This window comes from Coptis chinensis, chromosome 1, assembly GCF_015680905.1.
Source record: "Coptis chinensis isolate HL-2020 chromosome 1, ASM1568090v1, whole genome shotgun sequence".
NCBI lineage: Eukaryota > Viridiplantae > Streptophyta > Magnoliopsida > Ranunculales > Ranunculaceae > Coptis > Coptis chinensis.
The window spans coordinates 21390124-21462212 of NC_141456.1; the positions used below are offsets into that span (position 1 = coordinate 21390124).

The 72089-nt window shown below is 37.7% G+C and overlaps 2 protein-coding genes, 1 non-coding gene and 2 pseudogenes across 3 annotated transcripts; 3 read left to right on the top strand and 2 right to left on the bottom strand.

The window, feature by feature from the left end:
- Nucleotides 1–9759: 9759 nt before the first annotated feature.
- On the bottom strand, nt 9760–10683 carry LOC147522854 (glutathione S-transferase U18 pseudogene; annotated as a pseudogene).
- Nucleotides 10684–11192: 509 nt separating this feature from the next.
- LOC147522855 (glutathione S-transferase U17-like) lies at nt 11193–12218 on the bottom strand. The gene is given in 3 exon segments (XM_086595553.1): nt 11193–11690; nt 11778–11951; nt 11953–12218. Coding segments are annotated over 3 exon segments (696 nt in total). The 5' UTR covers nt 12103–12218; the 3' UTR covers nt 11193–11318.
- LOC147522856 (uncharacterized) lies at nt 12101–18863 on the top strand (annotated as a pseudogene).
- Nucleotides 18864–28460: 9597 nt separating this feature from the next.
- LOC147522857 (small nucleolar RNA snoR8a) lies at nt 28461–28550 on the top strand. Its single transcript, XR_015206404.1, has one exon. It is a non-coding gene; the product is annotated as a small nucleolar RNA snoR8a (small nucleolar RNA).
- Nucleotides 28551–30100: 1550 nt separating this feature from the next.
- Nucleotides 30101–33088, top strand: LOC147522858 (uncharacterized). Its single transcript, XM_086560815.1, has 6 exons — nt 30101–30227; nt 31598–31675; nt 31871–31942; nt 32026–32123; nt 32507–32763; nt 32848–33088. The coding sequence occupies exons 1-5, from the start codon at nt 30130–30132 to the stop codon at nt 32575–32577; spliced, it is 417 nt and encodes a 138-aa protein (XP_086416941.1). The 5' UTR covers nt 30101–30129; the 3' UTR covers nt 32578–32763; nt 32848–33088.
- Nucleotides 33089–72089: the final 39001 nt, after the last annotated feature.

Here is a 72089-nt window from a genome sequence, read left to right on the forward strand (position 1 = left end):
CTGTTGGTTTTGCTAGGACGGACGGTGTTGTCAAGTATTCTTTGAGAGTAGAAAACGCTTGGTGGCATTAGTCGCTCCATGAGAACTGTTCCCCTTTTTTGAGAAGTTGCAGGAAAGGTCGGCATTTGTCTGACGCCCTTAATATGAATCGGTTGAGCACTGCAACCATTCCTGATAGTTTCTGTATTTGCTTCTTTGTCTTTAGATCGGGCATTTCCAAGAACGCTCGGATTTGGTCTGGATTGGCCTCGATCCCTCATTGTGATACCTGATACCCAAGGAATTTCCCGGAGGACACTCCAAAAAGGCATTTTTTAGGATTCAGCTTCATCTGAGTTCGACGTAATCTGGAGAACGCCTGCTCAAGGTGAGTGAGGTGGGCAACCGCTTTCTTGCTCTTGACCACCATGTCGTCGATATAGACTTCCATGGTGTCCCCTAACATGTCCTGGAACATGTCAGTGATGAGCCATTGGTAGGTTGCTCCTACATTCTTGAGGCCGAACGGGAGGACGTTATAGCAGTAGATTCTCTGTTTTGTGATGAATGAAGTTTTCTCTTGATCTTCTTCAGTGAGTGGGATCTGGTTGTACCCACTGTATGCATCCATAAATGACAAGAGCTCATGGCCACAGGTCTGGTCCACAAGTCGGTCAATTCTAGGTAAAAGGAAGCTATCTTTAGGTGTTTCTTGGTTGACATTGGTAAAGTCAACACAAAGGCGAACTGTGCCATTCATTTTTGGGACTGCTACTATGTTAGCGATCCACTTTGGATAATCGACCTTCAGGATGAAGCCGACCTATTTGAGTTTGTCGATCTCATCCTTGATTGTTTTTTGAAATCTCAGGGATATCTTCCTAGGTCGCTACCGAACTGGTCTAGCATTAGAGTTGACATTTAATCTATGACATGCAACACTAGGATCTATACCAGGCACATCGATGTACGACCAAGTGAAAACTTCGTTATTCAATGATAAAAAGTTTACAAGTTATGCTTTGAGTGTGGGGTTAAGGTTAGCCCCAACATAGACAAGCTTGGGATCGTCTTCTGTTCCCAGGTTCACTCGCTCTTTTTCTTCAGTTTGAACTGGTGCTTTTGAAGCTGAGGCGACTTCAGTGGAGTTGGTCATAGGTGATGCTTTGTCGATCTGGGGAATGGAGGTCTGGACAATAGGAGTTGGAGCGACCTTTGTGGTTACGACAACAGGGGCAGATGCGACCTCTGTGGTAATGACAACAGGGGATGGTGTGACCTCTGGGATCCGGACTGGTAGGTTAACGGGGGCTGGGGCGACCTCTGGGGTCCTGACTGGTGGATTGACTTTTCTGCTGAAGCCCCCATCGTTCTCTTTTGGTGTTTTAGACTTGACCTCAGCAATTAAATCTTTGGCCATCGTGTAGCTGGTGGGCTCACTCTTGGTTACAATAGAAGGCCCAGTAGGTTTGTTCGCTGAGAGGATCTGATTACAGTGGTAAGCCTCGAGTTGGTTGCTACAAAGCTCCATCATACCTCTGGGGCCGGAAAAGCGGAGTACCTGATGGAGTGTTGATGGTATAGCTTGCATTTGATGTATCCAGCGACGTCCTAGTATGACATTATAACACCCCGTTAATTTTCTTTATTTTTCCCTATTATTAGGATTTAAAAAGTAATAATAATATTAAAAAGAAAAGAAAATGATAAAGATAAAATAAGATAAGATAAAAATGTGGGAGAGTAAGAAGGGTTTGGTTACAACCAAACTATCCATCTTTGTTAGTTTTTGGGGGTTTTTGAGAGAGAGAGAGAGAGAGAGAGAGAGAGAGAGAGAGAGAGAGAGAGAGAGAGAGAGAGAGAGAGAGAGAGAGAGAGAGAGAGAGAGAGAGAGAGAGAGTTGGAGAGAGAGAGAGAGAGAGAGAGAGAGATAGAGAGAGAGAGAGTGAGTAGTCTAAACCTTTTTTTTTTTAATTGGTTTATTAGTGGGGTTTAGATTAGTTGTGTATTTAATTCTCTCTTTGTGGAACTTTGAGATTAAACAAAAGAATATTAATTTGATCGACATAGATGGCACTGTGTTATTGGGCTGCTGGCACCACAGTTTAGTTTTGATATCTATAGGTTTTGAGGAGTATGGTCGTTGCTAAATATACACGTACAAAGATTTATACATTTATACATTGAAGTTTTAATTAGCAGTAGTAGCTTTAAGGGCTAATGCTTGATTGTTTTACATGTGATTTTTCTCTCTGTTCCATGAATCTATTGAATGTTTAAATTTGATTTGACCTACCAGATGGTAGTATGGACACACAGAGTGTAAGGGTTCTGTTTGTTCCTCGTTTTATATTTTTTGTTTGTTCCTCGTTTTATATTTTTTGTGTTCAGGAGAAAATGATATTTATTACTATAGTTAATATATGTTGGAATACTTTGAAATTATTTTGGTGACAGTACATATACACTATCTTGTCAAAGTAGTAACTTTGATGATACTATATTTCCCCTGAAAACAGAAAAGCCATGTAGAGTGTGTAATGGGAAGTTCCCAATTTACTTGTAATAGAGGATGTGGACTAAATCTAGTTCAGAAACGCGTGTCTGCCTGCCTACCTTGCTGTTTGAAAAAAACAACACATATGCCAAACCAGCCTTGTCGATCTTGACTATGAGACCGCCAGTTAAGTATGAACATGTTGTGGCTTACTATGAGGACCAGGTGACTGAACCAACTGTCAATCGCTCAGCTGATGAGCTCAAAGACATTGCCTATGAGGCAGAAGGTGTATTGGATGAATGGAACACTAGGATTTTCACTTCAAGAAGCCAAGGAGCTGACAACGCTCTTCCCATTTGCAAGAAGGTCGGCTTCTACTTGTTCTCTTGTTTCAAATCTGTTATTGTATGCCATGATATTGTTAATAGCGTTGTTAGTAACGAGGTGGCTGGTTGGTGCTAGCCAATAGTTTTAGGTGGCTGGTCGGTAATTGGTTTGGTACTTACTAACTGCTTGGCTGGTCGGCGCTAGCATGCATTCAGTAATTAGTACGGGCCTGGATGGTCGACGCTAACAGGTGTTTGATTTATGTTGGGGGCCTGGCTAGTCGGTGCTAGCAGGTGACCCCTTTATTGATGAATTGCATAGTTATTATGTCGGGCTGGTCGGCGCTAGAAATTCTAGAGTGAGAGTTAGTATTTTTGTTCAGAAATTCTATTCGTCCTAAAATAGTTTTCTGCATAGGTTTTGATCACAAATTGCATAAAGTTAGGGGGAGAGTTAGAGTTTTTGTAAAACATAAAAAAGTAAGGTCTGGAAGTCTGCTTTCCAACCCAATCGACCTCGTTGCATTCCGAGGTTTGTGGATATGGTTATGGTGTTCGGAAGTTGGCACGTCAGAATTTTCTGATTTCAGAAATCCGGTCTGTGCCTGGTTTGGAATCGAGTTTTCACATAGTTAGGGTCAGATTCAAACTCTCGCCAAAACATGAAAAAATAAGTTTTATGTGTCTGCTTTCCAACTCAATTGGCCTCGTCGCATTCCGAAGTCTGTGGTGATAGATAGAAGGTCTGGAAGTTTGGTTGACAGAAAACAGTGCGTCAGAAATCAGTTTCTGCGTACTGTGTTCAAGTCCAGTTTTAAAATAGTTAGGGTGAGAGTTAGAATTTTTATAAACCATAAGAAAATAAGATTTGGAAGTCTTCTTTCTATTCCAATTGGCCTCATTACATTCCGAGGCCGGCCGGTTGAATTAATTATGGTGTTTGGAAGTTTGACTGGCAGGAAATAGTGCGTCAGAAATCAGTTTATGTGCACTGTGTTTGAGCCTAGTTTTGGCACATTTAGAATGAGATTGAGTGTTTTTGTAAAACATGAGAAAGTAAGTTCTGTGTGTCAGCTTTTCAACACAAAAACCCTTGTCTCGTTTGGACACCTGTGGAAAGAGTTGAGCCATTCGGAAGATAGTCCGTCAGAAATCTAATTTGCTGAAGATTAGGATTTTTACCGTTTTCGACCTAAGTTTTCTTCTAGATGGGCTGAGGTTGGGACTTAGGGTTCTACATGAAAAAGTATACCTACATACCTTAGTTTCTAAATAATTAAGTTACATGTCATTTGGATGAATGTAGGAAAAATTATAACATTGACTATGTGGCTGATAAGAACTACGAATGCTTGATTTCAATCTTGAAAGATTTGGATACGTAGGCAGCTTTGAACAAAAGTGCAGCCACTACACTATATCTATAATATATATATATATATATTAGTTTGTGTGATAACTATGTGATTGTGTTAAAATTACTGTTGTTTTGAGACTATATAAATATATATGTGTGAGATAGAAGTTGTATATGAATATAGACTTTAGTATATGTAGATCTGTTTTGGACATTAGTGTGTGTGGACTTGAATTTGGGCTAATAAATTATTTGTTTACAATATTGTATATATGAGTGTGGTTATGTAAATTGTATTTATTTGATTATAAGTCTGTTTACATTCAATGATACTTAAGTGCTTGATTTGCCTTGACGCGCGAAAATGACTCTCTGCATGTGTGGTTTGTTTTGACATGAGTAATGCTAGTATAATTATAAGTGATAATAATGTTTTAATGTGTCGCCCACATCTTTAGAACTCTCCACGCTTCAGGATTTGGTAATGAGATATTATGACTTGTGATGTCATGTGATAGATGGGTATTCATTGAATGTGCCATGAATGACCCAATAGTTTGGACTGCCCTAGAGAGGAACTAAGGTATTCGCCTTGCGGGTTGGTCGTATTCCTTGAATGTACAGGAATGTAGGTTTGGGTATTCCTTGAATGTGGTGGGAATGACTCAGGGCATTCATTGAATGTGCCATGATTGGCCCGTTAGTGTTATGATGGGTATTCCTTGAATGTGGCGGGAATGACCCAAGGTATTCATTGAATGTGCAATGAATGACCTGATATTTTGTTATGCCCAAAGGAGGCTTTGTGATTATGTGTATGGAAAGCCCGAGAGATGGGTGTGACTCACAAGTTCGAGTTTACAAGATGAAAGTATTTTTCACGGGAGGCGATATCCCCGCTTGGGACATATGTCTTGTAGTGGTACTTGGTGTGAGTGAAGGCGACGGATATGTGTGATTTGGCAAATGTGTGTAGTGCAAATCGTGGAGTAGGAACTAAAGGTCAATGTGTCTTTGAATAAAGGAGTCAACAAGATAATTAATAAGCAAAGTAAAAATATTGATTTTACGTGTGATGGAGTTATTGTATGTGATGTATATGATTTCTTATGAGAAATATATACATGGTTTGTATAAGTTGATACTCACAAGGGATGAATGTACTCTTTGGTTGTGACTTTTCCTCGTTCTCATAAGTAGACGAGTGATACTAAAGTAAAAGTATATGAATTGTGTGATGTTATGGATATGAAGTGTGACGGTGAATAATACTAGTAAATGATTGTGAGTTTTATGTGACTGTGAATTGACTATAACTTGATATGTTATTACGAAACTATTAATGACTTGTGATAGTCTAAGATCTATGATTATGCACGCAGAAACTTTATGACGTAATGATGTCATATGAATGACTACCCTTGATATAGGTATTATGATAAGTGGTATTCCCCGAATATACGGGACGAACCAGGTCATATCAATTAGACTTAAATGTCTTAAATGAGGTTTGGTTATGAATGGAATTTTGACTGGCTGAGATAACTCATTTTATTGTGATGTCTAACTCTATTTTGCAGGAGGGTAGGATCTATTAATCTTTTCTGCAGGGACGTACATATCCTACCCTAAGACGACGTGTTGGCTTAAAGGTAAGGTATACCAAACTCATTTTTAATTAGGTTATCATATGTGCAGTTAATAAATGGATTGTAAGTGGTATTGTATTGTGAGTTATTTTGGAAAGTGGGAATGACGAGTACTGTTATATGAGATTCTTGGAATTTGTATGTTGGGGGTGAAATCTTACTTGGGAAGAAACTACACGCCATTTTTGGAAAATGGAACTATATTGTCTTCCAAGTTGAAATTGTTTGTAATGTTATATTTATTCATTTGAAAGATTATTATATATATTTTGTTGTTAGTCTACTCATACCAGCAAATTCAATTTTTTCGACTCATGTTTGCTTTGTTTTGGTAGCGTGGGTGTGTTCTTGGGAACATAGATGGTGGAGTGCAGTGGATAAGGAGACGTGATTTGGAGTTGCTCTTGGAGTCTTCTGGTTTAAGATTTTCTGAAGAGTTGGTTAGTTTCTTTATAGTTTAATAATGTGATTTAAGGATTTTTCCTTTTCGTTTCTTTTGATTTCAGTTTTTGTATATATCGTGTTTGATACTTGGGGTTTTGGGTTTTGTTTCACCCCGGGTTTCCAGATAATTAAATATAATTGTTTTAAATATTGTCTGGAAATTTGGGGTGTGACAGGCATTGTAGGACGAGTGGATGTCTAGAACATTGAAACGCGTGTTGATGCTGACTTTGTCCTCCCTGGATCCAACTGAGACTGGGAGTATGATGTCACCAATTGGGTCGGCTTGGGAGCCATTGAATCCATAGAGAGGGGCTATTGGATCTATGAAAACCGATCTGGGCAAGTTCATCTCTTTGATGGTATGGTAGAACAAGATGTCACATGAACTACCAGGGTCTATCAGGACACGCTTGACTATCTAGTCGCTGATTTTGACATGGATAACTAGGGCATCATTATGAAGGAGGCAAACCTTGTTGAGGTCGACCTCTATGAAAGTTATATCGCCTGAACTGCGACCTGAACTGCATGGACTAGGTGCTGCCTAAGAAGAGAAATGATAGACTTCCTGAAGACCGCCTACACGTCTCCTCTTTTCTCCAGTGAATGTGACAGAATCATCCTGAAACATGATTATGTTGATCGTCTTGTCATTATCTCTGTCAGATGAGTGTTGACGATGGTCATGGCGGGAATGGTCGATGGGGAGTCCTCTGCTACGGGAGCGAGCTTGAACATTATGGCGATTATGGCAAGCTGGAGATCTACTACTTTCTCTGCGAGCCATGAGCTTATGGCGCAAGTCGCCATCAGCTATATTGGTATAATACTTGATATGACCCGACTCGATGAGGTCTTGGAGGTAGTGCTTGAGCCCCCAACACTCGTCGGTGTCGTGACACTGTGCTCTATGGAAGGCACAGTAAGGCTTGCCAGGTTGATCCTCTAGCTGCCGCACCTTAGGTCGGTAGTATGCAGCTTTCTCGATCTTCTCAAGTATGTAACTGGGAGATTGGGTGAGTACATCAAACTCGCAATTGTTGTTCGTCCTATTGCATACTTCTGTCATTGTTATCTAGGTTACTTTTTTGAAGGTGGGGTATCACCAGAGATCGCTGCCACTTCTTGTTCTTCTGTTAAGCCCTGACGTTTCAAGCCTTCTTGCAACTTGATATACTTGTCAACTCAAGCATACAACTCAGACAAAGTTTCTGGATGTTCCTTCATGAGCGATCTGGAGAGCATTGTGTTGCGCACACGGCAGGCGTTGGTGAATGCCAATGTGGCAAAATACTCTTTGAGGCCGCTTTCCATGCATAACAGTTCGGTTTTGAACCGACCTAAGAAGGCGTGGATGGTTTCATCTTCACCTAGTGAGAGCTGGAAAAGTGAATCTAGATCTGCTTTTTTATGTCTGTTGTGGACGTACTGGCTAGCAAATAGATCGGTGAGATTCTCGAAGTTCTTTATCGAGTTTGGCTCGAGTGAAAAGAACAAATCGAGAGCGCCATCTTTCAGGCTGGCAGGAAAGAAACGGCAGTGGAGATGGTCGAACTCCTGGGCGCTATAGAGTGCGAGGCTCTAAATGTAGTGAGCCACGTGTTGACCGGGACAGCTGCTGCCATCATACATTGCAAAGCGTGGTTGGATGAAATCTGAAGGAGAAGGTTTGCTAAGTACCTCAGCAGTGAAAGGGGACGCGCGGTACGTCTTTAGCATATTTTGAACGATCTGAGTGGCGGCTTTTTTTACTGCGCTTTGATCTATTGTTTGTGACAGTTCGTTAATTTGCTAATTAACTTTGTTGATACCATCCTCTGCTATAGCACCAGGTGGATTTTGCGCATCCACTTGTGCTCTCAAAGCAACATTCTCCTGCCTGAGTAGGGTGGTGTGCTAATTCATTGTCCCTAATTGACTTGCTAAGCCTTGGATTTGAGCTTCGAGGCTTGCCATGTTTCGTGGGCTTGAAGATTTTTCTTCTTGATTTGTGATTTGTGAAGTGGTTTCTCAAGAAATTGAGACCACAGACGGCGCCAATGTAAAGGTGTGATTTAGTCTAAGCTTTACAACTTGTGGTTAAGTGGAGAAGATGGGGATATTTGATGGGAAAGACTGAGTTCATTTTGAGCAAACTGCCTACGTATCTATCTCTCACTTTTGGGGGGAGAGTAGAATCAGGTCTGGCGTAGTTCATGTAGAGGATATTTATAGCTGATGAACATGGAGATCTATCCAACACGTGGACTGACAAGCACAAATGTATGGTTGAGATTGAGAAGGAGTGTATGCATGGTGTTGGTAGAAATTCTGTAATGATGGGGAGTGGTTACAGTGGTTCGTATTTTGCGGTAATGGATTGGGTAAGTATGGCTTTGGTAATGATTGCATCTAAAGGAAGGATGATGTCATTAGATGGAATGTTCTGCGTGATGATATGCGAGTTGAGCTACTTTGGAGCGATCTCATAGATCGTGTGCTTGAACTGATGGTGTGAGTAGCTCTGAAGCCAGTTCGGAGGACGAGGGCATGTGGTCGGTCTGATATTTCCGTTATACTGGACACATGCTTGATATTCCTAAATGAGAATATCATTCCCTCACAGGTGACTTCTTCGATGCAATGGAAGTTTTGTTGGAATAATTGGATGAAACGAATAATAAAACAATATCTCTGAATTTATTTTTAAAATATACAAAAGTGCTAATGTCAGCAATATGACAACCAAATAAAAACTTCATTCTTTGTTTCCCTAACAAAAATTGCAATCAAACATTTCTCTATTCGACTGTTTCCTAACAAATTCATTTGGAATGGCCGGATACATCCAAGACCTGCAACGTTTGCTTGGAAGATTATCAAGAAGGGTGTTGCGACTGATGACAAAGTACAGAAGGCTGAGATTCAATTTGGTTCCTACTGTAGAATGTGTAATATAATAACAGTTGTGAGACTCATAAACATTTTATATGGGAATGCCCATTTATGCAACAAATCTGGCAATGGATAAGATAGTCTTTCAATTTCAATCAACCCATCTTAAGATTCTCGGATGCTTTGAAAATGAACAATAGTTGGAGTCCTAGAGTGAAACACATTTGGAACTAACTCGTGCATTGTAGCTGGAATGGTTGGTATTTGGAAGAAGAGAAATGGAGTGCACTTCGACGACAAGAAACCTAACTTGTGGGATTGTAAATTGTATGTCAGAACGCAAGTAAGGATCACTGGCAATCTATCAAAAGGGATCAGTTACAACTCATCTCATGAGAGTGGCATTATGAGATATTGGAATGTTAATCACAAAACCATGAAGCACATTTTCAAAGGTTCTTTAGGTTTGATTAATTGTCACTACCTCATCTTTATGAATGGGAGTAGCTAGTGCCTATTTAGCTTGAACCTCATAAGGGAGCAGGTTATTGCACCATATAATCTTTTTGTATGTTTTCTTTTTAACCTTTTAATAGAATTTCAACTTACCAAGCAAAAAAAAAAAAATTATTTGGGAGGACCAAATTTCCCGGAGAAATGCATCTTAGCAAAATCCAAGAGCTTCTCAATTTCAGGTATCAAGTCCTTGACAGCAGCATCAGAGCTAAACCTCTTAGCCCATACATAAAGACTTGGTGTTGTTGTCTCATCAATATACTTGGATCCAGTTAGTATTTCAACCACCTTGAGCCACCCCAAGCAAGAACCAAGTGCTATATCAATATATCCAATTGTCTCTCCACCAAAGAACCCCTGCCCATTGCTAAGCTTCTCAAATGCCTCTTCTAGTAGTCCCTGCTGGATTTTATTGAATCCCTAAAGATGTCCCACATGATGGACACATGTCATAAGTAATTAATACTTTACAAAATATGGGCTTATATGATTATGTATCCAAATCCATATTAATATTTTGGCAAATAGAAGTTGTTTCTAATTATAGTCTAATTTTTATGGGAAATTAGAATCATGCATTGTCCAATTAAGGAAACTGTCATCTTTCCCTTTTTCTCTATATATACACATGCCTCATAGTTGTGTATTAGGTCAACAAAACACATTAGGGTTAGAGAAAAATCTTAGCGCGAGAAATGAGTTCTCCTTTACCGTTCTACGCATTTCATTCATTATAGCTATGGACTAAGATATGTTTGTTTACGTTTAATTATTGATTTATGATTATTATGATGTTAGTGAGATCATGTGATTCAAGATCTTTGGTTTAAGTTTAAGAATATGTTTACCGTCCCAACTCTGTAGACTGTAGTCACTCCTTCGTTGGCTGTCTCATCTTCTCTTCATCAGTTTTTGCTGGTACTGAAATGATGGTACTATACGTATCATATAGAAAAATTAGATAACAAAAGCACGCAAGAATACCTTGTCATCAATGTAAGCAGCCCAGATCGAACCGAGAGGTGGCGCAATCATAGGCATCAAAAGGAAGAATAGATTTCACTAGCTTGTAGGCCCATACATACGCACCGGCTCTTTTGAAAACATTTAGATTTTGTTTAGAAAATTGGGACTACCGTTTTAGTCGCTAACCCGTTTTAATTTTCTAACAAATTATTTTTAATTAAGTTTTAAAAACCCATTTTTTCAATTGGGAAAGACGTTCTGTTTTAATAGGAGAAGGATTCCCGCTTTAATTAAAAGTGTTAGAATTTGTTTTAATAGGAGAATAATTCCCGTTATAATAGGAGAGGAATTCCCATTCTAAAAAAAGATTTCCGTTTTCAAATAGGAGAGAAATTTATGTTTTAATAGGAGATGACGTGGAATTTTAATAGAGCTCGAAAAATCACTTTGTGGGAGCTTTAATATTAAGATATAGATAGATATATATAATTCCGTGTTCCCTACGGGATATGTTGGATAAATTTAATGGTGTTGGTATCTGCCGATTTACAAACAAAAGCACGCAGATGCCAACATGATTTTTCAAACACACCAAACAATATTTAGAAAAAGACCTTCACGTGTCTATTCCAAACAACAACATTTGAACTCAAGAAAATTACACTAATCACAACTACTAACTCTTACACTCTCTATGATTAAAATCACTGTGGAGAAGCACTCCACTTGGCGATCAGCGTTTTAGCGAACTCCAAGAGCTTATCAGTCTCAGGAATCAAATCCTTAACCGCAGGATCGGAGCAAAACTTCTCAGACCATGCGTAAAGATTGGGCGTCTTTATTTCATCGAGTAACTCAACCCCATTGAGCTTCTCGACGACCCTGACCCACGCTAAGTTGGCCCCAAGTGCTATATCAATGTACCCAACTGTATCTCCACCAAAGAAGTCCTTTCCTTTGCTGATCTTCTCAAATGCCTCTTCTAGTAATTCAATTCCTGTGGACACTCCTTCTATAGCTGTTTTCTTCTCTTCCTCAGTCTTTGCTTTAAGAGTTGCCAATAGTGAGCTGAACCACTGCAAAATAAAAGCAACAATAAATAATTAGATGGAAGTAAGTTTCTTTAGTAGTACAGATGGACCAACATTAGTATCATTACGTACCTTATCATCTATGTATGAACCCCAGAACCGAGCAACGGAACGATCATAAGGATCAGAAGGAAGGATAGAAGGACCAGAGGTGAAAGCCTCATCGATGTATTGAACAATAATGAGTGACTCACAAATGGGCTTATCATTATGAATCATGACTGGGATCTTCTTATAAACCGGGTTAGTCTTGACTCTTGAGTAGAAGTTCGCTTTTGGTACCGAATGGCTGCTCAAGGAGCTCATAATCGATGTTTTTAAGATTTAGAGCTATGCGTGGGCGAATAACAAATGGACTTGCCCAGGCACCCAAAAGCTTGACATCACTTGCTGACATGACACCAAGTTACACACAAATGGAGATATCTAGATTTTTGTACGAGATGTAATGATAGATAGTGTATTGAGTGGTGGCATATATAGGTGAATTTTATGTCGGTTCACAATATTGACTTCCTAGTTCTAATTATGCACACAAAGTTTGATCTCATTTACTGTTATTGACCGTTTGTTGCATTCTTATACTTTGGTTACAGACTGGGACGTATGTCGTGACGTTTTCGATCAATGAAAGTCATCATACAAAACTTTATGGCGCTCAATGAATGGGTTGGATAAATGAATTGGATGCAATTTGAACACCTAAGTGAAAAAACTTGTTTCTAATTTCACAAAAGAAAATAGAAAGAAGAGAATTGCTAGCAGTCCTGCCCTAAAGGGATAAGACCATCTAACTAACCCAATAAAAGACAAGACTTTGTGATTAGTAAAACCAATTAAAAGTGGGCAAGGTACTTTCCCCGGAAATTCAGTAAGGGAAATTCAGTTGGATATCCTTATAGGGACGAGCAAGAAGTACCGTTAGATTGTGCCTAATCTGAATAGATCTAGATTACAAATAAAAAAGTGAAAACTGACCCGAACAAAGAGCGCAAATAAAAAAGTGACGAAAACAAAACAAAATTTGGTCGTCTTCTTCTTCATAGAGGCAAGCCAAGCCAAGCCAGCAAAGTAAAAAAATCATGGCTACCCCATCCATATATTCGACTCATCATTAAATTTTGAAGAAATCATAAATATGGTAAAATCTCATCAGGAAAAGTAGATGGAAAAGAAGTAGGACTAAAACATGGTTTTGAGGTAGGAGAAGAGTTGGGATTTTATAAAAGTTGTATTAATATATGTTAGAAAAATGATTTGCTCAAATCCATTTAAATATGAATGAGTAGTTTGTCTCCCAAGTTACCCCAATTTAAGATGAAATGGGTTTTCAAAAAAGACGATGCGTAATGAGAAAAACCTTTTCAAAATGATGCATTTGTTTGAAAGCGGTTGCATTATGCGGAAAAAGGTCGCGACCTTTCGAAATGTGTGATTTGGTTTAAAAGCAGATCAGATCATCTTAGAAAAGGTGCAACCTTTTCGAAATAGGCACCGGTTCAAAACTTGATGCTATATCTTAGAAAATGGTGTGTCCTTTTCGAAACATGTGACTTTTCAAAGAGTTGCTTACTTTTTCCCAAGAGTCATTTGTGTTGTTTGAAAAAGGCACCACTCACCTATAAATAATGGATGAATTTGGAGAGAAAATACACCGGATCAATGAGTTCGATCTTTCTCTTCTCCCTCGTTCTTAGTCAAATACTATGTTGTGTTCATTGAGTCATAGAATTGAAGTGCTAGCTTTCTATGAAGGAAATCCGTTCTATCTTGGGAGATAGTTTCCCATCAACCTTCAAAGTGAGGGGAAAATCTGTCTTAAGGACATAGTGTATCTACACTAGGCTCGGATTTAATTAAGAAGTACAAGACACTTACAAGACAAAATGTTTGTATAGTTTGGTAATTGGTAAAGAAAGTACAATTAAGTTGTATATTCCTAACAACTTAAGGGATTTTTTTTTCTTTAACAAAAACGGAATTTTGTTTCATTTTTCTTTTCTTTTGGTTTAAGGAAATAACGAAGGTGTGTTTCTATTTTAGAATAGAAATGACAACACCACTAGGTTCTCCCTATTCATCTTTGTTCCTATTTCATTTGCTAGACCTACTAGTTAGTTGAATGGTATGAACATTTTGGTCCCCGATGATTGACCTTTATGTTCGTAGAAGTGGAACTCAATAACTACGGGTGTATACTAGCAATGGTAGATCTCGGTTCAACTCAAATGCGTTAATCTACGAGTATGTATAATGAGGGCTATTGGATTAAAACTAGCGAATGTTGAGGCTCTATGAGAGGCTTGAACCAAGAAGCCGAACCGGTGAAAGGACTTCGCTTTGGAAGTTGACATTAAGATGCCTGGTGGCGAGGAAAGGTAGACGATGGTAGCTCGCTAAGACCATTTTCAAGTCATTCTTGGAATGGACTTCTTGAAAGCAAACAAGGTGGTGGTAATGCCACACTTGGGGAATTATGATCCAAGATTCCAAGAATCCTTGCTTCATTCCAGATGTTATGAATGGCTGGTGCTAAAAGGGTTCTAAAAATATTGTATTATTTGTAAGATGTATGCGTTTTACTATTGCGCCAAATAGTGCCAATAAAGAAGATTGTTTAAGATATTGTCAGAAGCATACTTGTAAGCAAAATTGAGGTCTTAGAAGTGTTTGACACTATATGAATGATATGTAACATTCTTTTTTCACTTGCTAAACATATATCTAAATGGTTTTCCAATTTATTAACTTTGTCATGAGAAATTGGGAAAATATGGGGATTATGAATCTCCTTGAATTAATTAATTCAAAATTGGAAATTTGTTGAAGCATTACTCAAAAGACATCAAATGTGGTGTTTTACTCTAGGAGAGATGCATAAATTTCTTGGAAATCCTCAAAGCAAACGCGCATAGCGAGGTCCACTATGGAATCGGAATTCATAGCATTGGACAAATTTGGAGAAGAAGAAGCAGAGTGGCCGAGGGAAATTTCTTAGAGGATTTTCCAAACTGGGCTAAAACCCGAAGATTGTGTATACATTTGTGATGACCAATCTGCTATTGGTAGAGTTAATGCAGAGTAGCATGTATAGGGGAAGTCTCGACACATACGTCGTAGGCATAATACCGTTAGACAATTGCTCTCAAATGGAGTTATCTCAATCGACTATGTAAGGTCAAAAGATAACATCATGGATCAAAATTTTACAAAATGTTTAACAAGAGAGCAAGTAGAAAGATTATCAAGGGGAATGGGCTTAAAGCTTTTGAGATAATCAACCAAGAGTCCTCATAATGGAAAAACCAACCTAGTTATTTGGAGATCCCAAGATCTAGGTTCAATGGGCCAACTGAATTATGTTTGTGACTCGGTTTAGCTGGAGAGTAATATTATACTCTAACCCATTCCTATATAAAAGTGCATATTTTTGGAGAACCGGGATAAGTCAAGCTTTTAATGATTTACTATATCTTGGAAAGTTATGTTATCCAAGTGGAGTATTGGGATACTCTTTATAGAAATCACCATCTATGAGAATTTTAAAGACAAATATCTCAAAAGCACTATTCGAAACCAAGAAGTGTTCAAGGCCAAAATGAACACAAAGCGTGAGAACCAACAAGATTCGAGAGGCGATGCTGCGTGAAGATGATTGTCTAGGTTTATACAAAAGTTCAAGGACATTAATTGAAGTCTCCACCGATCGTCCAATTAAATCCGATCGTCTTTCACTAAGGCAAGTTCAAGGCCTCCCATGCTACTTGACGATCGCGGTATATTTTCATTTGTAAAAGAACGAAATCCGATGTTTATGATAGAAGAAGCCAAATTTTCATTCATGTGGGGGATGATTGTTAGAAAAATGATTTGCTCAAATCCATTTAAATATGAATGAGTAGTTTGTCTCCCAAGTTACCCCACTTAAGATGAAATGAGTTTTTTCTTGAAACGATGCGTAATGTGAGAAAAACCTTTTCAAAATGATGCATTTGTTTGAAGCGATTGCATTATGCGAAAAGGTGCGACCTTCGAAATGTGCTTTGGTTTGAAACAAGGCATCATGTAAAAGGTGCAACCTTTTCGAAATAGGCAATCGGGTTCAAAAATCTTATATGTCGAAATAGTGTGTCCTTTCGAAACATGTGACTTTTCAAAAAGAGTTTACTTTTTTCCCAAGAGTCACCGTGTTGTTTGAAAAGGCACCACTCACCTATAAATAGTGGATGAATTTGGAGAGAAAAATACACCGCATCACACACGTAGTTCGATCTTTCTCTTCTCCTCCCTCGTTCTTAGTCAAATACTATGTTGTGTTCATGAGTCTATAGAATTGAAGTGCTAGCTTTCTATAGAAGGAAATCCGTTCTATCTTGGGAGATAGTTTCCCATCAACCTTCAAGCACCGTGAGGGGGAAAATCTGTCTTAAGGACATAGTGTATCTACACTAGGCTCGGATTTAATTAAGAAGTACAAGACACTTACAAGACAAAAGGTTTGTATAGTTTGGTAATTGGTAAAGAGTAAGTACAATTAAGTTGTATATTCCTAACAACTTAATCCAGCCTTGTACAGTTCATGACATACATTAAACTACCAAGTATACGAGAGTATTCTAGTTGAGATATGCTATCTCCAAAGATTTTTGGCTAAATGAAGATTTACGTCGTTGGTGACCTTTTTTTTTGTGTGATGTTATATTTCTTGAACTTGTCAAGAATCGCCTCAATGTAATGAGATTGTGATAGAACAAGTCCATCCTCCATCCTAGAGATCTTAATTCCTAGGATAACAACAAGGTGACACCTAAATCTTTCATGTCAAACTTACTAGACAACATTTGTTTGGTAGATTTTATGACATCCATATTACTACCCAAAATTAGCATATCGCCTACATAGAGACAAACAATGACACATCCCTTTGAGTGCTTTTTGACATAGACACACTTGTCACACTCGTTTATTTTGAAACCGTTTGACAACATTGCATTGTCAAATTTCTCATGCCATTGTTTAGGTGCTTGCTTTAATCCATATAAAGATTTAACAAGCTTGCAAACTTTCCTTTCTTGTCGGGAGCAATAAACCCTTCGGGTTGTTCCATGTATATTTCTTCATCTAACTCACCATTCAAGAATGCCGTCTTTACATCCATTTGATGTATCTCAAATCCATGTATTGATGCTATTGCTATTAGCATTCTTATGGAAGTTATTCTTGTAACTGGAGAGTAAGTGTCAAAATAATCCAATCCTTCCCTTTGTCAAAAGCCTTTGACCACAAGTCTAGCTTTATACTTGTCGATTGATCCATCGGTCTTAAATTTCTTTGTGAATATCCACTTATATCCCAAAGTCTTGGAACCGGTGGTAAATCTACCAATTCCCATGTATGATTTTGCATTATGGATTCAATCTCGCTATTTATTGCTTCTTTCCAATAAGTAGCTTCTGGAGATGACATTGCCTCCTTGAACGTTTGAGGATTATTTTCCAACAAGTATGTTAGAAAATCAGGTCCAAAAGACGTTGACGTCCTTGACCTTTTGCTACGTCTAGGTTCCTCCTCAATTTCGCTTTGTGTAGGATGGTTATTAGTTGTAGCATCTAAAGTTGAATCTTTTGTTTACTTGATTGAGTCTTCACATGTATGGCATGGTAGATTAGGACATGTTAATTATGATACCTTGCGTAGATTAATTAATTTGGAATATATACCAAAGATAAAAATAGACCCACACCATAAATGTGAAACTTGTGTAGAATCCAAGTTGACCAGATCATCCTTTCATTCCATTGAAAGAAGTACTGAACCTCTAGACTTAATACATACAGATATATGTGATCTTAAGTATGTACAAACTAGAGGTGGTAAAAAGTATTTCATTACTTTTATTGACGATAGCACTAGATATAGTTATGTTTACTTGTTGAGAAGTAAAGATGAGGCAATTGAAGTGTTCAAGCATTATAAAAATGAAGTTGAAAATCAACTAAGCAAAAAGATTAAGGCTATAAGGAGTGATAGAGGAGGTGAATATGAATCACCTTTTGAAGGTTTCGTATCTTCTTGATAGGAGAGATTGTTAGGAATATACAACTTAATTGTACTTACTCTTTACCAATTACCAAACTATACAAACATTTTGTCTTGTAAGTGTCTTGTACTTCTTAATTAAATCCGAGCCTAGTGTAGATACACTATGTCCTTAAGACAGATTTTCCCCCTCACGGTGCTTGAAGGTTGATGGGAAACTATCTCCCAAGATAGAACGGATTTCCTTCTATAGAAAGCTAGCACTTCAATTCTATAGACTCGTGAACACAACATAGTATTTGACTAAGACGAGAGGGAGAAGAGAAAGATTTAACTCGTGTGATCGGTGTATTTTTCTCTCCAAATTCATCCATTATTTATAGGTGAGTGGTGCCTTTCTAAAAACAACACGGTGACTCTTGGGAAAAAGTAAGCAACTCTTTGAAAAGTCACATGTTTTAGAAAGGACACACCATTTCGGCATATAGATCAAGTTTTGAACAAAGTGCCTATTTCGAAAGTTGCACCAGGCATGATGCACTGTTTCAAACCGGTGCACATTTCGAAAAGGTCGCGACCTTTTCGCATAATGCACTGTTTCAAACAAATGCATCATTTTGAAAAGGTTTTTCTCACATTACGTACTGTTTCAAGAAAAAACCCATTTCATCTTAAGTGGGGTAACTTGGGAGACAAACTACTCATTCATATTTAAATGGATTTGAGCAAATCATTTTTCTAACAATATATGGAACTCAGTTATACAAATGGATTCAACTTGTTTTTCAAGTAGAGTTCAAAAAAGTACTGAACAGATGGAATAATTAGTTGAGAAATACCCAATGATAAAACCTGAAGATGTGTGTATTTAAGATGTTTTGAATTCTTTGAGGTTGAAATCTAAAACTATTTCTGCTATGTTAGGTGTTAAATTGGATTATGTTGGGTATCCGAAATCGTCGGTCTTAAGAGTTTTGCGGAGATACTAGTTCAATGTAATTTAGTCTTTAAGATTTGCGATGTTTCTTTAATGAAAATTATGAGAATTGGTTTGTTTTGACAGTGGATTTGTTTGATTTTATTTTTGGTTTGGAGTGGTTTGTGCATTTTTTTAAAGAAGCCTTGTTGAATTAGTAGAAGAAGAGTAGAAGACTAATAATTTATTTTTTCCCTTCTCCAATTTCTATTTTTTTCTCGCCAATTTTCACTTTTTTATTTTGTAATCTAGATTTGTTCAGATTAGACACAATCTAACGGTCCTCCTTGCTCATCCATATAAGGATATCCCTGGAATAGCCGGGCTCTTTAATTTAATACTTTTTTTCCAACTAAGAAAATAGTTGGAGGCCACCTCATCAGACCAGCATGTGAGAAGAAAAGTACCCTTGTTTTGTCTCCAAATCTCCCACACATCAATTTGAATTTTTGGGGAATCTCCAACACATCCAATTGAATTTTTGGGGAAAGTACGTTAACCACTTTAGCTATTTTTTCATTTGAATATGCTAAGTTTAAGAACATAGAGAAAAAGAAAATAAGCTTCAAATCAGATCACTAGTCTATCCTTAAGAAAATGCATTTTTCTTAACCAATATTATAACACCCTGATCTTAAAATATATCAATTAGGAGTCTAAAATGTAACGCCACCATTGTTCCTTTTGGGTCTTTCGTTCACCCTAGGGAAAACAACTCCCTTCTTAAGTTCCAAATCAAAATCAAAATTTCCGGGTCACATAATACAAATAAATATACATGCCAAGAGTTTCCAAAAGTAATGTAATCCATTCACAAGATTTTCATCCAATAAAACTATACATAAACATGTATTCTTGTAAATAAATCCTATAACTCACAATGAAAATCATAGATAGGCTTTACTGAAATTTTAACTCACTCTATACACCATAGAGTTTATCTTTACTTATATGTAATATGGCGTAAGAAATAAATGGTTCTAATAGGGTTTTACTTCAAACCAAAATCTAGTCTAGTTCCTTTGTTTACCAAATCAAAATCCATATAACCCATTATTGCGATATTGGGCTGCATGTCTTTCGTAAAATGGTTTGTACTCAGTACAATGCACTAGTTCAGGTTCTCCGTAGTGACAATGGAGGTGAATACTTGAGTTCTGAATTTCAGTAGTATTTGGAAGCCCACGGAACTATCCATCAAACTAGTTGTTCCACTACACCTCAACAGAATGGGGTGGCCGAGAGAAAAAATCGACACCTATTGGAGGTTGTATGGGCTTCATTGATAGAAACCCATATTCCCTCATCTTATTGGGGAGAAGCTCTTACCTCTGCAACGTATTTGATTAACTGAGTACCCTCCAACACTATTGATTTCCAGACACCATCCCACGGTCTCACTGAAGCTGTTGTTGCTCCAACTATCCCAAACTTACCACCTCGAGTCTTTGGTTGTGTAGCCTTCGTACACCTTCATAAACATTAGCGCAACAAGTTAACTCCTCGAGCATTGCGATGTGTCTTTCTAGGATATGCAACTTGTCAAAAATGGTACCGATGCTATCATCCTCCAATGCAACAAATGTTTATTACATTGGATGTAGCTTTTCATGAATATTCGATGTATTTTTCCTCTGAGCCTGAATGTCAAGGGGAGTACCAGAAAGAAGTTCAGACTCTAAACTATGAGGTTCACTTCTCAGAAGAAGTGAATGAATTAGATTTGAATAGTAGAACTTTGGACCAAAGTGCTGATGAGGTTCAAGCTACTGAAGTTGTGGATCCATCTTTGTCCGACTCCCTCACACCGCATGCAACTAATACACCAAACCAATCGCTTATCGAGGATGTTCCTGAACCATCTATAAAACAACTACCACAATGTCACAACAGAGGTATCCCTAAATCCACATATGAACCCGAAATTTCTAGTAAAGTTAAATATCCTATGAGTCATTATGTGTCTACCCATCGTTTGTCAGAATCAAATCAGTCATTTGTAAATTAATTATCTACTGTATCTATTCCTAACAATATGCAGGAAACCTTAGCTAACCCAAGGTGGAAAGCCACTATGAATGAGGAGATGAAATCTCTGCAGAAAAATAACACTTGGGAACTCGTTGACCGTCCACCAGGCAAGAAACCAGTTAGATGTCGGTGGGTTTATACTGTGAAGTACAAAGTCGATGGTACAATTAAACTCTTTAAAGTGAGACTGGTGGCAAAAGGGTACACTCAAACCAATGTGATCGATTATACAAAGACATTTGCACCTGTAGCTAAAATAAATAGAGTTCGAGTCTTATTGTCTCTTGCTGTGAACTTGGATTGGCCATTGCAAAAGTTTGATGTGAAAAACGCCTTTCTACATGGCGAATTATCAGAAGAAGTTTACATGGATCTCCCGCCAGGATGCATGATAGTAGAAAAGCATAGTCGGAAGGTGTGCAAATTGAAGAAATCATTGTATGGATTGAAATAATCTCCGAGAGCTTGGTTCGGAAGGTTCACGAAATCTATGAGAGCCTTCGGTTTCCATCAAAGCAATTCAGACCACACTTTATTTTTGAAGAAACAACATGGTAAGATCACTGCACTTATTGCCTATGTAGATGACATGGTGGTTACAGGGAATGATCTTGAGGAAAGGCAGGCCTTACAGAGTTACTTGTCTAGTGAATTCGAAATGAAAGACCTCGGTTCCTTGAAATATTTTCTTGGGATCGAAGTGTCGAGATCTGATAAAGGGATCTTCCTGTCTCAAAGAAAATATAGATTTGTTACAGGAAACTGGTATGTCGTCATGTCAACCAGCTGAGACACCAATGGAAGAAGGATTGAAGTTATGTGTTGAATCTAATCAGGTACCGGTTGATAAAGGATGATACCAGAGACTCGTAGGGAGACTGATGTACTTAGCACATACACGGCCAAAACTTGCCTATGCATTAAGTATTGTCAGCCAGTTTATGCATAATCTTGGTGAGCAACATATGAATGCAGTTATGCGACTTTTGCGGTATTTGAAGTCTGTTCTTGGAAAGGGACTCTTGTTCACTAAACATGGAGATCATCAAAGCGTGGATGTATATACTGATGCTGATTGGGCTGGAGCAGTCGATGATAGGCTACTTTAGGTTACTTCACCTTCGTAGGTGGTAATCTTGTTACATGGAGAAGTAAAAAATAGAATGTTGTTGCACGTTCAAGTGCAGAAGCTGAATATAGAGGTATGGCAGTTGGAGTTTGGGAAGTTCTATGGCTAAGCCTTATCTTGAGGGATTTGGGCTATCCACCTAAGTAGCCAATTCGATTATATTGTGACAATAAAGCAGCACGTGATATTGCTTATAATCCGGTTCAACATGATCATACCAAGCATGTGGAAGTAGATAGATTCTTTATCAAGGAGAAGTTGGATGAGAACATTGTGGAATTGCCTAAGATTTGATCAGAGGATTAGTTGGCCGATATTCTCACCAAAGCAGTTTCAAGTCAACTATTTTTGAAGTTTTTGGGCAAGTTACGTTGGGCATGTGTGGCATATATGCACCAACTTGAGGGGGAGTATTGCAATATTGGGCTGCAAGTCTTTCCTATTCTAGAAACTTGTAATTATAGGAAGTGTTTGATTGTAAATAATAGAATGAATGAATGAATAAAAAACCCTAGTCTTTAACACCGTACCCATGCCATTTCTTCCATTCTGACGACACATTTTAAAATCCTTTGAAAGCATGGACACTCAAGATTTAGAAGCAATTTAATAAAATTAGTTAAATGATAGTCTGAAAAACTAATTATACGAATTTTGTAATGTCATAAGGTTTACACTATTAAAATCTCCACTGAATTCCAACAGTAAATAAATTAGAGAATGCGTAGTACTCACCTCGTAGCACTAGCTCAATAGAAATCCGAAAAGATAACTTAAGTAACCTATAAATAATCAAGGCCGACGTATTGCAACTAAACTCTTTCAATTAAATACTCCCACAATTCGTTCAACACTCCAAGAGATCGGTTTCTTTTATTTGAGTCAATGAAACGTCAACAGTATCAATGTATCAATCACCGAAGCATTTAGTTCGAAGTATTCATCTCTTTTAGTATTAATTAGTCTTTCTCTAAAAAGTAGCTACTTAAGTTAACTTAAAACAAGTATGTACGTAAAACTTCACCTACAAAATGAATTCAAATCTAATTTTTTGTGGATATAATATACTCAATATTAAGATTATCTCCACAAAATTTAAGCTCATTTGGAAACCTCTAACATTGGCAAAAAACAATTACAAAAACTCGACATTTTTGGACCGTTAGATTTTTTTTTAAAGATGACAATAATTTTTATCTATGTTAGAGATTTCCAAATGAGCTGAAATTTTGGGAAGATAATTATCTCTCGCTCCTATAATTTCTCTAACTGGCAACTGCCTTGTGTGCACGACTCCATTTTCTTTTTCAGTTAAGTTTTCAAGAGTCCCAAACAACACTCAACTCCCGTGTGAGAGAAACCAGTTTTATACTACTCAAACACAACCAAGTTAAAGCATAGATAACCTAACCCAACCCAACACTAGCATTATTCTTATCAATTCCAAATGATAACTGATAAACGTAAAAACTGGTCTTTACTCCTAGTCTTAACTAATTATGCTAGGCAGAAGTAAAACCTATTAATTTACTAGAAGATCAAAGTTCTACTCTCGTTTATCATGCAATATGTGGAGTAGAGAATTCGTTCCACTCTTAGTTGTTTAGACATAAAGTTTCGCTAGTTTAATCAATTCTAACAATATCAATGAGAGTAATGGATTGTAATTATATTAATATGGTGATTGAACTAATTAAGATGTTCTAACTTATACTATGACAATTAAATACTAAAATGTGAATATGGTGAAGGGATTAGGGGGATTTGATTCCACTTTGATTGATTCCTAATATGCTAGTATAGATTATTGCAATCTTAACCAATAAAGATTAAGTATTTGATCCTTAACTATTCATGGCATCTCTAACCAACTAATAATTAGCATGAGAGGAAATTTAACCCATTCTCATGGTGAATAAACTAACATCTAGAGTGAAACTCTTGGATAAGCAATAATTGTAACTAACACATCAAATTTTTATCAAAGCTTCATAAAACCCCTCTAATGGAGGTTTAGCTCAGATTCATCAGACTATCATGAATAGAAGAATAAAAAGAAGACATCATTGAAACAATATAACTTGGCTTTATTAATCTAATGGAAGAGAGTCTAAGAAGTAAAAACTATATTAAAAATTAAGTACTGAATAATTAACAAAGTCAATGAATTAATAACTAAGTTCCTAGGTGGTCCCAAGAGTTTGGCCTTAGTCCTCTTTATATAGGAGAGGGCTAGGTCTATAATTTCGTGCATGGGCTTTGGAGCCATGTTTTGGGCCATGAAATCAAGCCCAAACCTAATTACATATGTCCAAAAAGGGATTCTCTACTGGAAATTATTGCAACAAACTTTTTGTCCACTTATGATCCTCTGATTGGATCAAGGTCTAAACCATTAGAAATGTCTTTCTAAGCCGGTCGTTTTGACATATAGTAGGCCCAATTCTGAGGTCTGAGTCCAAAGATATGGCCTACAGAAGTTCTGTTAACTTTTCAGCTTTGACTGGGCTTTAAAAAGGCTTTTTTCTCCTTGATTCTTGACCCTTAATCATAGAACTTCTTAGCAACCAACCTTTGCTCATTTATCTTTTGTATCTCGCAAAAGTTACATATTTCTTCACATATTTGACTCCAATACATGAAATATATAAAAGCACGTAAATAGTACTAACTCTAATTTATTATAAGCATAATTGGTCTAAATGTAATATTATTAAGGGGTTAAAACTACAGTTTTGGGCTCTTATCAAACCACCCCCAAACAGCATTTTGCTTGTCCTCAAGCAAATATGAGAAATTAAAATAAATGACAAAAAATGGAGTTCTAACTAATCTCGTTTCGCCGAGTGCGATTGCATTGACCATATGCAACAAGGCCTTAAACCACTAAGAATTCCCTAGTAGATGAGTTATTGCCTCGTGAGAGTTTTCCAGAAAAGGTACTCACAAACTTAATCTATACTATAACGACTAAGAAATAAAATTATTGTTTCCTTATTTATTCTCAGATATCTATACATTTTACTTGCAATGAATACAAAATAATCAATTCGAAATCTAAGCTAATACGTGCATAATAATCAATCATCTACGGATAAACATGCATATAATAAACTATTCTATGAAATGCAATAACAAGTCCATTTCTGAAACTTTGGAATAACGTCCTTAAGTAGGTCTTCAAATATATGTCAAGACAAAAACACTATGATTTTTCCACTCAAGTTTCGCTCACTCCAGTGTGTATTGGGCACACTTTACCTTACAGTCTCAATAACATACAAGGAAGTCGAAGTCGATCAAACACATTTGCCACTTACTATCATACTAACCTATTCCTAATTGAGCTAGAGGTCTTTATTAGGTGTTGCGGGGATTAGGTGATGGTTTAGGAATGGAGGAAATAGATATTCAAAAGGATAAGTCTGAGATAATAGAGTCTTCAAAATATGTAACTAGAGAAAACCTTGTTCTTACTTTGCTTATACACTTTGTTTCCATCCTTAGCCATTTTTTCTTTTTCTTTTGACTTTTGACTCATTTGATTTTGTTTTTGGAGTTCTAATTTTTTATTTTATTTTATTTATTTATTTATTTATTTTCTTTGGATGAAAACTTTCTTTTCTTTTCTTTTCTTATTTGAAGCAACTAACAAATTCTTGGTAATCCACAGGTATCTCTCTTTTCTTTTCTTCATCTCTATTCTCAGACTCATTCAAAAATGGGTAGGCTGATTTTTATTTTTTATTTTGTTTTTGTAAAAGGGTAACGGATTTGCGGTTTATGAAAAGGCTAAAGAAAGGCTCAGAGGGGCGACTAGCGGAAAATAATTTCATATAGGTTTGAATTTCTGGCTATATTGATCCAAAAAGGGCCTAAATTATCACTTAGGATATGGTATAGTGATCAAGCAAGTGGACGTGTGATTTATTTATTCGGAATTTACTTCTCCCTTGTGGTATTTCTCAAATGTTTCACTTATATAAGGCTTTAGGCTATATTCTCACAGGATTTGTAGAATAAGTACTTTAGCCTAGATTTCAGAAATTTATTGCCAATACAAAGATAGATGCGCATGCAATATATTTATGGAAAGATGCAATGATTATTATCTACATATTAACCTAAATTTCTAAAAACTATTCTAATTTAAGAGCTAACGTGAAACTTCTAGATTAATATCATCATGGAGAAAGAAATAATACCAATATTCCTAAGTGCATAGTATAAATACTTATTATTTATATTTTTTTACTAGAAAACAAGTGGCTATTATACATTTATATATATATATCCTAATAGGTGCCTTAAATTACGCGTGTTTCTATGCCACCCCCAAACAAGAACATGTTTTGTCCTCAAAGTATAGAAATAAAAAGGATAGGAAATACCACGGAAACGCGTAAAAATTTAAGAACACTTACAAAACAAATTCAGAATATACTATTATAGATAAATAAAAATAGACGCAACTCTATATGAGTTTCACCCGTTATGGGAATAACAAAAATTAAAATGCTTGGGACATAAGCAGACACTAAAAAAAAAACTTACCTCATATCCCTCATTTATGCGTTGTCCTCCTCCTCTATGAAGAAGTGAGGTTCCTTTGCATAATGCCACGCCATGATAATTTGCCAGGCCTTATGCCATTTATCATCTACCTTTGCTAACTTGTTCAGCGCCACTTGGTCGGATGAGGTGTAAGTGGTAACCTAATTAGGTTGTAGCCTCCACCCTGGCCAAGTCATTGCACGGAATGAGCGTATAATGCAATTGGTGGGTCTCACAATGTCAACCCCAACCCAATCCGTGAAATGGGTACAGAACTCAGGAAAGACATGTATACCACGGTCAATAAGAACGTTTATACCACGGTTCTTCTAAAAAACGTGGGAAATACTTATATACCACGGCGGAAACTTCTTTGGTCATTGGTTTACTAGTATATGCCATAGTTACATGAAAACCGTGGGATAAGTTGGGCCATATACCATGGTTAGTTTTTTTTTCCGCATGAGAGTACTCCACATCCCCACTACCTTAAACAGAAACAGTGGTATATAAATTTTCCATTTTCTACCGTGGTTTATGCCAAATAGTCAAATACACGAAAAAATAAATAAAAAATACACGTACGAAACTCATTCAAATTAGATTCCAGCTATTCTCTCGGTCTCTCCCCACAACTTCTACAGTTCTCGACTCTAGGAGATGCGTTTGGCAACAGTGAGAAAACCCACCGTAACTGACACTACACCATAAGGGCCAATTTGTAACAGACGATATTTTGGATTTCTAACAGATATATCCGTAACCAAGTAACTAACGGATATAATTGTTACTTATCAAGTTATTCGTTAGTTTATTTCTTTTTATATTCTGAATTGTTTTTTAATTATTTTTCTAGCAAATAAAGGCAAAAACATAAAGGATTAATTGTTGGGTTATATTGATATACCCCCTACCACTAGTTGCAATTAGGATTACCCCGTAATAATTGAAACTAGGATTTTCTCAACTTGGTCAAAAGAAGTCAACCAACAGTGGCCATCAGTTGACTAGTCAATGATCATAAATTGTCCTAAATACCCTTTTTCTGTGGAAATTACAAAATTTGCCATTGACACTGTTCAAAGCCCACAACTCAAAGCCCAAACTCGAAATTACACTAAAATTAAATGTTGAAAAACTTTTTGAATATTTTAGGAAGCCTATCTGGCGTGTTAATAAGGAATCTAATTAGTCCCCACGAGCCATCCTCTGCCGAGAATTTAAACCGTGACAACTTTGAAATGGGAGAAGCATCTTTTGCTTTGTTCTTCCCCATCTGAATCAACTTTAAAGAAGCCGCCTCAATGCTCAAGGCGTCCCTCAAACCACCTTCGGGCAAAAGATAATCGTGGGGATTGTTTTTTCAGATTTGAACTTCGGTATGTCCTCAATTCTTAGTTAATCTTCCATCAACTGCTTTGTGCATGCCCTGTTTAAATCATGTCGTGCTTGGATGGAAGAACATATGCCCAAGTTTGTTGTCCAAAAGTAAAAGGAATGTGGATTCATCTTCCGATGAAGTTAGTAGAGGTGGAAGAAGTTACGGATTTGTATTTTGAGATCATCGTGATATATTTTTGAGACTTCCCATTAAGGATCTTATGTGTTGTAACTTGTAAGTGCATTATGTAAGACCTGGTACAAATTAACAAAGGGATTCTGAATTCATTAATATGCATTTGAAGAGAACCTCGTCTCATCCGGCTTCACATTATTCTTGAACCGAAAAATGGCTATACCTATATTTGTTCCTAATGTCTATTATTAAAGCGACCATTTGTTTCCTAATTTATATTATCTTTGATCCCCGAAACTCTCTCTGTTCTTGATCGATAAACAGAAATGTATCCCCATTCCAGTGAAAAACCTAATATTGAGAAGTGGATATACTATAGTTGGTTCTTGCAATGGTTTGCTTTGTATGGCTTCAACCGACATTACTTTGTATAGATACTATGAAGTATCTATACCGATATCCATTTATAATCCAATCACGATTAAAGAGAGATAAGAAACTGGTTTATTGGCGGTTGCTATGATTATACAAATTCCTCGTCTTGACTTGCTAATGCTATTGCATGCCGGACTCCATATACACCCATAGAATATGAGCATCACCCTTTGCCCAAAATAGTTTCACATTTTTTTTTTTTTTTTAGTTCATTTTTCTTATTTGGTTTTGTTTGAATAATTTTATTAGGTAATTGATTTTTAAACTTTGATTGGAGTTTTATTTTTATTTGTATTTTAACTTGTATTTTTCGAGTTTGGGCTTTGAGTTGTGGGCTTTGAAGCGATTGTCAATGGCAAATTCTGTAATTTTCACGAAAAGAGGGTATTTAGGACAATTCATTATTCTTGACTAGTCAACTGACGGCCACTGTTGGTTGACTCCTTTTGACTGTCAAGTGGGGGGGGGGGAATCCTAATTTCAATTATTATGGGGGGGGGGGGGTATGTCAATATAATCCTTAATTGTTTTACCCGACTAGAACTCTCTCAAACCCTATTCAAACCTAGGGTTCCAAATATATCACCCATGAAGATGAAGACGACGCATCTGGTTCGATCTTCGATTAAAACTGGAGGTACACCATTATTTCTCTTCCTCACTTGAAATTTTTTCTAGTGAATTTGATTTTGGATGATTCAATTGAGGAGCTATTGTTGCAGAAGTCAGTTTTTCAAGTTTTGGGTTTCATGTTTAGGATTTTTGTTAATAAGTCTTGGAAAATAATAAATCTTGTTACTTTTGTGAAATTTGTTGTGTTAAATGCGTGTTGAAGTAGTGTGTAGAAGAAGTAGTGGTTTTGGAAGATGAGAAGGTGGACATGGGGTTCATCTCTCGTTACTTCGGTCGGGACCCTGCTACTGTCAAGCTCAACAAACACTTAATCGGCAGTGTGCGTCCTATTCTTCTTCCCTCACTTGGAAATCTCTACTCTCTTGCGGTCGTCCGAGTTTGATTTCTTTGTCTGCTGAGTAGCTGCTATTAAGCCTGTTTACTTAGCATGCCATTTGTTTGTAACTTTGTCTGTGCTTAACCTTTTATGTTTGCCTTATCTGCATTTCTTTTTTAATCATCTCTTGATTACTGTTGTGATTGTTTTGTAATAAATTGCAGTCTCAATTCTTGACAAGTGGAGCCCAAGGAGATGGACAATGAATTGTCCCAATCACAGTATGATGTGGTTCATATAATGCTCGCAAAAAATTTCTCTTACAAACAAAATCAGAAACTGTAGAAATGATGGATCTTCTGGGCTCTACAAGTGCTACAAAACCACCAGAAATGGATTAAGCTTAATGTTGACCAAACAGGCTTCTACAGAGTAAAATATGATGATGAACTTACAGCCAAACTCCGACATGCAATAGAAGCCAATCACCTTTCTCCAACGGATAAATTTGGTAAGATGATTGTTCACTATGACAGGCTAGCTTCTGCAGTATAAAAAAACTCAGTCATTTTATTCTTTCTATCAGGCATTTTGGATGATTCATTTGCTCTGTCTATGGCTTGCAAACAGTCATTCTCTTCATTGTTCAGCTTGATGAGCGCTTACATGGAGGAGTTTGAGTATACTGTCTTGTCGAAATTGATCATTGTAATGTTGATCTCCATAGTTTGTATGTGCTTGCTCTTCCTAGTCTATGCTTCCTTGATGTTAATTTCCGGTTTCCTGATTTGTCAGATGAATAAGAAAGTTGCAAGGATTGCTGCTGATGCCAGTCCTGAGTTGTCAGAGTATATCAAACATTTCTTGATCAATCTTTTTCAGTATTCTGTGGAGTAAGTCTAATATCTTCATTCCATTAGTACTTAAAACATACTTAAATATTATTATTTTTTTACCGGTAAAACTGATGTGATTCTAGATTAAACCATTTATTTTCGTACTTGTTAACAGTTAATGATCCTTAGCCTAAAATGAATTTTGTCTATGTGCCTTAACCCTTTTACGAGAAAGTTTTTGAGAGGCCGCTAACAATGGCTTGCTTGGTCCTCCTTAAATGTCTCGAACTAGGACAAAATGTAATGAATATAACATTCTTCCCTATTGAACTCTCTTTAACTTGAGAAAGTGTGCGCTTTGTTGAACAAAGTACAAAAAACTCTGGATTTACTCTTATGTATCCATGTTTTCTACATGAAAAGATTCAAAGCATCAAATGATGAAGTTAAGAAAAAAAAAGTTTACACCAGAATGGTCAATTCCTCCAGAACAATACTAGGTAAACTATGTAGGCTCTGTTAGCCTGCGATGATAACCTATTTCTTGATTCTTCTACCTGCATTGTTTATTGTTTGACCTAAATTCATGATATGAGATTATAACATGGTGTGAAACTATCATTTTTATTTTTATTTTAATATAAAATGAGTATTTCCTTGTAACAAACTTGTTATGCACTGTCTCTCCTCCATTGAGATGCTCTATAAATATCCAAATTTTATTGAATCCCTGGACCTGGACTGCTTTAGTTTTGTTGGGTAGAGATTTTAACTTTCTTTCTTTTTCTAACTTTCCCTTGAGATCTCTTTTACCGCAAATGATAAGCCCCGACACAAATCTTCTTCTCAACATTGAAGTGATTCTTTGATGCTGTTCAAATATATTTAATGTTAATGGCAATGTACATCTAAATGATCACCTTAAGTGGGTTGTGTCTTCCATATGGACTAACTTTTCATTAGTTCAATATCAGAATCTCCAAATGCTTTTTTGATTTTTCTCCAATAGTTAAGTCTTTTCGGGGAACAATATTCCATCCACATCTCCAATTTGGAATGCTGCTCTTTAGGAAGAAAAGAATGTGTCTTCTTTTTCCAGCTTTGTGGTACATACCATTTCTTTCCCCATGGTTTTAAATTTAAACATTTTCTCCTAGTTATGCTTCTTTTGCAATATAGTATTTCCATCTTATTTGAATCAGCTATGTCTTCTTTCCATTAAGTTTTTTTCGTTTTTAAAGTCTGCTTACAATGATTTCCTCTGGCATCTTTTGAAATTACTATGATATACACATTTTTGAGTTGTGTGAGACCGTAAAGAGTGAAACCTTCATAATTCATGTAGTTGTAACTTGTAAATATGGACTCAACGTATTTACATCAATACAAGGAAAGTGTCGATTCACGATCACATTGTTTTACTGCAGTCTAGATGGTATCTTGGAGCTGAAACCAATGAGTTTGTATAATCGCCTTCTCTTGCATCGCCTGGCGGACATTTTCGGGTAAGTTTTTTTTATGTTACAACCCAACTTCTTTCTTCATTTTCATATCATAATTATATTTGAAAGCTATAGCCAGACTTAAAATTTCTAAATCTTTTTGCATAATTATTTGATATTGCCGATCATATTTGTTTCACCCATCTGTCTTTACTACAAGTTCATTCTAGTGACTCCGTGAAATTTTTTTGGTACTAGATTGGCTCATAAATCTGTTGGTGAAGGAGATGACCACCATTTAATCTTAGAGGGATCCCCTGAGTCATCAATGTATGTTGATCCCACAGTCGAATGGAACATTGGTTCATAGATTACTTTTCTTGAATGTTTCCTGTTCATGTTTGGAATTGCAGACCATCAGTTCTTGTCAGTGATATCCTATGGCAATGTAATGACTATCAGTCTCCTGCTGCATCCCATCAACTATTGAGGAGAACAAAGGCTTTACCAGGTAGTGCATTTCCCACTTCTCTTTGTGCTTAGTATAAGTAGTTTTAAATAACAATATTGAACTCGACGTAATATATGTCCACGAAGCTTGACTTTGTACTTATTAAAAGTTTGTCATTTTTCACATTGTCATGTGCTACAAGCATTACGTAGAACTTATAGCTTTGTTCTACAACGTATTGTATCTTTGATAGAGTGAATGGTATAAACACATAGATTGGAAATTGTATGCATCCTTTTATATAAGTGATTAACGAATTGTCATAATTGTGTACTTTAATGTCTTACTTTTCCTGATTATGATATCCTTCTCACAAAATTCAGTTTGTTACCAGTGTGATTGACTTTTTCTTTTCTTTTTATTTTCTTTTCTCTTTATTTAAGCCGCAAAGAATAATCCAACATCTTTGGGGACTACGCTGGAGGAAAGAAGCAGCTTATCTTGCTGCTCGTGAGCGGATCTTTTCTGAAGAGAATGGAGGGATAAGAGAGTCAATCGCACCAAAGCCGCGGAATGTACCTATATATGGTTGCACGCCGGCTGATTGCTCATGCACTATTTGAAAAGAATGAGGAAACCTCAAAGAACCCTCATATTCATGCAAATGCTTCGGGTGTCAAAGACGATAAGGAATTTGAAGGTCAGGAGATGCTTCATAATAGCACATTCTCTCTCCTTTATTCTTATATAGTAACTCTCACATGTTGTGCTTTGACTCATCTAGATGACAAATTTAGAACTGAAGGAGACATACACGCAAGATGAACTTGATGATGTTCGACTCGATATTATTCAGTTCATCCAGGAAAATGGGGTGTTTCAGCCGGAAGCGAATGAGGATGAGTTTTAGCTATGTTCGGACCCCTCCAGTTTAATTTATGAGTGTTACCTTTTTAATTTATGAAAAGGAATTTGAAGTTTGTTTTCTTAGTGCACTCAAAAAATTAATGGAAGTTTTTTTATTTTATTATTATTATCTTTTTTTGCAATGTTTGATAGTTTATTGTACATTTTGGAATTTGTTGGGAAGATGAAAATGTTTGCATGAGGGCGTACGTAGGTAAAATTTTGTTATGCGAGGTTCGGGTTTTTAAGTGGAAGACTGTTACTAGCATTATTATTAAATAAAAAAAATATATATATATACCGCGGTTTGGCATAAACCGTAGTATTTAGTATAACTATATACCACGGTATTATAACACATACACTAATATAAACCACAGTTTCAATAGCTTATATGCCATGGTTCTGTTGACAACTGTGGTATATAATGGGCATACAAACCACGGTTCTTTGAAAAACCGTGGTATCCGTTAAACATATATACCACAGTTTTGTTATTATTATATACCACACCACCTATTGTCACGGTTACATAACAGTGGTAAATATATTTATACTACACTTAAAAACAGTGGTATAAGTGTCATTCTGTAGTAGTGAATCCTTTCGTGTCATGGCGTTTAAGCGTTTGTAATTAATACAGATCCTCCATTTCATAGGAACTCGGGTGGAAACATATTCACCCGCAGCATTACGAACAACAGTAACCCCCGATTTCTTAGGGACTACGTGAATAGGACTTACCCATTCGTTACCGAAGAAGGGATATATGATACCCGCATCGAGTAACTGTAAGACTTCTTCCCTGACCACCTCTTTCATGGCAGGGTTTAACCGACGCTGAGGTTTGCATGAAGTTTTCGCATTATCCTCCAAATGTATGCGATATATGCATACACTAGGGTCGATCCCCTTAATATTGTCCAGGGACCAACCAATCGCGACACGATGCTCCCTAATCACCCAAATCAAACGTGCCTCTTCATCAGCAGATAACTGAGAAGATATGATCATCGGATGACTACCATCCGGGTCAAGCTGGATATATTTCAACTCAGCTAGGAAAAAGTTTAAGCACAGGGGTGGGAGAAATGGGTAAAAAGGCTTCCAGAGGGTCCTCATCTTGAGTAGTGAAGACTTGTTTAGGTAAGAGGTCTTCAACCTTAGAAGATGTAGCTACAAAAGGATCTAAGATAGAAATAGACTCGAAAAGGGCGTTGACTTCCTCTAAGTAGGAGTCATCATTGAAGTCAGAACTTCCGAAGGAAAAAAATTGGTGCATCTAATTCTCTAGAAACATATTGTTGAAATAATCTTGAGCTAAGCTCTCGATCATGCTAACTTATCCATCGATAGTCGTATTGGGTAACTGTTGCATCATTTTGAAAACATTTATCTCAATAGAAAGATGGCCAAAAGACATGAACATCGAACCATCGTGGCAGTTTATGAGCGCATTGGCAGTTGCCAAGAAAGGTTACGCCCTAAAATGATAGGAACAGAGTCGTTAGCGACTTATGTGTCGAGGATAACGAAGTCAGCTGGATAGTAAAAATCTTGAACTTTAACCAACACATTTTCAACCACACCCTTAGGATACTTAATAGAATGATCAGCTAATTGCAATGTCATTTTAGTTGGTCACATCTCTTGTAGACCTATTTGTTTATATAGATAATAAGGGAGTAAATTAACACTCTCCCCCAAGTCTAATACCGTAGTAATCGTGTGGGTATCCCCCAAGGTGCATTGTGCAGTAGGATGACCAGGGTCCTTGTACTTAACAATTCCATTATGTTCAGATAGAGTTGGAAACTATTCAGTTAAAAAGGCGTCTTTTGGTATATTTGTTTTCTTCCTAGTAGTGCACAACTATTTTAGAAACTTAGCATGTTGTAGTAACTTTTTAATAGCGTCAAGAAAAGGTAGGTTCATTGTTAGATTTTTAAAAACTTCCCTAATCTTACCAAAATTTGTATTCTTGTGTAACATGGCTAGTCTCTGGATAAACGGTGGGTTCTCTCTATATTTAGCATATGAATCAAAAGGAGTTTTAACCTTGGATGCTTTCCTCTTAGGTTGAGGTTTAACTGGTACCTCTACAGGAGTAAGATCTTCAGTTTCTATTTCGGTATCTAGTAAATTGTCATTAGAAATGACTACAGGTGGGGTAACAACATGCATAGTTACAGCGTTATCAACCACTCTGCTAGAATGGAGAGTGGTGATGGTATTTAACTCACCTACATTTATATTTTCATTACTAGTATTACCGGTTACTTCAAAGGCTGTGTTTGGCATTTTAGGATTAGGTATAGCTTGAACTGGAAACACACCTTTCAGTTGGGCTTTCTCTTGGGCTAACTGTTATATGTGGTGATTAATGGATTGTAAAATCTTTTGGGTAGCTTGCATGTAGGCTTTGAAAAGATCCGATTGTGAAGGTGTAGTGGCCACAGGTGGTGTGACTAGAACTATCTCACGTTGATTATTAATGGGTGGATTGTGATAGTTATTATTAACCGATACGATACCTCTATTATTATTATTATTATAATTATTGTACGTAATTATTATAATTACCTTGTCCTTGTCTTGGTGGAGCTTGGTTGTAGTTGTTTGGTGGCCTAACATATTGATTATTAAACCCTGGAGGTGTAACATGATGATTATTTCACCAACCGAAGTTGGGGTGTTGTCTCCAAGGTGGGTTAGGGTCGCTATTAATGGAGCAAACATTATCCGGCTGTGCGGATAGTTGTTCATAGGCTAGAGGACAATAGGATTCGGTATGCTCAAGACTGAAATAGAAATAACATGGAATGGAGTTGACGTTCATGACAGGAGTAGGCTTTTGTTGAATTGAAATGACTTATACCTTTTTTATGAAAGATTCGATTAGAGTTCTAAGCTCCGGATCAGATTTAACCTCAAACATACTGGTAGCCTTAACTGTAGAAGAAGAATTATTGGAGCGGGGGATGTCATTACCCCCCCGAGGCACCTTTACTAAGGAAACTACCCTTAATCATTATATCAAGAACCTCTTTGTGGTGATGTAAAAGCGCTTTACAAAAGGCACGAACAAGTGTGCCTTTCGTAAGGTTATGGTGTGGACACTCGATGAGAAGATTAGTGAAACAATTCCAGGCCTCTGAAAAGGATTCATGGGGATTTTGGCAGAAGAAATGAAACTTTTGAAGCATTTCATTTGTCTTCAGCGGGGGGTAAAACTGTTCCATGAACAATTGAACGAGGTTGACCCATGAGTCCACAGAATTAGGCGATTGGGCAATTAACCAAGACGCCGCCTTATCGGCTAGGGTGAAAGGAAACACCCTCAGTTTAATTTGTTCTGAACCTATGGTAGGATGATGAAATATGGTAAGAGCTTGTTCTATCCTGCGTATATGCTGATAAGGCTTCTCTTGGTCTACCCTATGAAAAATCGGTAACAAATTAAATAAATTCGGGGGAATTTGAAAATCCCTCACTGGGTTTGCAAGAACGATGCATGACTTAGGGCTATCATTTAGATCTTTGTAAAAGTCAGAGAGAGGAGTCTCTGTTTCTTCAGTCATTAATGCAGGTATAATGTGTGGTATTCTAGATAGGCATGTGCATTGACGTTTACAATAGATCATGTTAGACGGTTTTTTCTTACCAAACCTTAATCTCATGCAAAGCTAAATCCAATATTAAAGAAACACGAGCAACAATCAAAACAACCCTGATATGCTAGAATTAAAACTCCTCTGACAGAAAAGGCGAGGAGTGGAAGAAGGAGTACCTGAATGCCTCCTCGCTATGCGTTTGAATAGCGTCTTGTATACGCAATCTCAGTGTATTTAAAAAGTTGGAAACATTGAATAACTTGAACAAAACGAGAGTTTGAACTAACCTGTGAAAATCGGGTTGTCTTCAGAAGGGGCATGGGCGAGTGATAACCCGTAAAAACAATAATATCCTTAAATATTAATGCTACAAGAACACTAATACGTAATCCTACCGTTCTTACGTTTAAATCAATTCTTCTTACTCTCAAAACATAATCATGCAATACAACGAGTAAGGATTCGTTCCACTCTCAATCTATCAAGACTAAATAGAATCCAACTACTCAAACCCAAAAGGAACAATGGTGAGAGTAATGATTTGATGTGAAATTTCTATTCTACCATTCCCAACAATTGAATCTAAACAAGACATAATATAAAGATTTGAACTTTATTTGTTTAAACTCAATTCGAAACTACTCATGCAATAATTGGATTAAACTAATAATGACAAATAAGTAAATCTAAGGATTTAAGCTAATAAATAAATAAAAATGAAACTAGATTATGGAGAACTAATTAACTTTATTTATCTAATAGAACAATAAGAACAAGATATGATTGAATGAATAACAACTATTTTATTTATCTAATGAATGATATTCAATGATTTAAATAACTAATCTAAAACAAAGAATGAAACTAATTAATGGAATGAAAGCTAAGTAATTAACTAATCTAGATCTAACTATCTTTTTCTAACCCTAAACTCCATTAACATTAGCTTCCTAACCTAACTGCCATTAACAAAGAGTCAAGCTTTTGTTTTATACTTCAGATCCAAAAATCGTGCATGGGCTTGGAGCCATGTTTTGGGCGGAGAATCGGGGCCCAAAACCCAATTCTTCGATCCAAAAGGCCTCTTCAGCTGCAGTTGGCTTCCATAGACTTTTCGTCCACTTCTGCTCCTCTGATTGGGTTAAGGCTTGGACCATTGGAAAGTTCTTTCCGAGCGGTCGTTTTGACATAAGGTAGGCCCAATTCGAGGTCCGAGTCCAAAGATATGGCATTCGGAAGTTCTCACATTTGTTGCTCCTTTATCTCGCTAAAAGTGGCACATTTCTGCACATAATGGACTTTGAAGCCTGAAATGCATAAAAACATGTAATCAGTATTAACTCTTACTTATTATTCACATAATTGGTCTAACAGTATGATTATTAAGGGGTTAAAACTACAGTTTTGGGCTCTTATCAAACCACCCCAAACAAACATTTTGCTTGTCCTCAAGCAAAGATGAGAAATTAGAATAAGTGACCAAAAATGGAGTTCTAACTACTCGTTTATTTGAGTGCGATTGCATTGACCATATGCAACAAGGCCTTAAACCACTAGGAATTCCCTAGTGGGCCGAGTTATAACCTCGTGAGAGTTTTCCATGAAGGTACTCACAAACTTCATCTATACTACAACGACTAAGAAATAAAACTATTGTTTTCTCCTTCATGTCTCAACTATCTATACATCTCACTAGCAAATACATAAGAATAACCCAAGTTGGGAACCCTAAGCTAATATATGCATAATAATCAATCATCTAAAATAAACATATATACAATGAGTAATGCTATGAAATGCTTAGCGAGTCCGTTTCGAAAACTTCGAAATAAGCGTCCTTAAGTAGGTCCTCACATAAAAGTCAAGACAAAAATCACTCGATTTTTCCGCTCAAGTTTCGCTACTCCGATTAATGCGGTGGGCACACTTTACCTTACAATCTCAATGACAAACAAGGAAGCGAGTCGATCAAACACATCGCCACTTACTATCCCACTAACCTATTCCTAATTGAGCTAGAGGTCTTTATTAGGTGTTGCGGGGATTAGGAGATGGTTTAAGAAGGAAGGAAATGGATATTCAAAAAGGACAAGTCTGAGATAATAGAGTCTTCATATTATGTAACTAGAGAAACCTTGTTATTTACTTTTGCTTATACACTTTGTTTCCATCCTTAGCCATATTTTTCTTTTTCTTTTCTTTGGCTTTTGACTCCCTTTATTCTATTTTTGGAGTTTTGATTTATTTCTATTTTTTTCTTTTTCTTTGGATGGAAACTTCTTTTCTTTATTACCTGAAGCAACTAACTAATTTTTGTTTACACAGGGTTTTCTCTTCTTCTTTCTTCATCATTCTATTCTCAGACTTATTCTAAATTGGGTAGGTTGATTTATTTTTTTTATTTTGTTTTGTTTTTGTAACAGGGTAAAGGAATTGTGGTTTATGGAAGGGCTAATGAAAGGCTCAGTGGGGCGACTAGCGAAAAATATACTTAGGTCAGAATTTCTAGCTATATCGATCCAAAAAGGGCCTAAATTCTCGCTTAGGATATGGCATAGTGATCAAGCAAGTGGACGTGTGATTTCTCTATCCGGATTTTACTTCTCCCTTGTGTCATTTCTCAAATATTTCGCTCATATAAGGCTTTAGGCTATATTCTCACGAGGATTTGTAGAATAAGTACTCTAGCCTAGATTTCAAACTTACTACTAACAATCATAGATACTCATGTAATATATTTATAGATAGATGCAAAGATTATTACCTACATATTAACCTAAGTTCCAAACAATTATTACGATGCAAAAGCTCATTGAGACTTCTAGATTGTTAAGAGCATAGAAATAAAACAACACCAATATTCCTAAGTGTATAACATAAACTTATTTATTTATTTTTTGAAATTTTTAACTTGAAAACAAATGCATATTATACATATCTATATCCTAACGGATGCCTTAATTACACGTGTTTCTATGCCCCAAACAAGAAGCATGCTTTGTCCTCAAAGCATTTAAATAAAAAGACGGTAGAAAAATACCATGGAAATGCGTGAAATTCTGGAACATCGCAAAACAAGGTTAGAATATACTAATATAGGAAATAAAAAAGCGGCGAACTCTATAAGAGTTCCACCCATTATGGGGTTAATGAGAATTAAATTGCTTGGGACATAAGCGCGGCGAGAATTGAAACTAAAACTTACCTCCACTCCGGCGTTTTCGTCATCCTCCTCTTCTATAAAGAAGTGAGGTTCCTTTAGCATCCCTGCCATGCCATTATAATTTGCCAAGCTTGCCGCCATTTATCATCTACGGATGCTAACACATTAAAAGCGCCACTTGGTCGGATGGGGTGTAAGGTGCAACTGATGAGGTTGTATCTTCCACCCCTTGCCAAGTCATTGCCGCGGAAAGATCGGATAATACAATTGGTGGGTCTCACAATTTCGACCCCAACCCAATCCGTGAAACGGGCACAAAAAATAGGAAAGAAACATAGCATAATACGGGAAATTAGAACAGGCATAAGAAGGTACTTATGCCTCATGCTATGGGCTCGAGCTAAACTAGACATCAAAGTTCGGGAAGGTCATGGCACATACGTCCGTGGCTAAAAGCAAGGAAGCGGCGCAAGTGGCATCATTCACAGAAGAAAAATGCCATTCCCCTAAAATGTTTAGCATGATCCAAAACATAACAGTTCCTATGTTCATGGACAGGCTACCAAGGGCGACGTTATATTCCTCTTGGTCGACGATACGGAAAATGCATGCCCCATACGACTCATGCAAAAACTCATAAGTGTAGACATACATATTATCTACCCAATAGCACCATGGGTCTTGTATTTCAGCGGGCATGGCAAGTCCAAGAACAAATGCTAGCAAGAACCATAAGCGGTTCCCAGCCTACGTGTGTGATCACCTCGCGAAACCAAGCACCATAAGTAGTGCTTTGAAACAAATCTTTCAAAGACTGTTCCGGTATTATTTAGGAGATGTCATCTCGAACTACGCTCTAGAACAGCTGCGAATGAACCGGGAACAACCCGCGGAAAACTGGAATTTTTGGTCGACGGTCGACGGAAGTCGGCGCCAGCCGCTAACTAGGCGGCCGAAGTCGCTCTCCGCGGTATTTGGAATTCCGGTGTTTTAGCGAAAGTCACGCCGACCTTGAGTGCGGGCGCTCTAGGTCCGATAGATGAGGGATAGATGATGAGGGCGGTCGCGCTCTGAATAAATTTTCCAAAATGTGAAGGCGCAGCGGCGCTTTGATGATGGGGCTGACGCTTTCACGAAGAAATTTCAAAACCGGAGTTTAGATGAAAAGAAAGTAAAACTTGGAGTGGAAAAGCGTTTTTTTTTTTTTTACAAGGGGCGAGGTGGGGGTAAGAATAGGAAGTTTAGTGATCAAGCATGGAAAAACCAAACACCCACCCCAAACAAATTTTTGAAAACAGGTTTTGTAAAAATTTGTTTTAAAACGTGGGTCTTTTAAAGTCAGATTCCCTAGACTTAAAGTGATATATATGTATTTACATGCAGTTTCCCATATATCAATAATCTAAAAAGTTGTGGGTCTTTCCACAAATAATTAACATGGAATGCACCATCAAACAGAATTAAGCTCCAAAACTTTCTACGACGCAACTTAGTTGAATAAGAAGGTGTCCAAGTGAATGATCGTGAGTAAATGAATGGTTTTGGAAAATACTTGGAATGTGGATAAGTGTGAGAAGGAAAAAATGGGAAAAATGGAAAAAATGAAAAAGTGTCAGGTGGCTTGTCCTTGGGTGTTACTTCTTCACTAGTTGGTTTTAGATAGTTATGAAGCATAGGAGAAACACCAAGGTCAAGTACAAACTCAATGGTTCTTTGAAAAGGTAGAGGGCGAGGAACATTCGTGATGGAAGGTGAATGAGTGACATGAGGATGTGAGGTGGGTGAATGGTGTTCAACTAGTGTTCTTAGGTCTATGTCATCAGAGGCCTTGAGATATGCAAGACATTCCTCAATAGGTGGGTAAGAAGAATCACTGGGATAGAGGGCGGAAAAATTCTTCTTCCGTCATGGCGTCAAGAGATGAATGGATGTCAATAGGAGAGAACTCGCGAGGCGGAAAAGAAGGGTTGCAAAAGAGTTGAAGGAATTCCTCCTTGATGTTATCTACGTCTAGGGAGTAGAAATTGTGATCCTTGTCTTCTTCCATAAGAGGGGTATCTACTAGTGTGGGGACTAAAATGTCAGCCGCACTAATGTGAGGTACAAAACTCTCAATGGACTTCACTTCTCCTTCTATAGGCAAACCTAGTTGTCCCTGTTTTTGTCTAAACATGTTAACTTCTACAGAAAGATTTCCAAAAGAAAGAGTCATTGAGCCATCCCGACAATTGATTTGGGCATTGGCGGTTGCCAAGAAAGGGCGCCCTAAGATGATGGGAATGAAATCATGAGCAACTTTGTCGGTCAAGAATAACAAAGTCAATTTGGATAGTAAAAATCCTGAACTTTAACGAGAATATTTTCAACTACACCCTTGGGATACTTAATAGAACGATCGGCTAACTGCAAAGTCATTTTGGTTGGTTGAAGTTTTGTTAGACCTAATTGTTTATATAAATAAAAAGGGAGTAAGTTAACACTCGCCCCCAGGTCTAATAAAGCAGTTGTTATGAAGGTATCACCTAAGGTGCATCTGATGGGGCGACCGGGGTCCTTGTACTTAACAATTCCGTTATGTTAGGATAAAGAGGGATATTGTTCGTTAAGAATGCTTCGTGGGGTATGTTGGTTTTCCTCTTCTTGGTTCACAACTCTTTTAGAAACTTAAGCGTGTCCGGGTAGACTTTTTATAGCTTCTAGAAAAGGTAGGTTTATAGTCAAATTTTTAAACACTTCCCTAATCTCATCAAAATTCTCGTCCCTTTTAAACACAACTAGTCTTTGGGGATATGGTGCTTTATCGCTATTTTTAGCGAGAAGGGATAAAAGTTTTATTAGTCTTTGCTTTATCTCTAGCCGTTTTCCAACTAGGTGTCCATATTGGAACCCTAGGTGTAGGGTCTTCACTTTCTATTATTGGATCTTGTAATGTTTTCCCTTTTGGTTGTGGTTTAACCGGGTACTACTAGGTTGTAGGGTCTTGAGTTTCTATTATAGTATGTGGTATGGTATCATTTTTAGTTTGTGGGTAATCTTTTAGGCATAGTCACTTGGTTATCAACTACTCGCATACGAGCGAAGGGTAGTGATTCCAGAGGTCCCCTTGGTTTATATTACCATTACACTTTGAATACTTTTTATTTCGGCGGTGTTTGTTGACTTAGGATTAGGCATTGCTTGACTTGGAAACAACGCCGGTTTGGTTATTATTTTGGTTAGAAGACATGTCAATAACCTTTTGGCACAAAGACGCATCATTTGCATTGTTTGTTTCATCATATTAGAGTTTTGATCATCTTTGATCTTTCATTAAGTTGGAGTTTTGTTGCATAATTTGATTTTGTTTCTCCAACAAGGTCACTACTACTTTGTCTGTAGATGGTTGTATTGGAATTAAAGCTTGTTGAGCGTTCATGTCTTGATGTTGATAGTTCTGGGTTATGGGTACAAAAGCTCTATTCTGGTCACCTAAGTTCCCTTGTCCTTGATGTTGAGTTAACTGGTTGAAGTGTGATGGTTGTGGTGGTGTTTGTGTATAGACAAGAGGACAATAGAAGTCGGAATGCTCAAGACTACAACAGACATTACAACGAGTAGAGTTAATGTTCATGACTGGAGTGGGTTGTTGTTGAACAGAGATGGCATCTACCTTTTTAGTGAGGGCATCGATAAAAGTTTTAAGCTCGGGATCATGTTTAACCTCACGAGAAGAAGGAGAAGAACGGGAGGAATCATTACCTCCCCAATTGTTGTTCCTCTTAGATTGATCTTCTAAGAATGTATAAGCCTCTAAGGCTCCTTTACTAAGAAAACTACCCCAGTCATGATATCTAGAACCTCCTTATGACGATGTAAAAGCCCCTTGAAGAAAGGCGAACAAAGCGTGTCTTCTTCGCAAGATTATGATGTGGGCATTCAATGAGAAGATCGGTGAAACGATTCGGCCTCGAAAAGGATTCATGAGGATTACGGGCGGAAGAAATGAATCTTTTGAAGCATTTCATCTGTCTTTAGTGGTGGGTAAAATTGTTCCATGAACAATTGAACAAGTTGAGCCCATGAGTCCCGAGTTTGGCGTTTTGGGAGTTAACCAAGACGCCGCCTTGTCGGCTAGGGTGAAAGGAAACACCCTAAGTTTAACTTGTTATGGACTTATGCTAGGATGATGGAATGTAGTGAGAACTTGGTCTATCCTACGCATGTGCTGGTAAGGCTTCTCGTGGTCTAAACCATGAAAAACCGGTAACAAGTTAAATATATTAGGGGGGATTCGAAAATCCCCCACTAGGTCTGCAAGAACGATGCACGACTTAGGGCCATCGTTTAAGGCTTTATAAAAATCAGAGATAGGAGTCTCTTGTTCTTTAGCCATTGATGCAAGTGTAGTGTGTGAAATTCTAGATAGGCGTGTTGTATTTATTTCTACGAAAAACAAGCCTGATTATACTAGAATTAAAACTCCTCTGACAGAAGAGGCGAGGAGTGGAAGAAGGAGTACCTGAATGCCTCCTTGCTACGCGTTTGAATAGCGTCTTGTATACGCGATTTCAGTGTATTTAACAAGTTAGAAACACTTTATAACTTTAAGGAATAAAAATTGGCATTTACCTATGAAAATTGGGCTGTTTACACTGAATTTTCCCTTGAGGGCGCGAGTTGGGCGCGGGTTGGGCGCGGTCGCGCTCAAGGTAAGTTGAAATCACAGTGTTTAAGGGCGGGTCGTGCTCAACATGGGGGCGGGTCGCGCTCCAGGGTTTTCAAGTTTTAGGCCTTTTATCGTACTCCAAAAAATCTGAAATGTTTACAGTAATTTGCTAAGACATCTATCAAGTAGCCTGTAAAATTTCAGATCATTCGGAGCTGTGGAAGTCCCTCTACTGCCCTTCAAAGTTTGCGTAACGGTTTTCGGACACAATACAAACAACCGAATGGTTAACCCATCAAAACAAATCCAAAAATTTCCAAATTTTTACTGGAGACTCCTGAGAGATTCTAGTTGTTCCTGTAAAAAGTTTAGAGCAATTGCAGTTCTACAACCTCTCCTTATTGGATGGTGTTCCAGATATTAAGTGTTTGCAACACTGCAGAAACACACTGTAAACACTCTACTATTTAGGAGGTCAAAACAAATCAAAAACTCATCAAATTTTTACTACAAACTCCTAGATTAGGATAGATACTCCTGTAAAAATTATAGAATTTTTAGAACTCCTTAAGTAACCTTACTTGTCTGTTTTTCAAGAACATACGGTGTAAAAACTGAAATGCAGTACTGTAAAGATCGTATTTGTTTTACAAGGTAAACCAACTCTGAAAAATCTGAAAATATTCTAGTAAATCAACAACACATTAAATATTATGTATGAATATTTTCAGAATTTTTGAAAATTTAGAAATACCTTCACCGCAGTGTTTTTCTCTGTGAATCCGCAGCCCCTATGCCTGAAACAATTGAGCGGTTCGAAAATTCAAGAAATAAGAATGAAAAATTAAAAGGGTGGGTGGGTAGAGAATGGGGGATTGCCCCTTGGATTCAAGCAATTGAATTCTTGTCATGAACGAGATTAAGATGGCAGCGGCGCCATTTGATAACCCGTAAAAACAATAATATCCTTAAATATTAATGCTACAAGAACACTAATACGTAATCCTACCGTTCTTACGTTTAAATCAATTCTTCTTACTCTCAAAACATAATCATGCAATACAACGAGTAAGGATTCGTTCCACTCTCAATCTATCAAGACTAAATAGAATCCAACTACTCAAACCCAAAAGGAACAATGGTGAGAGTAATGATTTGATGTGAAATTTCTATTCTACCATTCCCAACAATTGAATCTAAACAAGACATAATATAAAGATTTGAACTTTATTTGTTTAAACTCAATTCGAAACTACTCATGCAATAATTGGATTAAACTAATAATGACAAATAAGTAAATCTAAGGATTTAAGCTAATAAATAAATGAAAATGAAACTAGATTATGGAGAACTAATTAACTTTATTTATCTAATAGAACAATAAGAACAAGATATGATTGAATGAATAACAACTATTTTATTTATCTAATGAATGATATTCAATGATTTAAATAACTAATCTAAAACAAAGAATGAAACTAATTAATGGAATGAAAGCTAAGTAATTAACTAATCTAGATCTAACTATCTTTTTCTAACCCTAAACTCCATTAACATTAGCTTCCTAACCTAACTGCCATTAACAAAGAGTCAAGCTTTTGTTTTATACTTCCAGATCCAAAAATCGTGCATGGGCTTGGAGCCATGTTTTGGGGGAAGAATCGGGCCCAAAACCCAATTCTTCAATCCAAAAAGGCCTCTTCAGCTGCAGTTGGCTTCCACAGATTTTTCGTCCACTTCTGCTCCTCTGATTGGGTCAAGGCTTGGACCATTGGAAAGTTCTTTCCGAGCCGGTCGTTTTGACATAAGGTAGGCCCAATTCGGAGGTCTGAGTCCAAAGATATGGCATTAGGAAGTTCTCACGATTTGTTGCTCATTTATTTCGCTAAAGTGGCACATTTGCACATAATGGACTTTGAAGCCCACGAAATGCATAAAAACACGTAATCAGTATTAACTCTTACTTATTATTCATATAATTGGTCTAACAGTATGATTATTAAGGGGTTAAAACTACAGTTTTGGGCTCTTATCAGCGAGCTTGGAAACAGGCATATAAGGGCACGGGCGCGCTCAAGGTATTCTTGCAATTTTTTTTTAGTAACTCGAGGGCGGGCGCGCTTCCAAAATAGAGTACTTAGGTCGTGGGCGCGACCAGGGTACTTAAAAAAAAAAAAAAAATTCTGAACCGAACAAACATAATTAGAACCAAACAAGGGTGGGTGGGTGAAATGGGATTTTGGTAGAATTAAAAATACAAAGAGAAACGAATCTAAAATTAACTAAGAGACTTATTTGTTTGGTTAATACTTAATAGAATGGTCAGCTAATTGAACATTATTTTAGTTGGTTGCATCTCTTGTAGACCTATTTGTTTATATAGATAATAAGAGAGTAAGTTAACACTCACCCCCATGTTTAATAGCGTAGTCATTGTGTGGGTATCCCCCAAGGTGCATTGTACAGTAGGACGACCAGGGTCCTTGTACTTAACGATTCCATTATGTTCAAATAGAGTTGGAAACTGTTCAATTAAAAATGCGTCTTTTGGTATATTTGTTTTCTGCCTAGTAGTGCACAACTCTTTCAGAAACTTAGCATGTTGTGGAAACGTTTTAATAGTGTCAAGAAAAGGTAGGTTTATCGTTAGATTTTCAAAAACTTCCCTAATCTCGTCAAAATTTGTATCCTTGTGTAACATGGCTAGTCTCTAGGGAAACGGTGAGTTCTCTCTATATTTAGCATATGGATCAAAAAGAGTTTTAACCTTGGCCACTTTCCTCTTGGGTTGAGATTTAACTGGTACCTCTATAGGAGTAGGATCTTCAGTTTCTATTTTGGTATCTAGTAAATTGTCATTAGAAATAACCACATGTGGGGTAACAACGAGCATAGTTTCGGCGTTATCAACCACTCTGCTAGAACGGAGAGTGGTGATGGCATTTAACTCACCTACATTTATATCTTCATTACTATTATTACCGGTTACTTCAAAGGCTGTGTTTGGCGTTTTAGGATTAGGTATAGCTTGACCTGGAAACACACCTTTTGGTTGGGCCTTCTCTTGGGTTAACTGTTGTATGTGGTGATTAATAGATTGTAAAATTTGTTGGTTAGCTTGCATGTAGGCTTCAAAACGATTCGGTTGTAAAGGTGTAGTGGCCGCAGGTGGTGTGATTAGAACTATATCACATTGATTATTAACGGGTGGATTGTGATAGTTATTATTAACCGGTACGATACCTCTATATTATTATTATTATAATTATTGTAATTATTACAATTACCTTGTCCTTGTCCTTGTCTTGGTAGAGCTTGGTTGTAATTGTTCGTTGGCCTAACATTTTGATTAATAAACCCCGGAGGTGTAATTTGTTGATTATTTCGCCAATTGAAGTTGGGGTGTTTTCTCCAAGGTGGGTTAGGTTTGTTATTTATGGAGCAAACATTATCTGGCTGTGTGGGTGGTTGTTCATAGAGGAGAGGATAATATGAATCGATATGCTTAAGGCTGTAACAGAAATTACATTGAAAAGTGTTTATGTTCATGACACGAGTAGGCTTATGTTGAATAGAAATGGCTAGCTTCTACCTTTTTAGTGAAAGATTCGATTAGAGTTCTAAGCTTATGATCAGATTTAACCTCAAACATATCTTGCAAAATTTTAAGCGTGGAAGAAGAATAATTAGAGTGGGAAATGTCATTACCTCCATTTATTTTGATGCTTAGATTGATCTTCTTAAAACCTATAAGCCTCTGAGGCACCTTTACTAAGGAAACTACCCCTGTCATTATATCAAAAACCTTTTTATGGTGATGTAGAAGCCCTTAGAAAAAAGGCATGAACAAGCGTGTCTTCGCAAGGTTATGATGTGGACACTTTCGATGAGAAGATCGGTGAAATGATTCCGTGCCTCACGAAAAGGATTCATGAGGATTCTCGGCGGAAAGAGATGAATCTTTTGAAGCATTTCATCTATCTTCGTGAGTAGGTAAAACTGTTCCATGAACAATTGAACGAGGTTGGCCCATGAGTCTCTGAAATAAAGCGATTGGGCAAGGAGTTAATCAAGACGCCGCCTTTATCGGCTAGGGTAAAAGGAAACACCCCGGTTTAATTTGTTCCGTGACTTACAATAGGATGATGAAATGTGGTAAGAACTTGTTCTATCTTACGATATATCTTTGATAAGGCTTCTCATGGTCTAACCCATGAAAACAGGTAGCAAATTAAATATATTAGGGGAATTCAAAATCCCCTAATCGGGTCTACAAGGGCGATGAATGACTTAGAGCTATCGTTAAAGGGCTTTGTAAAAATCGAGAGAGGAGTCTCGTTTTTCTTCACCCATGTGGATGCAGGTGTAGTGTGTGATATTCTAGATAGGCGTGTGCGTTAACGTTTACGATAGATCACGTTAGACGATTTTTTCTTACCAGACCTTAATCTCATGCAAGGTTAAGTCCAATATTAAAGAAACACGAGCAATAGTTAAAACAACTCTGATATGCTAGAATTAAAACTCCTCTGACAGAAAAGGCGAGGAGTGGAAGAAGGAGTACTTGAATGCCTCCTTGCTATGTGATAAACCATAAAAATGATAAAAGTTTACCTACGAAATGAACGATGAAACTCTATAACGTAAGTAAACTAAAACGATCTTATGTGCCTATATTTATCAAAGATTCTACTCTCAATCCTATGAGATATAGTGGAGTAGGAAGTTCGTTCCACTCCTAGTCCTTCTGCATGCCGTGTTCTCTATGTATAAGTAATCTTAACTAAAAAGTCTAATGAGAGATTTATGAAATGGCAACTAGACTACGATGCAACTACCCACAAGATGCAACTAATCGACTATTAGAACAACTATGGGAATGCTACGTTGATTCTATGATAAGGAGTTAGAGGGGGATTGATTCCACCTTAACTCGACTTAATCCTACTAACGACGAATCGCCGTAATCTGAATTGAACTGCTTCGCAGAACAATATGGTTACTCCTAATCCCTAATTACACATGGCATTTCTACCAATTCATAACTAGCATGTGAACGATTACACCCATTCTCATGGTGAACTAATCATTTCTAGAGTGGAAAGGAAATTACGGCGACTTCTACGATAATCGGAATCAAGCTCTCATCAAGGCTTCTCAACCCCCTCAAATGGAGGTTTAGCTGAGAATCATTACGCTATCATTCCCAATGGAATTCAAACAAGACATGATATGAAGATTTGAACTTTACTTATTTAAACTCAAATGGAAACTAATCATGCAATAATTTAATTAAACTAATAATGACAAGTAATTGAATCTAAGAATTGAAACTAAACAATTAATGGAATTGAAACTAGATTATCAAGAACACTATTTTATTAATCTAATGAATAATAAACAATGATTCAAATACTAAACTAATAATCTACTTGTTCTAAAGTAATTAATTAAACATAAAACTAGATCTAAAACAAGATATGAAAAACTAATTAATGGAGGCTAACTAATCTAGGTCTAACTATCTACCATTAACAAAGAGTCAAGCTCTTGTTTTCATACTTTCAGATCCAAAAATCGTGAATGGGCTTGGAGCCATGTTTTGGGCCAGAGAATCAGGCCCAAAACCCAATTCTTTCAGTCCAAAAGGGCCTCTTCAGCTGCAGTTGGCTTCAACAGACTTTTCGTCCCTTTTCTGTTCCTCTGATTGCATCAAGGCTTAGACCATTGGAAATCTCTTTCCGAGCCGGTCGTTTTGACATAAGGTAGGCCCTATTCCGAGGTCTGAGTCCAAAGATACGGCCTTCGGAAGTTCTGCTGACTATGTGTGCTGTTTCTGCCCGCGTCGACTTTTCAACTTTTGACCGGGCTTTAGAAAGGCTTTGTCTTCTCGAATCTTGGCCTTTAATCACGGAACTCCTTAGTAACCAACCTTTGCTCCTTTATCTCGCTAAAGTGGCACATTTCTGCACATAATGGACTTTGAAGCCTGAAATGCATAAAAACACGTAATCAGTGTTAACTCTTAATTATTACTCACATAATTGGTCTAAAAGTATGATGGTTAAGGGGTTAAAACTACAGTTTTGGGATCTTATCAAACCACCCCCAAACAGCATTTTTCTTGTCCTCAAGCAAATATGAGAAATTAGAATAAGTGACCAAAAATGGAGTTCTATCTACTCTCGTTTCGCTGAGTGCGATTGCATTGACCATATGCAACTAGGCCTTAAACCACTAGGAATTCCCTAGTGGACGAGTTATAGCCTCGTGAGAGTTTTCCAGTGAAGGTACTCACAAACTTCATCTATACTACAATGACTAAGAAATAAACTATTGTTTCCTTATTCATGCTCTAAATTAACTATACCTCTCACTAGCAATGCATATTGAGTAATCAAGTCGAAACCTAAGCTAATATATGCATAATAATCAATCATCTATAATAAACATATATGCAATGAGTAATACTATGAAAAGTCTAGCAGTTCAAGTTTTCAAACTTCGAATAAGCCCTTAAGTAGGTTCTCACAATAATAGTCAAGATATAACACTCACGATTTTTCCACTCAAGTTTAGCTACTCAATTGTGCGGTGGGCACACTTTACCTTACAATCTCAATGACAACAAGGAAGTTCGGAGTCGATCAAACACATCCGCCACTTACTATCACACTAACCTATTCCTAATTGAGCTAGAGGTCTTTATTAGGTGTTGCGGGGATTAGGAGATGGTTTAAGAAGGGAGGAAATGGATATTCAAAGGGACAAGTCTGAGATAATAGAGTCTTCATATTATGTAACTTAGAGAAAACCTTGTTATTTTCTTTTTATTTTATACTTTATTTCCATCTTTAGCCATATTTTTTTCTTTTTCTTTTCTTTGGCTTTTGACTCCCTTTTATTCTATTTTTGGAGTTTTTATTTATTTCTATTTTTCTTTTTCTTTTTTTTGGATGGAAACTTCTTTTCTTTATTTTCTGAAGCAATTAACTAACTTTTGTTTACACAGGTTTTTCTCTTCTTCTTTCTTCCTCATTCTATTCTCAGACTTATCTAAATTGGGTAGGTTGAATTTTTTATTTTGTTTTGTTTTAAACTGTAAAGGATTTGTGGTTTATGAAAGGCTAAAGAAAGGCTCATTGGGCTTAACTAGCGGAAAATAATTCATAGGTTTGAATTTCTAGCTATATTGATCCAAAGAGGGCCTAAATTCTCGCTTAGGATATGGTTTAGTGATCAAGCAAGTGGACGTGTGATTTTTCTATCCGGATTTTACTTCTCCCTTCTGTCATTTCTCAAATGTTTCACTCATATAAGGCTTTAGGCTATATTCTCACAGGATTTGTAGAATAAGTACTCTAGCCTAGGTTTCAGAAACTTACTGCTAACAATCATCGATACTCATGTAATATATTTATAGATAGATGTAAAGATTATTACCTACATATTAACCTAAGTTTCTAAAAATTATTCTAATGCAAAAGGTACGTGAGACTTCTAGATTATTAAGAACATAGAGAAAGAAAACAATACCAATATTCCTAAGTGTATAACATAACTTATTTATTTATATTTTTGAATTTTTAAAATTTTAACTAGAAAACAAATGCATATTATATCTATCTATATCCTAATAGATGCCTTAATTACACGTGTTTCTATGCCCCCCCCCCCCCAAACAAGAAGCATGCTTTGTCCTCAAAGCATTTAAATAAAAAGGGTAGGAAAAATACCATTGAAGCGCGTGAAATTCAGGAACATCGCAAAACAAGGTTAGAACGCGTACTAATATAGGAAAAAAAACCGACGAACTCTATAATGAAGTTCTACCCATTATGGGGTTAACAAGAATGAAATTGCTTGGGACATAAGCAGACACTAACTAGAATTAAAACTTACCTTATCTCCCACTTTACTCATCATCTTCCTCATCCTCTTCTTCTATAAAGAAATGAGGTTCCTTCGCGTCCTGCCATGCCATGATAATTTTCCAGGCTTCCCGCCATTTATCATCTATTATTGCTAACCTATTAAGAGCCACTTGGTCTGACGGGGTGTAGGGTGCAACCTGATGAGGTTGTATCCTCTACCCTTGCCAAGTCATTGCACGGAAAGATCGAATAATACTATTGGTGGGTCGTACAGTGTCGACCGTAATCCAATCCGTGAAACGTGTACAAAAAATAGGAAAGAAACATAGCATAATACGTGAAATTAGAACAGGCATAAGAAGGTACTTATGCCTCATGCTATGGGATCGAGCTAAACTAGACATCAAGGTTCGGGGAAGGTCATGACACATACGTCCCGTGGCTAAAGCAAGGAAGACGCTGCAAGTGGCATCATTCACAGAAGAAAAACGCCATTCCCCTAAAATATTTAGCATGATCCAAAACATAACAGTTCCTATGTTCATGGACAGGCTACCAAAGACGACATTATATTCCCCTTGGTCCTCGATACGGAAAATGCCTGCCCCATAGGACTCATGCAAAAACTCATTAGTGTAGACATACATATTATCTACCCAATAGCACCATGGGTCTTGTATTTCAGCGGGCATATCAAGTCCAAGAACAAATGCTAGCAAGAACCTGGTAATTTCCATTGGTTCATCATCAATGTTGATGGAGAACACTTGTTCTCCATCTGGTCTCTCAAAGAAAATGCAGTTATCGTAAAAATAAGATGCTAGTGTTGGAGAATAAAGTGCATTGGGTCTTACCATAAGCGGTTCCCAGCCAACGTATGTGATCGCCTCGCGAAACCAAACACCATAAGTAGTGCTTTGGAACAAATCTTCGAAAGACTGTTCCGGTATCAATGTAGGAGATGTCATCTCAAAATTATGCTCTGGAATAGCTGCGAATGATCCAGGAACAACCCGCAGAAAACTAGAATTTTTCTGGTCCACGGAAGTCAGGGCGCGAGTGCGCTCTACTTGGGCGCGAGTGCGCTCTGAAGATTTTGGAATTCCAGTGTTTGAGCGCGAGTCACGCTCACCTTGGATGCGAGTGCGCTATGTACAAAAATTCTGAAAAATATGTAGGGCGCGAGTGCGCTCCTCTGGGGCGTAGGCGCGCTCCGAGGTGCTGAAGATCGAAAAATGAGATGAAACGTGGGAATCGTGGGAGTGAAAGGTGAGTGATAGAGGTTAGGTGTAGTGTGAGTTGTGAGTGTAGAATGAATGAAGTTTATATAGGTTTTAAGTTGCTAAAACGGATCGGGAAGTTGCCAAAAAGTTTTTACGGCAATTTCCGGAAATACTAAAATTTCCAAACCCGAAAACGGAAACAACTCATATTCTTGATTCTAAAACAAACCTAGTAACTTATCGAGATTTCATATTCAACCCGATTAGGTTGAATTTAGGATAGAATCTACCTATTTTATCGAGATTTCATTCTACCATGATACTTATTCATAGATATGCCTAATCGGCTATATTCTCACCTTGACTCCGCAATAAATTCTAAAACGAGGGTCATATAAAAATCATGCTGGAATAGATAACACCACCCTCAAACAATTTGGGAAGGTGGGATCAATATTAAACAACCACACACAATGAAAATAACCGTGATTATATTAAAATTTTCATTGAAGTACATTTCAATACAAAATTCAAATTCACGAATTAAACTTACATTAAAATAAATAACAATAATAAAACTACAAATAAAAACATCAAAATGTACTATCCCTAACCACTTCGTAGATCGGTAGCGGAGGGCACACGCTTCGGGAGATGGCTCCGAGCTCCCGATCGGGCCGGCACCATTCGATCTTTCGGCGACGACGCTTCGTGCCTCGATGGTGTGTCCTCGGAAGGAGAATCCCGTGAGGTGGGAATCGCGGCAAGCATGCGCCGGAACTAGGCCGAAGCTTCTAGTTCGGCTCTCATCTGTTCCCACCTCTCATCCCTCTCTGGTAACGGATCTCGGTTATGGTGGATAGTTGCTCGCCGTCGAGTCCGGAGGCCTTTGCAGATAGTGTTGAGTGAACGATGCCACGATGAATCACAGCCATGCGTTCGTGATCGACCCAACACCTCCAAGGCATCCGCGATCAAAACAAGTCAAATCCTCCTCATCCTCCGAAGTCATTCTCATTTCCACCATCCTCCTCGTCCTCTTCTCTATCCTCGGGCAACCTCCAAACTCGTTGGACACAATCCTTATAGATCCGAGGATTTGATTGTAGGGTGATGTAAATCTATCAGGAGCCGGAGTGCTCTCAACTTCAAAGCATGATCTTGGTTATTAAAAGCAGGGGAGAGGTGCCATTAACTTTCCCACTCCCCTAATCATGCTAAGCAAAAACTCCAAGATACAGAACTCGTACTTTTGCTCCTGGAGTATCCATAAAATGTGGAGGCAGTTCAGACCGATGTCGCTGACCTTCTCCTTCCCAGGGCGTTCAACCAATCCATCGAGCTGCGGCCAACCGGGTTGTTTTGAGGATGCTGGCGAACACAATGCGATCTCGCATTGTAGTTCCTTTCAAGAATGCTATCACGTTCATCAACGGCTCTACCCCATTATATTGGGACTCCTGTAGCGTGACATCCGGATGGATTCTAGCTGAAATGCCTAGAATCTCAACCAACAACCCGATGAGTTACTTCCTTCCTCCTTCGCCACCATAACAAAATTCTAGTCCCCTCCAACTCCCTCGTGTTGTAGAACCGTCGGACTAAGTCTTCGTTGGTAAAAGGTTTCGGTCGAGTACCACAAGCTATTCCAGTCTCTACTAATCATTTCGTCACCGTAAAAGCGGTAGCGAAGTGGTCGCCAGTAAATGCTTGCTCCGGCAAAATTCGACGTTGTTGAGCCATTGTAGTGTTTGGAATGTAGTGGGGGTTTAAATGGGATGTGGTGTTGGAATTTGAGTCGACCGAATGAAACAAACAGTGGTGGTGGCGCGATAGTTCACATTTTTGGAAATTTTCGGTGGTTCTTGGTGATGTAAGTTGGTGGATTTGGTGGTGGTTTGGTTTTAGAGAAGATTTGAAGTGGATTTTTGATGGTTGGCGTGGGTTAGTTTAGGTTTCTTTTTAATTTTTTTTTTTTTTTTTTAGGTTTTGAAGCTTTGGTGGTCGTTAATGGCGGTTTGGAAGTGAAGAACGCGACTGTTGGGGCAAAGGTAAGGGCGCGGGTGCGCTGCCGGTGCGGTGGTTGGGCCCAAGCCCAATTCGAAATTTTCGATTTTTCGTGCAACTTCAAACTAAAATTGCCGCTTCGTTACCGGTCCGAATTTTTGCGAATGAGATATGAAAATGATCAGGAGAGAATTTCCAATCCAATGATCCATAAAACACTCTATTCCGACCGTGGATGACATATAAGATAGTGGAAAACACCTCGAAGTGCATGCATGACGTACGTTATGCGAACGAATGAACTCTAAATTCATAGAGTATGTCAACCATAATCAAAATACAATTAGACGGCCTAAGCAACTCTAATGGGATATAAAACATTCTAGGACAGAAACATGAACACCCCACCCCCAAACAAAGTTTTTACAACAAAGTTTAGAAAATTTGTTTTTTAACAGTGGGTCTTTTAAAGTCAGATTCCCGAGACTTCCTAGATTACTATGTTTATTATTTAATATTTTTTTTTACTTTTATAAGGAAAAACAATAAGCAAGAAAGACATAATTCACCTCATAGAGAAACATGAATAAAAAATCCGAGAAAACATGCAAGAGTGGAAAACGTGAATTATGTTAAACCTGGACTTAGGATCCGGTACTTATAGCCACACACTCCATAGGGAGGGCCCGGTTACCTTAATGGTGCACTCACCAATATCTGGAAATGAAAGGAATGCACGAAACACAAAAAATTTGAGTCATTTATAGTCAGATACTCGAGACTTTATCTAAACATATGTATGAACATGTAATTTATCATATATCAACAACCGAAATAGTTGTGGATCATTCCATAAATAAATATCATAGAAAACATATCCAAACACAATCAAACACCAAGATTTCCTATGGCGCAACCTAGTGAATTGAAAGCGAAGTCGGATAGACCTATAACGTAACCTGGCATGCACCTTCTTTTTCATTTTTGAATGAGAGGGTGTCCTAGTGAATAAGTGTGGAAAAATGAATGGTTGTGAAAGATATGGTGTATATGGATAAGTTGTAGAAGGAAAGCATGTAAACAATGAGGATGTATGTTTAGCACAAAACTCATTCATGGTGTAGGTAGGGACTGTGTCAAGTCTAAAAATGAAGGTGTCAAATGGTTTGTCCTTCTGAAGTATTTGTTTACTAGGTGGATTTAAAAACTTATGAAGCACAGGAGAAACAAAAGGATCGAGTGCAAACTCGAGTTTCCTTTGAAAGGGTGGAAGGAGGGGAGTCGAGGTGGAATTTGTGCAAAGTAGTTCTTGATAGGGTGAATCATCACTTGCTCTAAGAAACTCCTAGAATTCCTCATCTAGATTGGTCATATCCACATTATTATGGTAGTCCTCTATATCTTTGAGAAAGTCATCTGTCTCGTCCTCGTCCATCATATGTGTATCGACTAGTGTAGGGATGAAAATGTTGGAGTCTGAACTTCCAAAGGAAAGAAATTTGGGCATATGATTATCAGGGAACGTGTTGTTGAAATAATCTCGAGAGAAACTCTCGATCATGCTAACCTCTCCATCCATAGACGAATCGGATACATGTGTCTTTGTTTTAAAAACATTTACTTCAACTGCAAGATGGCCAAAAGACATGGACATTGAACCATCGCGGCAATTAATGAGCGCATTGGCAGTTGCCAAGAAAGGACGCCCTAAGATGATCGGGACAGAGTCGTTAACGACTTCTGTATCGAGGATGACAAAATCAGCCGGATAGTAGAAATCCTGAACTTTTACCAGCACATTTTCGACCACACCCTTAGGATACTTAATAGACCGATCAGCTAATTGCAACGTCATTTTAGTGGGTTGCATCTCGTCTAGACCTATTTGTCTATACAAATAAAACGGGAGTAAGTTAACACTAGCCCCCGTGTCTAATAACGGTGCGTCGTCAGATAGGAATCTCCTAAGGTGCATTTGTACTGATGGGGCGACCGGGGTCCTTGTACTTAACAATTCCATTATGTTCAGATAGAGTTGGGAATTGTTATGTTAAAAGGTGTCTTTTGGTATATTTGTCTTACGCCTAGTAGTACCACAACTCCTTAAGAAACTTAGCATGGTGTGGTAGCTTTTTAATAGCTTCGAGGAAGGGAAGGTTTATAGTTAGATTCTTGAAAACATCCCTAATCTCCTCATAATTTGTATCCCTAGTTAACATGGCTAATTTTTGTGGAAACGGTGGTTTCTGTCTATATTTAGAAATGGTATCACCTGGATGTTTAACCGTGGCTTTCTGTTTCTTAGGTTGTGTTGTAACTGGTACCTCTACAGTAGTAGGCTCTTCAGTTTCGATTTCGGTATCTAGTAAAATAGCAGGTGTAGGGGCTACTGGTGGGGTAACTATAGGCATAGTTACTTTGTTATCAACCACTCTGCCAGAACGGAGAGTGGTGATGGCATTTAGCTCACTTACATTTTTATATTCATTACTAGTATTATCGGTTACCTCAAAGGCTGTGTTTGTTGTTTTAGGATTAGGTATTGCGTGACCTGGAAACACACCTTTGGGTTGGGCTTTATCTTGGGCCAACTGTTGGGTTAAATTATTAACAGATTGTAGAAGCTGTTGGTTAGATTGAGCCATGGTTTGGAAAAGTTTTTGGCTCACTTGTATGAAGGTGTCAAGACGATCCGGTTGTGTGGGTGTAGTAGCCACGGGTGGTGTGACTGGAACTATTTCGCGTGAATTATTTATGGGTGGATTTTGATAATTATTATTTACCGGAACGATACCTCTATTAGCATTATAATTATTATAACTACCTTGACCTTGTACTTGACCTTGTCGAGGTTGCACTTGGTTGTTGTAATTATTAAAATTACCCGGCCTGTCCCCTTCGTGGTGGAGCTTGGAAAAAGCGCGTTGGCCTAACATATTGATTATTGTACCCGGAGGTGTGGCGTGTTGGTTATTTCTCCAACCGAAGTTGGGATTTTGTCTCCAAGGCGTTAGGTTCACTATTAATGGAACAAGCCCTGTTCATAGGCTATAGGACAATGGAAGTCGGGATGCTTTCGGGGCTCAACGAAACTACATGGATTTGAATTTGCATTCATGACGGGGATAGGCTTTTGTTGAACAGAAATGGCCTCTACCTTTTTAGTGAGTGATTCGATTAGAGTTTTAAGCTCGGGATCGTGTTTAATTTCAAACATACCGGCTGCCTTAACTGTATTTGAAGAACTAGCGGAGCGGTGGATATCGTCACTACCCCCCCAGTTGTTATTTCGCTTAGTTTGATCCTCTAAAAATTTATAAGCCTCCGAGGCTCCTTTGCTTAAGAAACTACCCCCATTCATTATGTCTAGGACTTCTTTATGGTGGTGTAGAAGTCCTTTGAAAAAGGCACGAACTAACGTGTCTTTCCCTAAGTTATAATGTGGACACTCTATAAGGAGATCGGTGAAACGATTCCAAGCCTCTGAAAATGATTCATGAGGATTTTGTCGAAAGAAATGAATCTTGGAAAGCATCTCATCCGTCTTTAGGGGTGGGTAAAAATGTTCCATAAACAATTTGAACAAGTTTAGCCCACGAGTCCACTGTAATTAGGCGTTTGGGCAGTTAACCAAGACGCCTTTATTGGCTAAGGTGAAAGGGAATACCCTTAGTTTAATTTGTTCCACCAACCGTAGGATGGTGGAATGTTGTTAGGACTTGTTCAATCCTACGCGTGTCGATAAGGTTTTTCATGGTCTAAACCATGAAAAACGGGTAACAAATTAAAAATATTTGGGGGGATTCGGAAATCCCCCACTGGGTCTGCTAGAACGATGCAAGATTTGGGGCTATCGCTCAAGGCTTTGTAGAAGTCAGAGAGAGGAGTCTCTTCGTCTTCAGGCATTATATCAGGTTGTGTGTGTGAAATAGTAGCTAGAGGTGTAGTGGGTGGTATACTAGATAGACTTGTTTGTTGACGTTGTTGTGTAATTACATTCAGTGTTTTTGTTCGACCAGACCTTAATCTCATACAAGGCTAAAACCAAACTTAGCTAAACACATCAACACTCCAAACAAATCTGATATACTAGTATAAACCTCTAACAGGAGACGAGAGGTGGAAGAAAGGAATACCGATCAAGGTCCTTGCTTTGCGTATAAATAGCGTCTTGTTTACGCGTGTTCAGTGTATATAACAAGTTAGAACACTAAAAAACTTGAAAAATCAAAGTTCGAATCAAAACTGTGGACACCCAGCAAAATTCCTCTCGGTGGGTCGCTCGATTATAAGTTCAAGTTCTGAGTGTGTTTGCTGGTCGCGGGTGGCCAAACTTCGATAGCTTGGAGCGCGAGTGCGCTCCTCCTTTTTAGCGCCGAGTCGGCGCTCCGCAATTTTTTTTTTTTTTTTTTCCGAGAAAGTTAATGCTGAAAACGACAACCACAGTTAGAATCAAACAAGGGTGGGTGGGTGAAATGGGACGATGAACGATGAAAAGATAAACGATAAACTGTTACAGGGTTAAAATTTAACGATGAACTCTATAACGTAAATGGAGTAAATGGAGTAAAATTTTCGTAGGTAAAATTTAAATTATTCATGTAGGTAAATGGAGAGCCCATAAACGTTAAAACTCTATAACGTAAGTAAACTAAAACGATCTTATGTGCCTATATTTATCAAAGATTCTACTCTCAATCCTATGAGATATAGTGGAGTAGGAAGTTCGTTCCACTCCTAGTCCTTCCGCATGCCGTGTTCTCTATGTATAAGTAATCTTAACTAAAAAGTCTAATGAGAGATTTACGAAATGGCAACTAGACTACGATGCAACTACCCACAAGATGCAACTAATCGACTATTAGAACAACTATGGGAATGCTACGTTGATTCTATGATAAGGAGTTAGAGGGGGATTGATTCCACCTTAACTCGACTTAATCCTACTAACGACGAATCGTCGTAATCCGAATTGAACTGCTTCGCAGAACAATATGGTTACTCCTAATCCCTAATTACACATGGCATTTCTACCAATTCATAACTAGCATGTGAACGATTACACCCATTCTCATGGTGAACTAATCATTTCTAGAGTGGAAAGGAAATTACGACGACTCTACGATAATCGGAATCAAGCTCTCATCAAGGCTTCTCAACCCCCTCAAATGGAGGTTTAGCCGAGAATCATTACGCTATCATTCCCAATGGAATTCAAACAAGACATGATATCAAGATTTGAACTTTGCTTATTTAAACTCAAATGGAAACTAATCATGCAATAATTTAATTAAACTAATAATGACAAGTAATTGAATCTAAGAATTGAAACTAAACAATTAATGGAATTGAAACTAGATTATCAAGAACACTATTTTATTAATCTAATGAATAATAAACAATGATTCAAATACTAAACTAATAATCTACTTGTTCTAAAGTAATTAATTAAACATAAAACTAGATCTAAAACAAGATATGAAAAACTAATTAATGGAGGCTAACTAATCTAGGTCTAACTATCTACCATTAATAAAGAGTCAAGCTCTTGTTTTTATACTTTCAGATCCAAAAATCGTGCATGGGCTTGGAGCCATGTTTTGGGCCAGAGAATCATGCCCAAAACCCAATTCTTTCAGTCCAAAAGGGCCTCTTCAGCTGCAGTTGGCTTCAACAGATTTTTCGTCCAATTCTGCTCCTCTGATTGCATCAAGTCTTAGACCATTGGAAATCTCTTTCCGAAACGGTCGTTTAGACATAAGGTAGGTCCCATTCTGAGGTCTGAGTCCAATGATACGGCCTTCGGAAGTTCTGCTGACTTTGTGTACTGTTTCTGCCCGTGTCGACTTTTCAGCTTTTGACCGGGCTTTAGAAAGGCTTTGTCTTCTCGAATCTTGGCCTTTAATCACGGAACTCCTTAGTAACCGACCTTTGCTCCTTTATCTCACTAAAGTGGCACATTTCTGCACATAATGGACTTTGAAGCCTGAAATGCATAAAAACAATAATCGGTGTTAACTCTTTAATTATTACTCACATAATTGGTCTAAAAGTATGATTGTTAAGGGGTTAAAACTATAGTTTTGGGCTCTTATCACTATCGTTTGAATAGCGCGTCTTGTATACTCAATCTCAATGTATTTAAAAAGTTGGAAACACTGAATAACTTGAGCTAAAGCGAGAGTTTGAACTAACATGTGAAAATCGGTCTTTTAGAAGTGAATGCTGAAGGCCATGGTATTTTTGCAAAAAAAAAAATTCAATAACTGAGGGCGTGGCGCTTCGAAATAGAGTACTTAGGGTGTGGGCGCGCTCAAGGGACTTTTTTGAAAAAAAATATTTTCTGAACCGAACAAACACAGTTAGAACCAAACAAGGGTGGGTGGGTGAAATGGGATTTTGGTAGAATTTAAAATACGAAGAGAAACAAATCTAAAATTAACTAAGATGGTAGTGGCGCCATTTGATAAACGTAAAAACTGGTCTTTACTCCTACTCTTAACTAATTATGCTTGGCAGAAGTAAAAGCTATTAATTTGCTAAAAGATCAAAGTTCTACTCTGGTTTATCATGCAATATGTGGAGTAGAGAATTTGTTCCACTCCTAGTTGTTTAGTCGTAAAGTTTTGCTAGTTTAATCAATTCTAACAATATCAATGAGAGTAATGGATTGTAATTATACTAATATGGTGATTGAACTAATTAAGATGTTCTAACCTATATTATGACAATTAAATACTAACATGTAAATATGGAGAAGGGATTAGGAGGATTCGATTCCACTTTGATTGATTCCTAATATGCTAGTGTAGATTATTACAATCTTAACCAATAAAGATTAAGTATTTGATCCCTAACTATTCATGGCATCTCTAACCAACTAATAATTAGCATGAGATCGAGGAAGTTTAACCCATTCTCATGGTGAATAAACTAACCTCTAGAGTGAAACTCTTGAATAAGTAATAATTATAACTAACACATTAGAAAGATGAGGAGAGGGCTAGGTCTACGATTTCGTGCATGGGCTTTGAAGCCATGTTTTGGGCCATGAAATCAAGCCCAAACCTAATTACATATGTCCAAAAAGGGATTCTCTATTGGAAATTACTGCAACAGTCTTTTTGTCTACTTCTACTCTTCTAATTAGATCAAGACTTGAACCATTAGAAATCTCTTTCCGAGCCGGTCGTTTTGACATATAGTATACCCAATTCCGAGGTCTAAGTCCAAAAATATGACCTGCGGAAGTTCTATTGATTTTTCTGTATTATTTCTACCCGCGTTGACTTTGACTTTTTAGCTTTGACTGGGATTTAAAAAAGCTTTTTCTCTTTGAATCTTGGCCCTTAATCATAGAACTTCTTAGCAACCAACCTTTGCTCCTTTATTTCACAAAAGTGACATATTTTTTCATATATTTGACTCCAATACCTGTAATACATAAAATCACGTAAACAGTACTAACTCTTATTTATTATAAGCATAATTGGTCTAAATGTAATATTATTACAACTACAATTTTGGGTTCTTATCAATAACCTCATGTACTCGTCTAGTCATCTACATGATTTACAGATATCAAACATAAGAAGATTCATAAATCAAATGATGAAATACTAAGTTTTTTGAAAATGCTAATATTAATAATAAGATTATGAATATATATGGTTCAGGATATTACAAATATGAATGGTGCAAATATTATCATCCCCCTAACTCGATAAGCTCCCTGCCCCATAGCCAGAAATAGGTCATATACCCTTCTCTTAAAACACCACCGCAAGCCACAGTCTAGTGCCAACGTTTTCTCCCCTTCCTTCTCTCTTTCTATGTACTTGTTTATTCTCAATTCTTATTGGATGCAACTAACACACTATAATCTGAGTCATAGATTTCTTTTGGTGGTTGAATCTCATTTGACTTCAATTCTATATACTTGTCCAAGAACTTTTGGAAATCCTCCAATGATCTCAATCATTCCTCCTACGAGTTCAAGGAACGCAACCACCATTAGTTGTTGTTTTTGTCAAACTAGACCAGATTTACACAATGTTTTCGGTTATTCGACGCTGAATTAATTTAATGGATCTTCTATTTCTAAAGCAATTGACATACTTTAAGTTTTGGGGAATTTGGTTTTATTTCTTAAACAAGTAGATGTTTGAACTTTTCTCCTTAAGATGTTCCTACATAGATCATATATATTACACAATTGTTAATTGTCGAACTACGTCTGAGTGACATTAGGAATACTCATTAAACCGTGATCTTAAAGTAATATGTCACAGTACTCCTACTTTTTGTACGATTACCAGCTCTTACGTTGTGTTATCCATGGCGCCTGTGAGGGGCTAATATACACAACCAATGTATATTATACACGTGTCCTGCACAACTCATCAAGAGAGCACTCCCTCCTCATAACAACTCGCTTTATAGCGAACCAAATTGTCTCTCAGTCATGAACTGACACCCTCAGAAGACACCTTTACATTCCCCCGACGAACTCATGACAAATTGCTTCACAGAGAACCAACAAACTCACTTCACTTAACGACCTTCTACACTTACCCCACGACCTTACTTCAAAGTGACTCGAGTCGAATGGACGACCTCGTCCTGGAGCGACCTCCACAGTGCTCGCTCACTCCGTTCCATAACGGCTAGTAACGAACGCTTTTATTGATGTATTCAAGGCCATAGCTTCAGTTGCACACCTCATCAATCGCCATAACTTGCCATCATGACCTGAAGACCAGGATCTGACCTGGCGCTAAAGAAGAGGAAGGACCACCAAGGTTTTCTATATAAAGGGGATAGGAACTACCCCAGAGAGAGAACTTGATACGTAGGCAATTCGTCCAAACGAACTCGGTCAAACCCAATCAATCAACCCATCTCCTTCGAATTGCCTACTATAGTAAGGTTAAATGAAATACAACCTTTACATTGGCGCCGTCTGTGGGGATCGATTTCCTAGAGAAAACAACATGAGCAAGTCGTTTTTCTCAGGCCCACGAAGCATGGAAATTCTCATGGATTCAGTCAAGCAACTTGTCTCTGCTGTGAGTATAATGCAACAAGCAATCTCAAACTTAGAAGAAGATAACCAAACCCTGAGGAGAATTTCACTCCTAATCGGGCGCCCTACATCTGGCATCAATGACCTCAACACCGACGAACCACTCCGGCCAAAGATGACTCCAGAAGACCGAACTAGTGCAACCACAAGGAGTACGCCGTACATTCCAGTTCCATACGAACGAAAAAACCATCACAGCCATGACAACAAATATAGATGCGAGGAACGCAATACCCAAGCCTGAAGCAGCTTCAAACCACCAGAAGAAAAGAACACAATGAGGGAGCAGACAATTCTACTCGCTATCCAAACCAAAGGAAGAAATCCTCGAGGAAATCAAACGCATTCCATTTTTTCAACCCCTCCCCCTGAGAGCAGACAAGCTCCCCAAGAAACCAGGCAATCGCTTTTGCCATTATCACCAACTCTGCAACCACCACACCAATGAATGTCAGCACTTGAAACGCCATATTCAAGACCTTCTCGATAAAGGTTACATATATATAAGTACCTAGCGATTCCAAAAATTGAACTGGTTACCCCCCATGGCATAACTTAATCCGCGAAACTCTCCAGATCGTTAAGCCACATTTTCAACCGCATCAGAATACTCAATTTTTCAAACCGGATATCAAACCAATACCAAACGTCACCGGTCAGCTGTTCTGTCAATTCCACCAAGTTCACTCCTATCACACTGACAAGTGTAAGTGTTTGAGAAATTACATACAATACCTGATCAGCAAAGGTCTCTTGAAGGAATTCATTGACAATGAACTACAATAATCTAGTAGAGGTCCAGAACAAAGGGACTACATCTACCAGTACGCCAATCGTGGCGAACCACAAAAACAAAAGAGAGGTCAAACCTTGGGGCTTTTACTCAAACCGCAGCGTCCCAGCCGGACAAGACCGAGAATAGAACATGACTCCCCATTCCACACTCCCATTTTCGCAAATGGATTCACCCATATCATCCATATTCACCGACTTACGGTTAGGTAAACACTTACCCAACGACAATGTATGGCGGCGACATGACTAATCCAGTATGGTACACCACGGTTAGCAAAAAGCACTTTGCCATCATGTGAGGAAAGGAGTATCTATGCTTTCTCAAAGGTCAATTCAACATGTTTTCTTTATTTCGTTAATGTCTTACCTCTCTATTCATCAATAAAGTTATCCTTCTTTCATGGAACATGTTTTGCTCCGTACTTACAATTCAATATAGAAAAATACCTAGTTCACAATGTCAAACCAGTTCGCTTCCACACACACGTAAGAACGACTAACAAATTGTGATAACCACGAAGTCACACTTTGACTCCCCCATAACAAGGGAGACAAACATTACACCAGGACGATGCACCCAAGAAACTCCGTCCATACGAAAAACACAGTAACTAACTCAAAACTTACTCTTACTTAAGAGAGACATCACCAAACCACATAGTACAAAGCGTATTAATCAACCGAAATGCGGCTCGCCCCCGGCCATAAACAACCCCGATCTCACATACTTTCGGAAGCGGTCGATACCGGTCATATGCCCACACAAAGATCAATGCGTAATCATTAATCATTGCGCCAAATCAAACCATACACTAGGGGCTTCGCCAATAAACAAATGCACCGATAGAAACACCCCACCAATCTGGACGGATCTTCTACCATTAGTCTGTATTAACAACAACATGTAAGGTCGCATTTCTTTTTCAGGATCAATTCAACATGTGCTTACCTCACGAGCTCACTCCAAAGTGACTCCGGCCAGGTAAATAGTCTCGCAAACTGGGGACCTATATTTCTAGGACCAGTTCAGGATTGAGCTATCATGGTATCATACCAATGGAGAGTAGAAGCTAGGAGCAACTCAACATAAACTTACCTCACGAGCTCACTCCAAAGTGACTCCAGCTAGGTAAATAGTCTCGCCAGCTAGGGACCTATATTTCTAGGACCAGTTCAGGATCGAGCTATCATGGTATCATACCAATGGAAAGCGGAAGCTAGGAGCAACCCAACAATGGAATGACCACTCATTCTACTGAAGCATCACCCAACCTATAGATCGGTCACTCATACGCAAGACGATCTGAAGCTAGCAGCAGCTCATCACGTACTCGCCCCACGAGCTCACTCCAAAGTAACTCAAGCCAGGTAGACGACCTCGTTCAGGAGAAACTACCGTTTGGAATGGACACTCAGTTTACTGAAGTGCCACCCAACCTACAGATAGGTTACTTGTTTGCAGGACGGTCTGAAGCTAGGAGCAACCCAACGATGGAATGGCCACTCAGTCTACTGAAGCGCCACCCAACTTATAGATCGTTCACTTATATGCAGGACGATCTGAAGCCAGGAGAAGCTCATCACATACTCGCCCCACGAGCTCACTCCAAAGTAACTCAAGCCGGGTAGATGACCTCGTATAGGAGAAACTACCATTTGGAACGGCCACTCAGTCTACTGAAGCGCCACCCAACCTACAGATTGGTCACTCATTTGCAAGACAATTTGAAGCTAGGAGCAACCCAACGATGGAATGGCCACTCAGTTTACTGAAGCGCCACCTAACCTATAGATCGCTCACTCATATGCAAGACGATCTAAAGCCAGGAGCAGCTCATTACGTACTCGCCCCACGAGCTCACTCCAAAGTAACTCAAGCCGGGTGGACAACCTCGTCCAGGAGAAACTACCATTTGGAATGGCCACTCAGTCTACTAAAGCGTCACCCAACCTACAGATCGGTCACTAATTTGCAGGACGATCTGAAGCTAGGAGCAACCCAATGATAGAATGGCCACTCTGTCTATAGAAGAGTTACTGACCCTAAAGATTGATGACTCATACACAGGAAGATCTAAGGCTAGGCGTGTTGCAGCACAAAACTACAAGCTACTGAACTATACTTCTAAGATCGCAGAAAGTACATACTTACCACCTTCCGCCTCACTAAACGAAGTCTCATAAAGATTTTTAGTCAACTTTGCTGTCGACTTGCATCTATTTGCAAAATCTACAACTTTTACCAACTTAGCTCGCTCCATATCGAGCTGATGTACCAAATCGCTATTTTCCGAAGCCAATCCAAACTTCTCCGAAGCCAAATCGTTAGATTTTTTCTTCAAAAACATCCAAGTCAAACTCACTAAGGTCAATAGTTTTAGAGACAGATGGACCATCCATCGCCACCTTCCCATCGGAAGTTCCTACAGTCCCCACATTATCAGCAACATCACTGACCTTCCTTTTCAAATTTGGTGGTCAAACTGCCACAATCACCTCCTCCAGATCAAAGAAAGAGCCTTATGGGCGCAGAAGACGTTCCCAGTCATTTTCACCCACAGGATGCTTGCTAACAGAACACAACATCAAATTATTTCCAGCATTCAAACTGCCCCTAAGGGTACCACCAGTCCTCATCCGAGCTGAAAAACACCCACCTCTCAGTTCTTTCAAAACAGCTTTAGCCACCTCGTTCCCCATGACAAAGTCCGAATCACTCACATGTAAAGAATGTATAGTCATTACCTTATATACTTCCCATGTGTGAACTTAAACTCTCATCATCTCGCCCTAATGAACATGAACGAACTAATAAGAGGGGGATGTGTGACGGGCTAATATACACAACCAATGTATATTAGGAACTATGTCGACCTAATTCAAGTCTCCCCAGAGAGAGAAATTAATCGTTAGGCAGGTTCATCCAAACGAACTTCGGTAAACCCAATCAAGCAACCCATCTCCTTCCAATTGCCTACTATAGTAAGGTTAAGCGAAATACAACCTTACAGCGCCCTTTAAGTATTTGAGAGTGTTTTATACTGCCCTCTTTAATTATTTGAAGTTGAGGTCGAGGATTGTCATAAATAACCTTATTTATGTTTTTCCATGTGAATATTATACCGATCCGGTTATGGCGGTTGCTCTCCATAGATCTTGACTTAAGAGACTTTACTCTTTGAAATGACAAGATGTAAGCAAAGTACTTTTATGTTGAATAGGTTGCCAATATGATGAACATTCCCTTGCATAGTTGCTAGCGTAGGGTATGTTTATTTGAGACTACCATAAATACATTTGGTTTTTTGCCTCCGTGTTACGTTCATTGAAGTTTAGGCATTGCTTATCATATTTCAAAAGATATAAAACACAGAGTCATGTTCAGAGTAAAGGTGTCAGGGAAGAAATACATGATCCCGATTACTCATGTTAGAAGAAGTTTTTTTAATGGAAGCATTACCGCACAAGAAAAGTAGTTTTTCTCCCCCTCTTTCAAAATCTTTTCAAAATTCAAAGCTCAATTTAATATCTTCTTACTTTCTCTCCTCTAGATCTAAGACTCTTACAACAGATTATTCAAAAGCCTCTCCTCTTCTCTTTCCTTCCCTTACACACCTGAAGTTTGTATTATGGTAGTAAGTCTTTAAAGTTTTGTAAGAAGTTGAGGTTCATCCTAGATTGTTTAGAATTGAGAGATGGGAGTTTATTTAGGGAAGAAGGTAGACTCTTAGTTTAAGACTTGTCTAATTTAGCTGTGAATAAAAAACATTGAAAATAAAGTTGTTAAAGATTGAAATGAGTCAAAACATTGAAAGCACATGATTGAATGAAAGATTGAAACAAGAACAACAAGAAAATATTGATTGATTGAAATAACAAAGTGAAATAACAAGATTTAAAATGCAATAAATGAAGAATAATAAAGTAAAACTTGAATTGAAAAACAAGACTAGAAAGTAAAGCAAACCATATGGTTTGGATCCTAATATAATGGATGAGTTCTCTCTCCTTTGCTTTTTGATTATATACTCCTCTTTTTTGCCAATTACAGATTTGCCCTCCTCCATTCTAAACTAGACCCTTTCACTTTTGCTTTATGGGTGCCTTCTTGACCAAGATAGGTGTAGGGATAAGTCTTCATAATTTGAGATAAGGGCCTCCATCTTTGGTCTTCTAATTTGAGTCTTTGATTGTTGACTTTGGCGGTTGACTTGACTTTTTAGCACTTTTCCATAGCAGCCTCTTTTGGTTTTCATAATAAGTGTGATTAATGCTCCTTTTGGTGCTAAGACCTTAAATTTTATGATAAGTGGTCTGAAATACTCTTTATCCCGAAAAAAGGTAGTAAAAGTTATGAGTTGTCTTTTAGATTTAAGCGTAAAAGGACTGTAATGCATTAAAGCGTTAAACGATATTTGGGAGCTAATCATACCCCCTAAATAGAATCTTGCTTGTCCTCAAGCAAGGATGAGAGAAAAACTAAGATCACAAATATGTGACTTATTATCAACTAAATATCTTGTTTTGTAGAGCGATTGCATTGGCCATATACAACAAGACTTTAAACCACTAGGAATTCCTTAATCGATGAGCTTTAACCCTCATTGAGAGTTTTCCAGTGAAGGTACTCACAAACTTTATCTATTTAATATAAAGAGTCTTGTTTCCTCATTTATTCTCAGATGTCCATACATCTCATTAGTGGTGAATAAGGAAAAGCTTATTTGAATGTAAAATAACATATGTACGATAATTTAATCATCTAAAGATAACTGTGCAAAACATGAGCAATAAAATACAAAAGTAGAGTTGTTTACGAGACTTTTGGAGGCGCCCTTAAGGTGGGTTCTCACAGGGGTATGTTGCAATCACAACTCTCTGATAAATTCACTCAAGTGCAGCGAACACTCATATTCCTCACATACTCAAATGATGTCCAAAGAAATCGGGGTCGATTGATCACGCTTGCCACTTACTATCACACCATCCTATTCCTAATCAAGCTAGATGTATTTTATTAGGAGTTACGGGGCTAGGGTGATGGTTTAGAAAGAAAACGGAAGGGAAAAACACAAAATCTGATAAGTTGAGAAACTGGGTCTTTATGAATTTTGTAGCCAGAGAAGAACCTCATTTTGTTCTTTGCTTCTGAATTGTGATTTATTCTTTTAGCTCTTTGACTTTGTGACTCCATATGAAATTAAAATTTGGAAGTTATAATCCTGCTTTTGTTTCTTTTTGTTTCTGATATCGTCTCCTTTTGATTTTGAACTTTTGGGAGATTCGATTTTTGACTCCTTTGAATATATATATATATTATTTTGGAGTTTTGGTTTTTGATGGGTCTTTCTTTTATTTTCTTTTTCTTTTGGAAGCAAATAATTGTTCTATTTTTGTACAAGGTCTTCTCTTCTCTTTTTCGATATCCATCCGGTTCTCTCTTCGTCGGGTGGGTAAGCTTTGTATTGGGTTTTGTAACGGGTTAGGAATTTATGGTGAAGAATAAAAAGGCTTTTAGAAAAAAGGTGAAGGCTCAAAAAGGGATAACTAAAGGAAAAATCTATCTTTTTAGGTTTTTAACATTTATTTGGCTATATCGATCCAAAAATGACCTAAATTCCCTCATAGGATATGGCGTGGTGATCAAGCAAGTGGACGTGTGGTCTTTCTATCCGGACATCCTTTGTGTTATCACTCAATAATCATTCAAATGAGGCTTTTGGCTAGATTCCCACAGGATATGGAACTTAACTGTCCTAACTAGGCCTTGGTCTCGGAAACTCACTGCTATATACATACAAATGTTGAAGCATGTCACTCATGAAAAGAGACAGAAACTATTGTGCGTATATTAGTCTAAGTTCGAAGAACAAATTCTTACTCTGTTGCTATAATGAGACTTCCAGACTATTTATTTATCATAGAAAAAGGAAACAAGACTTTTAATACTAAACAGAAAAATATTTTTGATCTTTTCAAAAAAAAAAAATAGAAAGGAAGAAATATACTGTTATATATAAGAAAATATTCTACTACTATTATAAGAATTACCTAGTTTTTGCAAAATGTTACTATACCACCCCCAAAAATATGTTTTGTTTTCAAAGTATGAAGAGATAAGGAAATAGATTACCATAGAAACAAAATGGCGATACCTCGTATTCTCGTTCTTCATCTTTGAAAGTGTACCACCCCCAAATAGGTTTGGGGGGGTCAAATTTTTGATATAGAACGAGAAATACATGGTTTATTATATTAAGGATAATTATTCTACTATGAAAATCTTTTTGGGATTTTGTATTTTTGAAAACTTATGCAAATGTAGAAAAAATGGAAAGATAAAATGAATTTTTTGGCATGATGTATCTGTATTACCTTCTACTCATATACCAAATTCCTCAAAAGAAATGAAACAACTAGATAATAATATATATAATCTAACTTATACTACGTCATACACGTGAAAAGAAAAAAATACAAATAAATGTATCTAACTATACGGACACTAGGGAGATTTCCTAGTCAGAATCCGTGCGTGACTCGTCGCGGTGTCTAGAAGATCCTTCTCCTTGATGGTGAGTCCTAGCATGTCTACCACTCCGCAGAAGTGCATCTCGAATGCTCTGCAGTGTTCTAGTGATACTGTGCTGGAAGCGTCTTTGTTCATGCTGAAAAGACTGCTCCTCCTCCCTAATGTTCTGCTGAGATGCCATG

Coding starts and splice junctions, on each gene's coding strand:
- LOC147522858 (XM_086560815.1), top strand. CDS start 30,130: ATGAATAAGAAAGTTGCAAGGATTGCTGCTGATGCCAGTCCTGAGTTG. Junction 31,676..31,870: donor CGCCTGGCGGACATTTTCGG/GTAAGTTTTTTT, acceptor TTTTGGTACTAG/ATTGGCTCATAAATCTGTTG. Junction 31,943..32,025: donor GGATCCCCTGAGTCATCAAT/GTATGTTGATCC, acceptor TTGGAATTGCAG/ACCATCAGTTCTTGTCAGTG.